Source organism: Taurulus bubalis, assembly GCF_910589615.1.
Source record: "Taurulus bubalis genome assembly, chromosome: 17".
In the NCBI taxonomy this organism is placed as follows: Eukaryota; Metazoa; Chordata; class Actinopteri; order Perciformes; family Cottidae; genus Taurulus; species Taurulus bubalis.
In genome coordinates this window covers 15092968-15163664 of record NC_136605.1, presented here as the reverse complement: position 1 = coordinate 15163664, position 70697 = coordinate 15092968, and the positions used below count along the sequence as shown (strand labels likewise).

The 70697-nt window shown below is 42.4% G+C and overlaps 7 protein-coding genes across 7 annotated transcripts; 1 reads left to right on the top strand and 6 right to left on the bottom strand.

The window, feature by feature from the left end:
• Positions 1-3733: 3733 nt before the first annotated feature.
• aimp2 (aminoacyl tRNA synthetase complex interacting multifunctional protein 2) lies at positions 3734-7406 on the bottom strand. The gene is made up of 4 exons (XM_079233855.1): positions 7167-7406; positions 5843-6061; positions 5219-5453; positions 3734-4598 (listed from the first exon to the last, which is right to left on the bottom strand). Exons 1-4 carry the CDS (start codon positions 7293-7295, stop codon positions 4210-4212), a joined length of 972 nt encoding a protein of 323 aa, XP_079089981.1. The 5' UTR covers positions 7296-7406; the 3' UTR covers positions 3734-4209.
• A 9850-nt stretch (positions 7407-17256) lies between these two features.
• pvalb8 (parvalbumin 8) lies at positions 17257-19467 on the bottom strand (the record flags this gene model as incomplete). Its single annotated transcript, XM_079232690.1, has 5 exons — positions 19415-19467; positions 18980-19047; positions 18380-18512; positions 17944-18053; positions 17257-17282 (listed from the first exon to the last, which is right to left on the bottom strand). The coding sequence occupies exons 2-5, from the start codon at positions 19038-19040 to the stop codon at positions 17257-17259; spliced, it is 330 nt and encodes a 109-aa protein (XP_079088816.1). The 5' UTR covers positions 19041-19047; positions 19415-19467.
• Positions 19468-22184: 2717 nt separating this feature from the next.
• Positions 22185-24003, bottom strand: LOC306749743 (parvalbumin beta-like). The gene is made up of 5 exons (XM_079233065.1): positions 23913-24003; positions 23267-23336; positions 23010-23142; positions 22588-22697; positions 22185-22484 (listed from the first exon to the last, which is right to left on the bottom strand). The coding sequence occupies exons 2-5, from the start codon at positions 23328-23330 to the stop codon at positions 22459-22461; spliced, it is 333 nt and encodes a 110-aa protein (XP_079089191.1). The 5' UTR covers positions 23331-23336; positions 23913-24003; the 3' UTR covers positions 22185-22458.
• A 1423-nt stretch (positions 24004-25426) lies between these two features.
• LOC306749744 (parvalbumin beta-1-like) lies at positions 25427-27637 on the bottom strand. The gene is made up of 5 exons (XM_079233066.1): positions 27556-27637; positions 26721-26791; positions 26320-26452; positions 25973-26082; positions 25427-25702 (listed from the first exon to the last, which is right to left on the bottom strand). Exons 2-5 carry the CDS (start codon positions 26779-26781, stop codon positions 25677-25679), a joined length of 330 nt encoding a protein of 109 aa, XP_079089192.1. The 5' UTR covers positions 26782-26791; positions 27556-27637; the 3' UTR covers positions 25427-25676.
• A 1787-nt stretch (positions 27638-29424) lies between these two features.
• Positions 29425-31344, bottom strand: LOC306749745 (parvalbumin beta-like; the record flags this gene model as incomplete). The annotated part of the gene is made up of 4 exons (XM_079233067.1): positions 29425-29552; positions 29787-29896; positions 30180-30312; positions 31284-31344. The coding sequence occupies 4 exons, from the start codon at positions 31342-31344 to the stop codon at positions 29530-29532; spliced, it is 327 nt and encodes a 108-aa protein (XP_079089193.1). The 3' UTR covers positions 29425-29529.
• Positions 31345-33578: 2234 nt separating this feature from the next.
• Positions 33579-55040, top strand: lmtk2 (lemur tyrosine kinase 2; the record flags this gene model as incomplete). The annotated part of the gene is made up of 14 exons (XM_079232986.1): positions 33579-33681; positions 39755-39888; positions 40099-40252; positions 40431-40507; positions 41039-41157; positions 41677-41764; positions 46169-46299; positions 48325-48409; positions 49825-49946; positions 50650-50799; positions 50941-54016; positions 54127-54259; positions 54348-54603; positions 55016-55040. 14 exons carry the CDS (start codon positions 33579-33581, stop codon positions 55038-55040), a joined length of 4653 nt encoding a protein of 1550 aa, XP_079089112.1.
• A 2829-nt stretch (positions 55041-57869) lies between these two features.
• tecpr1b (tectonin beta-propeller repeat containing 1b) lies at positions 57870-68617 on the bottom strand (the record flags this gene model as incomplete). The annotated part of the gene is made up of 24 exons (XM_079232975.1): positions 57870-58820; positions 59409-59528; positions 59622-59728; positions 59813-59905; positions 60061-60196; positions 60429-60603; positions 60697-60753; positions 60847-60926; positions 61002-61098; positions 61211-61304; positions 62493-62620; positions 62870-63027; positions 63214-63363; positions 63453-63608; positions 63718-63833; positions 64191-64780; positions 64888-65015; positions 66054-66155; positions 66241-66341; positions 66953-67127; positions 67655-67777; positions 67871-67993; positions 68140-68316; positions 68393-68617. The coding sequence occupies 24 exons, from the start codon at positions 68615-68617 to the stop codon at positions 58680-58682; spliced, it is 3552 nt and encodes a 1183-aa protein (XP_079089101.1). The 3' UTR covers positions 57870-58679.
• Positions 68618-70697: the final 2080 nt, after the last annotated feature.

Below are 70697 nucleotides of genomic sequence, written 5' to 3'. Positions count from 1 at the left end.
AAGCGGAAATCATCTCCAAGTGCATGACCCAGGCAAAGATCGAAGAGCTGATTTTCAACTTCATCGTGGAGGATTGCCAGTCGTTTTATGTGCTGGAGCAACCGGGCTTCAAGAAGCTGGTTTCCGGCTTAACTGAGGGGCTAAAGTCCATGGACAGGGTGACCTTGTTTACAAAGGTGGACCAGGGTTTCTCCAGGATGCGGGAGGATCTGATGGCGAAGCTGAGCAGCATCCAGTACGTGTGCACCACGGCTGACATCTGGACGGCCAACAGCAGGAGCTTCTTCGGGATGACCTGCCACTGGATCGACAGACGCACTCTGGAGAGGAAATCCGCCGCCCTGGGGTTTGCGCGGCTGCAGGGCCGGATCACGCATGACACCATCGCCGGCCGGATACACGACATCCACGTGGCGTACAACATCGAGAGCAAAGTTCAGACCACAGTCACGGACAACGGCAGCCCCTTCATCAGTGTGTTTAAGGAGTTCGCCACGGACAGCCCGGACAGCGACGACGACATCGGCTTCTACGAGAACGTGAGCGCCGTCCTGGAGGGCGAGCCGGAGCAGGACATGCTCCTGTTTCTGCCCACCGTGCAGCGCTGTGCGTCGCACACCCTGGAGCTGATCGTCACAGAGGATTTCTGGCAGGCGGTGTCGCAGGGGCCCATGTGCCAGCTGCATTACAGCACAATGGCCAAGGTGTACTCTCTGTGGAGCAAATGCCACCATCTCCAGGTGGGCATGGATGCAGCAGACGAGATAGGAAAGATGGCCCTGGTGGTGCCCGCTGTCATACGCTGGAACGTGGAGTACTGCGCTGTCCAGAAGATCGTCTCTCTCACGGAGCGGGAGCTGACCGAGCTGTGCGCCCGCCTGGAGGTCCCGCGCCTGCAGCCGGAGGAGATGGCCTTCCTCAAAGAGTACGTGACTGTGTTCCACCCGCTCGCTTTCGCACTCGAACTTTTCCAAGCGGAGCAGAAGTGTTACCTGGGGCTGGTCATCCCGACCGTGCTCAGTCTGAAGAACAAGTTGAACGAGCAGAAGGATTCGGCCACTTACTTCGGGGACGTCATCGCCGCCATCGTGGTGGCCATCGACGTGCGCTTCCTGGAGCTGTTCGCCAGCACGGAGGCGAAGATCGCGACGGCGACAACCCCGCAGTTTCGTTTGTGGTGGATGGCCGCCTCTGACAGGGAGGAGATGTGCACCCTGCTCGCCACGGAGGCGTCCCTGGTGGACCCCGGCAGCATCACCGAGGAAAACACCAGCCGGAATGTGTCGGCCATCGAGTCGGAAGACGACTTCTTCAGCTACGGGTCCGTGAAGCCCGCCATTCAGATCCAGCAGCGCGGGGCGATGGACGAGATCCGCAAGTACGTCGAAGGAACAGGGAAGAGCCTAGAGTGCCTTCAGGACTTCCCCAGAATGAAGCAGCTTTTCCTTAAATACAACACCACGCTGCCGTCCACGGCCCCCGTCCAGCGCCTCTTCAGTCAGAAAGGCAACCTGGTCACCTCACAGAGAAACTTCCTGACTGACGACTACTTTGAGCGCATTCAGCTTTTGAGATACAACAGTCCCGTGTGTACTTTGCTCACTGAGTGAAGCCTTTTAATTGATGCTGAATCAAACCATATTGTGCTAAAATCATGACAGAACAAAAAAAACTGAGCAATATTCTATTTCAGACAGTTTAGCCTGTATGTGTTAATATTCTTCCCTTATCTTGTTGGAAAGGCGTAGCATATATCTCTGACTCCTGAATGGCGTAATGGAAATACCTTAATTGACAATCATGGACAAGGAAATTTGAGGACTGCATATACTCACAAAAGCATCTTTCTATCTGTGCTATTGTTGTGATTTGAAGTAGCCACAGGGTTATGAAGTGATTTTTGTTTTTTACACAGGTGCGCAATGAGAATGCATCTCCTGTCTGTATGTTTTATATCATATATAAAGAGACAAGGAAAGAGCCTTGTTTTGTCTGTGTCTTGCTTCTTTTTTTTTTATACTGATTACTGTTTCAAAGAAGCCTTTGTCTGTTTGAGGAAGACGCAACGCACTCCAACGTCAAAACTTCCAGTGCTGCAGTGTCCCTAGTGTGTTCACTGCCGCACGCCCAGATGTCAGTTAAAAGCGTTGGTCTTGTCAGACAGGCGGCCTGGAGACCAACAGACTCACTCGGTCACGGCTCTGTGGGGGCCTGAGCTGTCCAAAACACGACACTTCTGAAGATGACGACCCCGAGAGAGTTTGAAACGCCATGGGATTTAGCCTTTTCTTTTCAACATCACTGCATGTATGCATCTTTATGTGTTTATAGATTCTAGTTGTGTCTTTCTTTGACTTCGCCTGCCAGAGAGATTTAGGCAGAGGGTTAAAACTCCCCTGCTGTGAAACTGCCCTCGCTGCTCCAAAGTCTCGTCTGCTTGAGAGACGGGGGACTGGGATTCGATTCAACAACCCGTCGGCTGATAAGGGAAACCGCAGCTTCAACTACTGGCTGCAGAGAAAGGACGCAGTAAGTGTGTCCAGCTGCTGCAGCAATAGTGATACAGACATCAACTATTTCACAACCAATGAAACCAATGAAAATTGCACAACGCTCAACCGGTTATGAAATAGAAAAATATAACATACTAACTTCTGGGTGAACGTTTGAGGTGAAAAGTACTTTTAGGTTGCACATGCAAACATAGTTTACAGTTGATAAAATAGTCTGGGCAATTGTGTTGGAAGATGAGAATTCTTCAATATCTTCAAGAAGCTTTAATAATTTTCCATATTACATTTAGAAAACCTTATTCATCCATTTCCATGAGCATGTAAAGAAAATGTCAAATATGCTTTTTATGATTATGATTTTTTTAACTAATTAGTGATGAAAGCGGAATATCAGTCTGTCTGCAATCCTGTTGTGTTGTTTCATGGTTATATTAATTATAGCTATACCGATATTGAAATCAGAGTTTAAATAATCCAGTAATGATTTACCGGGCGTTAATAATTTTCTTTACATAACACATAAGCAAAACAATTCTATAAAGGTTTCCTTCAGATCTTAATGTAAAAAAAGGTCTTGCACTCCATAAAGTGGTTGTAAGAGGTGCAAAATATTTTGTATAAACTCCTGAATTAAAGGATACCAAAGAATCCATTATGTAAACTCACTTTATTAACTCATCTTTATCTGTGTGGGTTCTGCTTGATGAAGGTCTAAGGCTTGGCACGCTATTAGAGTGAGTTCACAAGATGCAGGACTCTTGTTGTATTTGCATAACGGTATCCAACATTTCTTGGCTGACCCGTGTATGTCACACATGCAGATATAACGATATCTCTACACTGAGCGAATACAGTCTGACATATCCGCCAGGCACTTATATAAAAGCTTGGGTTAAAACTGAGCTTAATATTCAACATTTTCAGTCATAAATATTCAGTTGAAAGATTTAGACATCAACACATAATTCCATAGTTTAGTATTTTCTTGAGCCTCCTCCTCGCTGTGTTAATGTGTAATTTAGTCAAGCGTTTCCCTACCTTCCACTCCTTGTATGGTGGGACGAGGTACAGCTCTGACTCAGCAGGTGAATGAAGTTACTGAATGACTACATTATCTTCAAACTATATATGAAAATCCTGCCACCTGTTGGACACAGAGGTGCACTTCAGCAAACAACACTTGTAGTAATCAAACATCCAAATAAAACAAAACCCCAGGCTCCAGTTCAAAGTTTGATCCAAAGTTGAAGTTTTATTGATTGAAAATAAAACAACGGTGCAAAGTATTACCCAAGAAAACACCTAGTAATACCTGTAACCACACATGTTTAGAACAGGATCATGTTAGGCACAAAGTGGGCGGAAAGTGTACTGAGTGTTTTATTTCTGTCAGTACCTTCGATTTAATCCATCACCAAGCCCTTGTCTTTACAGTCCTCCCATGCTTCCTCCCTTAAAAAATAGCCTTAGAATCCCTTTGTTATACAAAAGCAACATGGTAGAGACAAATATATGTTACTCTGATCGTCAACCATAATGCTTCTACTGAGTCTGTCAGTTCAGTGATATATTACAGTAAGGAGGGAAGCATTAGAGGGTCTTCCAGACATGACTGGGATATTTTAATATTCTAATGCCCTTCTCTCACTTTGCTCGGGTAAGACCCCTTTCTGGTCTCTGGTCCCCCGACAGCCCGTCACTTCAGAAGTAGCTTGGCAGGGCTGAAGTGTCCCAGGTTCTCACAGGACTTGATCCAGCGCTGGACATTAGTGGGAGTAGAGGAGGCGGAGCCACTTTGCAGCACGCAGCAATAGCAGGCAATGTCGGCCAGGGAGAACTCCGGCCCGGCCAGCCAGGGGGTGCGGCCCAGAGCGGAGTTCAGGGCCCGCAGGACAGCGGCCCGCTCCTTTGCACTGCCCTCTGCCAGCTGGAAGAAAGCCATGTCCACCCAGCTGTCCACCAGTGTGGCCACAGCAGGGTCACTGGGGTAGGGAGACAGCAGTTTGAAGAGGAAGCGCGCCACGTTGGCCTCACCCTCGATGGGACACATGTTCTGGATGCTGAACTTCATCTGCAGTTTGGGGACTGTGAATTATGCAAAGGACAAACATGTTTCCTGGTAAACAAGGACTCAAGCATTTAGCCCACCCACACCATGTCAATATGCCAGATATTGGTATGTGTACATATATATATATATATATATATATATATATATATATATATTAAAACAAATAAAAATTGCACCTCTTAATAAATCACCTTACAGTAAAACAGCCGAATCTCTATTCAAAAGGCTTTATGTAGAACTGCAGTTGGTGGTAAACAGTGATTACTTCAGCAGGGTGAAAGGTATTTGTTTTATAATCCAAACACCGACACACAAAACATTTCATCTAAATTATCCACCATTGTTGTGGAGCGCCTCGCTAGTTCAATAGTTATTCCATTTAGCCGCAGCAGCCCGGGTTCGATTGTGGCTGTAGGACCTTCGCTGCATGTCATACAACTCTTTCTCCTCCTGTTTCTAGTCTGCCTCTACGCTGCCATCTGTCTAATAACAGGCGAAGAAAATAAATGTTTAAAAAAACAAAACCAGCATAGTTGTTGTTTATCAGGTCTGCGTGGCACCAGCACATAAACCTGGTTCAGGTATAGTATGGACATACTGTCTGTTTTAATTGACTACAAGATTTGTGAATTACCATCTTTCCATATGAGGGTGAAGCCCAGCTGGAACATCTGACGGGCATAGCTGTCTGCATGGCGTGGGCCGAGGCAGGACAGGAGCTGTGGCGGCACACTAGCCGCTGAGGAGTGGACGTGGACGGTGGAGAGCACTCGATAGCGCTGACACAGCACACTATGGAGCACCAGCAGGGTCAGAGGGGGCTGTGCCGGGTTGGCGTTTATGACGATGTCTCGGAGAGCACCGAGATCCTTGTGACATAAACAAGATAAATAGGTGAATCATCCGAACATGAATAAATATAGTATTACAATATGTGTCTTATCTAACTAGGATAATGCAGCATGCACAAACAGGCTGTAATCAGTCCACACTGTCACATTTGCTTCAAGACAATACAAACAGGTTGTGCAGGTTAGCATGGTAGTCTTAACCTCTAATGACGTATGATGGGTGTGATCAGGAAAACATATATAGACTGCTGCCACAGAGAAAGTCAAAGTATGTCAGTTGCAGGCAACTCTGGTTCTGTCAGTACATGTTTCATGTAGGATATCATGTTTGGTATAATAATCACTAATAAACACTGTCCAGTTTCCTGGATGCAAAGAGCTCACTAGTTTAATGCCCAGATTCCCACCTTGCCCAGAAGCATGTCCAGGTCTGTGACGCCTCTGAAGGTTGTGGAGGTGGGGCTTTGGGACGAGAGGCTGCTGCCGACTGTCAGGTCCAGATCGGCATCTGGGGTGGTCACCGTCTTGGCCAGGCCCTCCACAGCTGCTTTCAGTTCGTACAGCTTTCTCATGATCTCGTCTTGCCGGGCCTCCAGAGCTTTGACTGCAGGGTCCACTTCGCCATTCTGGGGGAGACAGAAAGAGTCACTCATTTTGGCTGAACCCGCAAACGGGAATTTGATGGTGGAAGCATTCACTGTTTTTATAATTTGAGCACAATCCTGCAGCAGTTTTACCACCTGGTTGTTAGCTAGCGTCCCAACATTCGTCTTTGCACAGATCAAAGTTGCAGTATTGAGAAGTTATTTAACAAATCCCAGGTCTGTGGTGTCAGAATTGACGCATCAGATTGGGTTATATAGGTTGACGGAAATTTGTGCCACAATGTCTACCCCAGATGAAAGTTAACACAATACACTGCAGGGTGAGAGGAAGTAGACACATACACGAGCAAAAGCATCTATATATCAGACAAAATATTACTTATCTACAAGTATCAAAAGTAAATGTACTCATGCTCTTATATTTACAGTATTAATCTTGCTGATGCCGTTAGTAGCATTTTACTGTGGCAGTTTTATACAACGTTACCATCTGTTATCTATTTGAATCTATAACAATTAATAATATTGTATGTTCATTACAATGTGTGTGTGGTAAGTAACTAGTTATAGCTGTGAGATTAATGCATATGAAAGTATAAAACATAGCTCTAGGTTAAATGTAAGTTTAGCAATAAGTAGAAAATGGCATGACATTTAAATACCCAAATAGACTAACGTTAGAAAATTGTATTTGCCGTTACAGAAAACAAAACACGTCAACAAGATGACAGAGCTCTGTATTGAACTCATCCTAAGCATTTAGCAGCAGTGGGCTTCATAACATCATGATGTGTACTCAGAAGTATTAATAACTATGATGGACTAATATACTCCAACATAATAATACATTCACATAGCTAACATATTCATCTTTAAATCTCGGAACAGTGGAGACGTCCAGTCACGTTAGTTGTTGCATCAGCCAGAACTGAGATTGCTCATTTTTCTGACTGACTAGCTAGCTTGGTTAAAGTAAGCTCTTGCTAAAGCACTGCGCCAGATGCGCATGCGTCACTGCGCGAGGAATAAAAACGAATTGCGGGCAACAACGAGAGCAGAATACAATCTAACCAGTTGAACAAAATACAAATAAACCTTGTCGAAATGAATTCAGTTTAACAGTTACCTGGAGCGCGTGCTCAGACGTGCTGCTGTCCCCTGGCTGCGCGTGGATATTTGGTAACTTGTACATGCAGGTTGGTGAATCGGTCTTTATGTGGCTCCCGCAGACGGGCTTTACCTGGTACATGGACATGGTAGAGGACAGCTAGTGCTCCGTCAGACACAAACACTTTATAACAAAAATCCTGACGCAGACGTGTCCTCGAGCTGCGGTGTTGACAGGCAGCAGCAGCAGCAGGAGCGGCGGCTACCGACGCTCGCGATCACACAGGAAGGAAGGGAGGCCGCGGTGACGTCACATCCGGTGAAAGTAAAACATGGTTGCGAGTAGTTACACGGATTCGTTTGGGATTAGACAGTGAAAGGACTTTTTTTTGTCATGCATTGCTTTAATATTCACACGTGGTGTGAAAACAATCAAAGTTACATCGCGCGCCGCCACATTTCTCGCTGCACGTGTCTTCGCACGTGCGCTAGGGGGCGCTCCAGTATAATTTCTCACATCCCGTGTTTATAGGCAAGGCAAGTTTATTTGTATAGCACATTTCAACATCAAGGCGATTCAAAGTGCTTCACATACAACCGTGAAAAGCATCAAAACATAATGCAGAAGAAAACAAGATCCAAAAACAATTAAGAACATTCATTAAAACATTAAAAACAGTCAAAAAGCAACAAATAGACTAAAAGTTGCAGTGCAGTTATGAAATGAAATGCAGTAGTGAGATGCAGAAATGTATGAATATCCTTGAATCTGATTCAATTAATGGCAACAGCAAACAGAAACGTCTTCAATATGGATTTAAACGATAAAGTAAAGTGATTGCGGGAGGTCAGCAGTCAGCAGAAGAGTTAGTCATACTTGAGTGAACCTTTTGCACTTTCCATGCCACTCACGAAGACCTTATATTAAACTACAAATAGGTCAGTCAAAAGTAAATGCATTTTTACTAATATATATTATATATAATGTGTTTTATTTTCCAATTATACCATAAATAGTGACAATCAATAAGCATAACATTTTCAAATATGTATATTTGTATGTATGTATACATGTGACTTTGCATTGTGAGCTTGCATGTGCACAACTGTATAGAAGACTATACAAGAGTTTGCAGTCAACCATCTGTAGTTACCTTTAGTACATTAGCTTTAGGGACAAATTAGGATAAATATAAGTGATTTAAGTGAGATTAAAACAAATTCAGACATACTGTACATTACTGTAGTCTACTGCAGTTAATATGCAGTAGAGTTTTTTTACGTTGTGACTCATGCAGTCTGTCTGCTTGTTGTTTTCTTCTGCCTCGCCTGACGTCAACGTCACTGTGATCTCTCGGGTTCAAGTAGATAGACAACGTTTTTTTTAGATGTGACTGCTTCGGTTCTACAGCAGTCAACCTGTAACATAGATCAAAATCAATTAGCTCGGTCTCGCCTGCGTTATTCAATCACAAGGGATTGAATCAAACCTGGCAGCTCTGCTGAGGTAATGGCCGGATCTGATGGCCAGAGTAAGACCTGGGAAAGAAACTGAGACTACGGAGGGAGCTGAAACCTGACAGTTCACAGTAGTTCTCTAAATCATGTAGGAACAAGGGACGTGGAGTCTGTCCTGTCAGTGTGTAGGTAGCATGGCTGTAGGTTGGGGAGTGACAACAGCCTTGTAGGTGCTGTCAGTTACAGTCTTACTGGGTCACTGACAGAGATAAACAGTGTGTGAACTGTTGCAATGAATACTTTACTTAAAGAGTTGCTTACAGCGCCTTCGAGGGATACAGTTCGTCATTTTGGGAAATACACGTATTTGCTTTCTGGCAGATGGTTAAATAAGATAACTAATTCCACTCTCATAGTTGTCCATTAAATATGAAATATGAAGGAACCATCATATCACACGTAGAGTATTCAGTCCATGGGTGTGCTTGGAAAAGATTATGTTGATGATCACGGCTTGTTGTTGTTCTTGTTGGTTATTTGAACCACTTTAAAGAGATTAAAAGTATGTATTAATTTGTCGTATAACTTGTAAATATATACTATTTAATGAATGCAAAAAGATATATATATATATATATATATACAAATATATATATATATATATTTTTATATATATATATATATGACATTAACAGCAGAAGGTGCTATATTAGTTGATGACTTTACACTTATCATGAACTACATTTTAAGACGCAAACGTAATGTCTGAGCTCCTGAATGCACCACGGGGGTAATGCAAGTTTATGAAGTACGTATATTTACTGACCAAACTCCACCAAGACACAAACATCCTCTCCAATCATTTGTGTCCTTTCCATTATAGTTTGTCCAGGACTCTCACCATCATATCTTATTGTGCCTTATCATTTTTGAAAAGTCAGCAAAGTACCCGTCTACCTCCCAACGACAGCCATTACTCAGTCTGAGGGTGAGTCAGCACGTGTGACAGCTGTTCAGGGGTTTAGGCAGGGTGTGGCTATTGGTTGCAAACTGAAATCTACTGAATAGATGTCTATATATATATATATACATAAATTGGCGGATATGTAAACAATACGCTTGAGGCAGGGTAGAAATCGATTTCTAGAAATCGCCTTCCACAAAGGCGCTGTGTGTATCGGGGTGGCCATTGATATGTGCCCAGCCTATCATTCATTAATGAAGAGAAGACATCATAGGTAGAGGCTTAGGACTAATGCTGTTTGGGGAACATAGGCAGTGCTGTCATCCCCTGCATTATGGATGGAGTTCCTGCACAGAGCTCACAAAGCCCATTCAGACATCCTCATGCAGCAGTTAAATCTTTCACGACGTTCCTCCCTGTTCAGACTATCAGGTAGCAACATCTCTGGTACGTCCAGGCTCCAAAAGACTGGGAGTGAGTCAAAATACGATGAGCGTTTGTCACAGCCGACGTCCACATGGTTCAACTTCCTTTTGCCACGTTTGCTTGAGCACTTCCGTTTGTTATCAGTTGAAGATGGGGTGCACATTAAAGTTTCACACAGACTTAATCAGTAAGGTGAGCCTGACACTCCTTTCTTGATATGAGTTTTTGGTGACAATGAAGCGAGGACATCAATTATTGAAGAGACAAGCAGGCAATGCCCATGTGTCCATCCTCAAGTGCCCATCCAGACCAGTTTCATGGCACAGTTTTAGCAGTCCCACAAGATGGTTCAATATAAAAGTACTTAAGTTAAAGTTAAACGAAAGTAAGTTAATAATTCAGTTAAGTTTGCTAGCTTACTTTATTTCTTCCTCATCCTTTGTTTGTTATTGCTGCATCCTAACATTTCAAGGTGACTACTACTGTTACTACTGTTAGCACTACCACTTCTACTATGACATGTACTACTGAATTCAGCCCTGTTGACATTTCCATTTTTATCATCTTAATTGTTTTAATGCAAAATAACATTCAAAATATATTATAATGGCATGGACGAGAACTTGGATTATACTGCTTGAATTTACACTTTAGGATATGATGGCTGCTAGGCTATTTTGTTCCCAACAACAGAATAAATAGTTCAAAGGAACTAAGCTTTTAACATGTCTTACATCTTAATTGTTGTTTCAGCCCAGGACAGATGATAAAGCCATTTTATTGTGAAAGAATATCAAAACCTCCTCAATGTCCAACTTGCAGTCCAATACAAGCAAAATGTTGTTTTGTCATTTTGCTCATATTGTGTCAGCCCCCCTGGACTCGTGCAAATTATCGGCCTGTCAGAGCAGCGCTGTCCTCGAGAGACACGGAGCGAACTTTCCCTCCCTCCGCCTTTGAGTCCAGGTAATCTGCTTGTCACATTATCTTGTACTGCTGTCCCTCTGCAGCACATCCAGCAGTTGTGTCGACCTGTTGGCTCACATTTCCTTCCTGTTTACCACTCGCTTCTCTTGACCCACAGGGGTCACTGCTCCATTGTGTGTCCGGTGGCTTGTGTTACCTACTGGCTTCCCCAACCTTGTCCCACTTTCAACCGTGTACCACCCCCCCAGTTCTTTCTCACTCCTCCACCCTATGTCTGCAGAGATGAGGATCAGAAATTGATAGCAGCAGATATGGATACATGGTGATGTAACTAGTGCGGCCTCTGTGAATGTCCAGTGCTTTTTGTCTTGATAGACAAAACATTTTTCACGTTGACAGCCGTGTGGAGGCTATAGATGTGCTCTGAATTTTGAATTGAACACTTTTAAGTCTCTGGTTTTAGTCACATGGCTGTACTTTGATTGCAAAATACTTAACAATTTACACAAATTACATATTTATTTTATATAATTGATTTGTTTTCTTTTATTGCGGTACAGAAAGGATATTGACTGAAATGGTAATTCATTGTTGTTAAATTGCGTATGAATCAACATGGCTTTATCACATTTATATCACTTCATAGTGTTCATAGTGACGGTGAAATGTATCACATAAGGACACACAGGCTGTATGGACCTGGCTGAATAAGGAACACTATCATTATTACAGCACACAAAGCTAATATCAGGGTAGGCCCCATAGCTCTGAGTAGCAGGTGTCTGCTGTAATAGGCAGGTTCTCCCTCTAATATACAGGTAATTGAAATGACACAAAGCTGGAACCACTGCAAGAACGTGTGGTGCTCTGTATTTTGGCGCCTAGTGGGTGTGCATATATGGAAGTAGTTGTTAATTGTAATCCTATAAATCCTGTAAATGCAGTGCATTACAAGCGGTGTGCTATTTAAAGTCTCTCGGAGAGAGGATACAGAGCTGTTCGATGGTCCGTCTTCTGTCTGAGAGTTTGTCTGAATGTAATAATTATTTTTTTATATATCCTGAGCAATCTCTCCTGAGTTATGTTAAAGGCTAACAACCATAGCTATAGCTTTCTGCAGAGTTTGCATCTTCTTCTGTGCATCACACACATTTACACCCTCACACTGGTGCATAAATTACGCTGATGTTTGTGTATGTGCACTTGGAATTATGTGTGCTTGCTTCGTCTGTGTCTGATCTTTACAAATTAATTGGGATGTGTGTGCTACACGGACAGAGGCACGCGGCAAAAGTGGCTGACTTCCAAATTGAGAATGCCGGCTGGGGGCTGCTGTAGCCCGGTGCGTGAATAGAATACCCTTAACTACTAAGGTGCCATGGTGTAATGGTTAGCACTCTGGACTCTGAATCCAGCGATCCGAGTTCAAATCTCGGTGGGACCTGTGTTGTTATTTGGATTAAGAAGTAATTCTTCACTGTTCTCATAAACCAGGATTCACAAACTCAATTTGGCTTGAAGCCACCGCTGGTATTGTTATCTCATCGGAGGGCCACACAGAAAGCGCAAATTTTTTTTTTTACATTCATAACATATTTTCGTCATAAAAAAAGGCAACTAGCAGTTTCTATACATATTTATAATAGTTTTCAACAGTGCAAATATATATTTTTTTAAATAGCGTTTTGAAACTGTACCAAACCAACAAATGCAATCCCTGAATACATTTGTACTTAATTATATTTCTTGGTTTCTATTTCAGACACCTAGCAGCGCTTTTGCTCACACAGCTGAGCCACATTGACCCTAAACCAGGTCACAGTGAAACCCTGATCCAGGTCCCAGTGAAACCCTGATCCAGGTCATAGTATAGTAACCCTGATCCAGGTCACAGTGGAAACCCTGATCCAGGTCATAGTATAGAAACCCTGATCCAGGTCACAGTAGAAACCCTGATCCAGGTCACAGTGGAAACCCTGAGTACAGCTTCACGATGGGCATCACTAAGCCTGGACCTGTACTTGCATTTATTAAAGTTCATAGTGGAGAAAGGTTTCTCACAGATATATGCTTCCAAAAAGGTACATTACCCGACTGATCATTTTTGTCTGCTCAGGGAAGGATGGAGGCATTTCTCTCAGAAATGGTCCAGTCATGTCTGGTTTTCCTTGTGCCTCTGAATTTAGCTTTTAGATCACTGTTGCAAGTCAATAAATTCCATTTGTAACATACTCGGGACTGAGAAATGACTTCATACTACAGATCAAGCTTCATGGGGTGTGTGCACATGAAATATTAATATTACAACAGTTTTCGTTTTCAAACAAAATATTTACTATATATTTGAGTCAAAATATGTTCTATAGAACTATTTACAATGTTTACACAATGTGCATGTTTCAGTTTTGTTTTTTCAAGAACAGTTTTCAGAACAAGAACAACATATGTACTCTTTATCTATGTGTGTACTATACTCTGTATGTATGCATGTGTGTACTGTGTACTCTTTACCAGCGCATGGTCGTGTGTGGAGTAGAGCAGAGTAAAACTGAACAGCTGAGTGGAGCAGAGCTGCCGTCTCTCTGTGGCCAGTGTTGATTTTTTTAGTACACTGCAAGGTTTTTTTTCTCAGGTGGTAGTGTGTTGTCTGTCTGAATAAAAACCAGTGTATCTTTGCAGCGTATGTGGGTGGGTAGGTCCTTAGGGATTTCCTGAGTGTTCATTGGGTAGTTTCACACAAAATGTAGACTGACACCTGAATCAACAAATCACGATGAAAGGTGGAGCTCGACACAGGGTACATCCCAAGTCTCTAAATTGTCGTTTCCTCGCTCCTCGATTGAACCGGAAGTGGTTCTGCGCCGCCATCTTAACGGCCGTCCCAAAGCTCTTATTCTGATCGGATCGAGGAGCGAGGAGTGAAATCGGAGGAGCCATGATCGAGGAGCCCTGAAAGCAGGCTTCCAGGAAGTGTTTTAACGCTGGACACGCCCCCTCGCTGTTCATCTGTTATGTGATTGGACGCTGCAGCTGAGCAGACTGATCGCTGGAGCTTCTTACCAGAGTGAAGACAATCACAGATTAAACTCAAGCTATATATTATATCTGTTTTCTTATTCACCATCTGGTTAAAATATGTTCATTGTAGGTCTGAATAATAAAAGGACCACAAACAACTGTCTTCAAAGATTTTAACTGTTGTTTCCCTCAATAACTTGTATTATGTATGTCATTAAAATCAGAGAGAGCTGGAAAGAGGAAGCACTTTTTACAACACGTAATGAAGAGAAAACATATTTATATTGTGGGTTATTTTATAATGATGTCACAATCAGAATTTCAAAACATACCGACGTAAATAATAAATAAATTAATAAATAAGACGCATTCCGCCCGTAGAAATCGATCCTGCGCCTATAAGCAGGACACATCACAGTATATAAATGCTTAATGCAGTTTATTAAACGGTAACAGACGACAGAGAAAACATCTCCACTCTGACACTCATGATAAATTAGTAGTTTAACACCATTAAATCAACTGAAAAAATGTTATCAATATTTTAAGTGCATTTCTATTGGAATGTTCGCTAAAAACTCTTCGGACAAAACCCCGTCAGCTGACTGACAGCTGATCAGCTGTGATCAGCTGTCAGTCGGCCGCAGTCATCATAAACCGACGTCGCTTCACGTGACGCTTCAGAGGAAAGGACGTCTCATGTCTATTAAAACATATTTCCTTGCGTCTTCTCTCCCTGCTTGGTTTCCTTGCGTCTCTCTATGCCAGTGATTGTCAACCACTGTGCCGCGGCACACCGGTGTGCCGTGACAGATCGTCAGGTGTGCCGTGAGAAAATTTCCAATTTCACTTAATTGGTCCAAAAAAATATTATTTAGCTGCCGCACATAATTTTCCATTGTTGAGCGTCTGAGCCTGCAATATAGTGGCTGGCCTAGTAGTTTCCTATAGAACAGGTCTGCACCTTGTTCTGCTATTAAACAAACTAAACGGCCGTATGTTATTGATCGTACACGACAGCTTGTAATTTCTGGGTCACGTCTACAACTCTTTCCGCCCCGATGCGATGCACACAGGAGAGCACACAGTGGACAGAGAGAGCGACGAAAAATATGTCGCGTGCTTTTCACAATAGGATTTGCTGCTTTAAGCTATCACTATTTTAAGCTATGAGCTCTCATGTTTAAAGCCCAACAGTTAAGGTATTTGTAGGTCAAGACAAACATCCAACAGCCTGGCGCTCCATCAATGACGTTTCTGACGTTTCTGAGGCTCTGGAAATATTCTTCCAAAAGCCCGAAAAACACACTTAAGTGACAAAGCCTGCTCACTTTGTGGTCATCATTAAAATAAATGAACACTATGTTTCCTTTAAGTCAGTATTTATCAAACTGGGGCGTATTACAGGTGGGGCGCAAGAGGAAATGCTGATTTTACCGTACGCCGTTAATAGGTCACATGCGCATGTACGACTCGCCGATTCTTGTCATTTCGCCAAAAGCCGATCTTTATGAGATCTCCCTCCGTGAGGTTGTCTTTTCTGCTGTTGCGTCGCTCAACATGGAGCATGAATTGAGAACGGCTGTATCAAATCTACCTCGTTTTAAAAAGAGTTGTAGAGGAAAGCAGCTCACTGCAGCCACTATTAATGATACAACGTAATGCTCACACATCTGCACTCATTCTGTTTTGCAAAAAAATAGCTTGTTGTTTTCCACAATAAGCTATTTAGTTGTAACTAAATATTAGTTATTTTTTGCATGGATATAACTTTATTTTAATTTTTCTAACAAAGTGATAGCACATTTGTTTTTGTCTGATGGAGCAATCTGGTTTAATTGAAAGTGATTTCAATGTTCTATTATTTATAAAAGCACAGATGGAGTCACTAGTACTGTGAAGTATTACTTTGTAGTACTGTGAGGTGCCACGATGTAGTATGTCCGTCAGTCGCTCCCCCCCCTAAAGCTGTATACCTAGGGGAAACACTGAATACTGTGACATTCTGTAACTTTTTGGGTTGTTGGTGTGCCGCGGGATTTTTTTATTGTAGAAAATGTGCCGTGGCTCAAAAAAGGTTGAAAAACACTGCTCTATGCATCCCTGGTGGGAGGGACTAAGACGCAAGGAAAATATGCAAGTGAGGGAAACGGGGATGCAATTTAGAGACTTGGGATGTACCCTATGAGAGGCACGTATGATCACACAGAGAAGTGAGGCGGAACCTCCAGACTTTGGCACATCTAGCAGCATGAATCTGAATCTTTTTTCTACTCCGTTTTTTCACGGAGCTATTAATAGAAACGTCCAGTAAACGTAAAAAAAAGTAGGGGGCCACAAAATATCGGCTCGCAGGCCGCGAGTTTGAGACCCCTGTCATAAACTATTCTACCTTGAATCTCTCTTTCATCATGGAAATAAATAACCCTTTCCTGTGTGTGTGTGTGTGTGTGTGTGTGTGTGTGTGTGTGTGTGTGTGTGTGTGTGTGTGTGTGTGTGTGTGTGGGTGTGTGTGTGTGTGTGTGTGTGTGTGTGTGTGTGTGTTGTTCCGAGGTTCAGATGGGTTTATTTTCATAGCTGAGGTCAGGTGTCACTCGATCCAGCCGCAGTGACACTCAGGTGGTCATCAAGGTCACCTCCTCTGCTTTCCCCCTGTGCTAGCTCTATGAATCTATACACTCACTCTCACTCTCTCTCTCTCTCTCTCTCTCTCTCTCTCTCTCTCTCTCTCTCTCACACACACACACACACACACACAGATGTGAAGATATGAGGACACCACAGAACTGTAAAGAAAATGGCGTGGCTGTGTGTTTGTTTTGTGCATGGCACATCATCTGGATCAGTATGTGGATATACGGATTCCCACTTCATAAAAGTTAATTAAACAGTCATATATGGAACAATTCAACACAGCTCCCTTGACTACCATACTGAGTATTTTTCTTGCCATGCCACCGTGTCACCTCATAACACATCGGAGTAGAAGACATACAGAAACACACAAAGATGTCATATAGAAATGATGAAAAATAGCCTCAAGATTTGGATTTTATGCTTTTATTTTCTCAGTAGTTTGGTAAATTTTACATTTATTTGGGAAATACAGCTTCATGATGTGTTTAAAACAAATGAAAAAAAACCCAACTCAAGTAATTATGTGAATGTGGATCGGAACGAGTCTTGAAAAGAGATTCAAAAGGTTTTAACTAACCAGATGGAAAATTATTGAATGAATCTAAGTGAGCCCTTGAAGCAGTGGGTATGGGGGAGTTAAAGGGGGTCAGATCGACTTGCAGCGATGGAGTCCCAATGTTTAAGACAAGACCATGGCCTGGAACTCTGTGGAGAAAAGAAACAAAACTGATTATTTAACATGTGTATTCTATGTTTAGTAATGAGACACACATATGACTCACCAGAGAACATGGTGGTGCAACATTGCAGTGTCACTGTGCTCTTAGGTTAACAGCATTTCATTAACACAATTTGTCTAACAAACTAAAATCTAAAATGACAAATGTTCAATAGAAACATTGTTAGGGTGTTTGTAGTACCCGTAGAATAGAAAAGAAGTGCGTTGGGACTTGGAGCAAATCATTATGATGGCTGCTTGTCTGATTTTAGTACTGGAATATATAACTGTCTCTCTTTTAAGCACCCTGAAAAACCAGACTTCCCTAGAAATATAACACATTTATTCAATCTGCATTTTATGGAGATACTGACACAGGCACGCGCACAAAGTGGCTGACTTCCAAATTGAGGACGCCAGCTAGGGGTGGTATGTGTTTCTTTTATAGAATGCCCCAAAGCAGTAAGATGCTATGGTGTAATGGTTAGCACTCTGGACTCTGAATCCAGCGATCCAATTTCAAATCTTGGTGGGACCTGTTTCATTATTTGATAGAAAGTGGAGAATTGTTTCCTAAGTATTTTCTAGTGACACAAAACACACACTCATGTCTTGCATAATATATCGAATAGTTGTGGATCCACTCACCATCCGCTCCAATCCGGCCATCACTATCGTCATCAGCAGCGCACAGGAACTCCTTTGTCTCCTTGTCTGTCAGAATGCGTGCCCCAGGGGAAAACCTCTGGAGGAAAAACCTGGCACACAGAGGGACACAAGTTAGAGGTAACAGCAGGATGCACAGTGACAGCCACAAGGCCAGATATGAAGAGCTAACAGTGAGACACAATATGTCCTCTGTAGTGCTGCTCAGCCAGAGAATACAATGTTTAGTCTATAAGAGACTAAACATCAGCCCTGCGAAGTTAAATAGACTAATGATGGACGGCAACACTACAACAGCATTCGTGAAAATATGATTATTTTCCATGAAGACATCTAAACTCTACTCCCGTTTTAGGATCCTCTGCATTCTGGGCACAGCATATATGACTGTAGTTTGTGAACTGGCTACTTTACTCACTTGAGCTCTTCCTCCTCAACAAAACCACTGCCATCATTGTCCAGGATCCCGAAAACCTTCTTCACATCCTGGGGGCTCTTCTTGGTGAGGCCACACAGCTCGAAAAACCTCTTGGGGCAGAAGGAGTCTGGTGCTGGCGGAGAATAGAGAAAGCTGGAATGTCAACATTTAGTGGTATACTCATCTAGAATTAAGGCAAAATCACTCCATAACATCAGCAAATCCTCAAGAAATGCCTCTCAGTTTAATTAGTGGAAACAAGAAAATGACTCACATGGTATTGTATGATGTGAGATTACATAGTATGGAGAAGATGTTGGTTGGAGAGGCACATTTTGAATAATCGTTGTCCTCCAGTGTTAATACTAACAGGGTCGTATCTAGTCTCTCTTTAGCTGGTGGCTTGTGCGTGCCCAATTGATGCTTAAGAAATCTATTCAGCTGCACCTCAGGTTATACTGTACTTCATTTTGATTGTCAACATTTTGCAGTAGATAGAGACAACCTTATTGACTGAAGAGGCTCCACTAGAAAGACTGTATAGAAGAAGAAAAAAGATCTAACGAAGAGCGCAATAATGATATTGGTGGAAGACGATACCTTGGCAGTCCTTGATAGCACTGTCGATGGCATCAGCGGAAAGGATAGATGAGAGCGACATTTTATTCCTGTAAGAGGAACAACGATGGTGAATTATTAACACATGTAGCCAGGTACAGACACAAACCCTCTAACTTGACACTGATGGAGAGTAAACTGTGTCCAGGTGTCCACACACTGCCACTTTGAAGCCATTCAAAGTCAGCATGCACATCTTCTGTCTCTGTCCAATAATGTCTCATCCAATGGATTCAAAATGATAGAAATGACTTTTATGGAAACGCAATTGTTTCCCCTGCCGTCTAACTAGCAGCCTCTAAAGAGCTCTGAATACACACGAGCCAGAAAATCCACATCGGCAAAGTCCCTGAAAGCAAATGAAAGTCAGCCACTTCCCATCAGATGCAACCTCTCTGAATCCACACAGCAACTTACCGTGTTTAGGGGGTTCTCGTCCGGTTGGTGATCCAGCAGAGAGGAAAGCTATGTGGTGACTGCTGTACGTCAAGGCGGATTTATATAGGTCTGACTGCAGTGACAAAAGGGATTGCTTGAGTTACCTGTCTATGGATCAAATTCTAACTGCCCGCCCCGATCCAATTTCCCAGCTAACTAATTAACCTTTACTATTTATAACGCCCAGGGGCAGAGAGACCGGACCGTGGGCATCTGTAGCACCCTTGGAAATAGCAAATTAAGTTAAAAAGCGTGGTCTTCCCCTCGTCCACCACTCCCTCCTCCTTTCTCTGCGCCCCTCCTCCTCTCACCTCTAGAATTATACAGTACAGTAAATGCAGGGAGGCTGTAATGTAACTGCAATCTCTCTCTCTCTCTCTTTTTCTCCCTCTCTTGCTGTTTCTGCCCTCCTCCCCCCACCCATCACCCCACCCATACCCTTTCATGCAGATATCCTTTTACAGGCAGCAGTCCCAAAACGAGCACATCTGAGCCACATCACACTATGCCCTCATTTATTACATTTGAGGTGAGTTATGGGAAATAACATGTCAGCTGACATTTTTTCATAGCAAATTTGTTTTGCGGAGCGGACGTTAATGCAGGAGCATGCAAGATTATTGAGTCACCTAAGAGGTCGGGCCATGCACAACCTCTTTGTGTCTGGTGCACAATGGCATTCTGTGCAGGGTTTCACCTGTCCAGATCTGCATGGACATAATATAAAAAAAATCACAATTAGATGGAGTTCAGATTATTTCCAATAAAAACTGAAATAACACTAAACACACATGACTGCTCATCATTGAATGTCAGGGATGCCGGTGCTTTATAACCTTCTCACCTTCTCACCTTCTCAAACTGACATGGGCACAGCCTCGCTAAATTGCTTCGTCAACTGTGCTGATTAAGGGACCCGAGGTCACCCTCTGCTGTCGGTGTCCCATCCGGCTTCAATGGTGTTGATGATGCATAATGTCCCAGGTATCCCCATGCACCATTTAAAGCAGTCAGAGGTCACTAAGGGCTGAGCACTGGCTTCATTTCTGGAGATGGAGAAACCATCCGTCCCACTTTGTTTCTCCCTTTGTCCGTCCAATTTGTCCAGTTGCAAAATGACCAGGTTGACTCGTCCGAGGGCATTCGTGGCCCCCAGCGGACAAATATAAGGGTCATTAAGCACATTCCTGGGGGGTGTTCACTGCAGCAGTGCACACACACACACACACACACACACACACACACACACACACACACACACACACACACACACACACACACACACACACAGGAAAAGGTTATTTATTTCCATGATGTAAGAGTTTGTTGTACGTGAGCAGTGTGCAGCAAGGAGAGATTCAAGGTACAATAGTTTATGAGAGAACAGTGCCAAATTACTTCATAATCCAATAATGAAACAGGTCCCACCGAGATTTGAACTCGGATCGCTGGATTCAGAGTCCAGAGTGCTAACCATTACACCATGGCACCTTACTGGAATCTTAAGTCTATTTAGCGCACCAGTATAGCAGCCCCCAACCGGCGTCCTCAATTTGGAAGTCAGCCACTTTGCGCGTGCCTGTGTCCGTGGAACACACGCGACTGTTAGCAGGTCCACTCTCATGCACGTGCCAGCGCGACAGTTAACTGCAGGTAAAGTTCGCCTGGTGTCATCATACTCTCAAACAATATATAAAGGTCTGAGGCAGAACACGAAAGAATTCGGAAATCAGTTGAAATACATTTTATTTTATTCGTGTAAAGTTGTCTTATGGGTGATAGACGATTGTGTTTCGGACATGAACTGTATACGCACACTATCTTTTTGTTTAATTAATTTGCAGCATCCTGGTGTCGTTCCAACAGTCATTGGCCGCCTTTCCTAAACCTAATCCCGGTGCCGAATTGTTAATGTGGCCCCTGAACAAGTGATGTCCGATTTCGAGGTTCTTGAATATGTGTGAAAAAGATACTGAGGACATAAGATCGAGAGTCTACTGGCCGATCGTTCATTTACATTTGCTAATGTTCTTTATGAGCATTACAGTCTCACAATCAATATTGAAATTAAGTTGTCTTAAACGTACAATGGAATCATTTTAAAAATTAGAATATACTCATTTTCATTGCAGTATTTGGACAGTATCACCCCAAATAATGAGCATTAATTAGTTAAAAAATAAATGTTAGACTGGAATTAATTAACTCAACTATACTAATAATTCCATCTATATTCGTTGTTGTTATTATGTTGTCCTATGTATGCATTGTGAGTTATAAGTGCCCTACACGCCAGGCTCTCCTTACTGGCATGTTTGAAGTGAGCTGTTGGTTTTTATTGCCAGATAATTTACAGTAACATATGTCTTGTGTCTGTATCTCCATCTAGTGCCTGCAAGATGGAGCTGCATGACTGTACACACACACACACGCACACACACACACTGTATGTGTGTGTGTGTGTGTGTGTGCGTGTGTGTGTGTGTGTGTGTGTTTATGAGAACGAGAAAGAGAGACACAGCGATAATTAAGTAATCTATTACATCACCAGTTTGTAATTTAATTCATATTGCGTTTCTTTTCCTCTCTTACTATTATTATATAAAAAAGCTAATTGAGTATTAAAGAGAGAGAGAGAGAGAGAGAGAGAGAGAGAGAGAGAGAGAGAGAGAGGCTGTGAATGAATGTGTCCTGTTGAGTTTGTATGTATTTTTTTTCTGAATTGAAAAGAAACAAATCACACCCAGAATGACCGCTGTAAAAGAATATTTATTCCTTCTTTTTTTTACCGTTTGTACCTGGAAAGTGCATCATAGATTTTACAGTATAAGCAAAATTCATATTTAAGACATGAACACAGCCGAGCGACATTCACAATCATCATGTTTGGACAATGTGTTGCATAGGAGGAAACGTCTCTTAAGCAAATGTATAAAAATTATTTATATTCAGATGAAAACGGGGGGAGGTCGACCTGGGCTTTGTTGTTCCATCAGAGCAGATGTTGTTGGTCAGATGCCACTTTACTGTTTAACCAAGGCAGCGAACTCTGTGGAGACACAAGAAAATACAGTTTGGCGTCTATTTTCTAGCACAAAAAAACAAACATCCAAAGAATGCTGCAACCACTTTGCGTGAAAAAGAGTCCGTACCATCAGCGCCAATCATGCCGTCACCGTCGGAGTCGCCGGCCTTCAGGAATGCCTTGGTCTCGGCGTCTGTCAGTGCACGTGCACCAGCCTTGAAGGTCTGCAGGAACAGCCTGCAGAAACAGTTAATGGGTAGTTCACGGACTCCAGCTCCCATTGGCTGAGACACAATTCATGTTGCATATAATTAAAAGCATTAGATATAAATAGAAAGCTTATGTAGGGCTGAAGATAGTTTGGCCCTGTGGTTTTACAATCATTCAGTGCCCATTCCTTGAAGAACAACTATAACCTCCGTCATTAACTTCATTATATGTCAATTAATGAAGTTAACCATTATGATCCATTATGATATCAGAACAGAAGATGCAAGAATGTGATTTGTGGATATGTGGGTTTGATAAAGGAAGTGGCGAGTGTCTTACTTCAGCTCTTCCTCCTCAATGAAGCCACTGTTGTCCTGGTCAACGATGCCGAAGGCCTTCTTGACCTCATCACCAGACTTTCCAGCCAGGCCGCATGCGTGGAAGAACGTCTTGTGGTTGAATGTGCCGGCGTCTGAAATGAATGCAGGTTGTTACTTAAGTACAACCACGTATGGTAGCGTGGATAAAAAGCACAGTGATGCTCCAAACAGGGAGGGCTGCGACTGGGATCTTTAAAGTGTAACTTGAAGAATCACCTTTGCACCCGTCCAGGGCTTTAGTGATGTCGGCATCCTTCAGTCCTACACTTGCGAAGGCCATTGTGATCTGCAGAAATCAGATAAAGGTGATTATTATACTTCTAAAGTAAGCACATTGTGGCTAAGTAAAAGTAGTATCACATATCGTTAACTATATGGATTATGTTTAGCTATATTCATTATTTTGTTCAGAATAAGTAATCAATCGCATTAAATGGACATCACACACACTATCATTAAAACAACAGAGCAGCAATAGTTGCACAATATTTCTGTTATTTTCTTAAGTGGAACAGAAATATATATTTAAAATGGAAATATTTCATGGCAAATTAGTCAGTCCCCTTCTTTCTGTGAGTAGTATGATGTTGCATTTCCAAATCCGGTTCCGGAGGCTGAAATTGACACGTGTGCCCTACTGCAACTCTACGGATGCTAGGAGGTTTGACCAGTAATCCATGTCTTCATGCAGCTGACGCTCCCGCAAGAAAAGCCACAAAAGAACTCCGTCTTTGGGTGCTGCATTGCAGTCCAAAGTCCACTTCAAAAAAGATTTAAATCAATGTTTTCTGAAGCTGTGCGGGATGCTGACGCTCGGTCTGCGTGGATCCAAGGTTTCTTTTCCCTTTTCATGTAAACTCACCTTTTTGGTGTCTTTGCTTTGTAGACTACAGATGAAACAGTAAGGACTTGAGTCGGCTGCAGTGATCTTCCCTGTGCTCCTGATGACCTTTTTATAGTTTCACTGCATCGAAATATGAGGCATAAGATAACTGACACCGCCGAGAAGGGGGTGGCGAGGATTTGCCTGTAGCCAGTCTATTTTAAGTTTCACAAATGAAGACGCTTAAAAGGTCCGTTTGAAGAAGTCTTTAATGTCCCCTTCAACGCTAAGAATAGGCGTGTGCTTTGCTGAGGAGGACAAATTGAAAATGCTGCTGGCAACACACAACAGTAGGCTATCCAAGAGGATAGAAGCATGCATTAAGGCTGCCACTAGGCGGTTGTTTTCCCTCTTGGTGGCTCATTGTTGATTTGGAAGGCATGGACTATTGGATTCATGACTTCAAAAGAGGAAAGAGCCTCTCTTTAGATTCATGTCTTGAAAATGTATAGTTTCTTCTCTGTTTGACATTGATATTGTCCACTTGATAGTTGCCTATTCACAGCCACAATGTGTAGTAGTATTTTCAAGTCATTTGTGTTTTGTCAGATTTATCTGATCTACTTGCAACCAAATAAAGCACATGATGGTGCATAAAGACAGTCAGCACTGTCACAATCAGTCACATTTTGGCTGTAAAGTCAACAATGCATTCATTGTTGTTCAGTTTAGTCAAGGTGGACTGAATGATTGCTTCACTGCTGTTCTTTCTAGGAGCTCAATATGCTTAAAGGCCCATGGGAATGCTAATGCAGGAGGATCTTTTGTAACATCCGAATAAAGTAATGAACAGAAGGAGAAGGATCTTCTGAATGATTCAGCTTGACATTTAAATATCTACACTTGTAATGCTGAGAATATCTTTCACCCATAGGTGGCAGCACTGCCCTTTGGGGTGAGGGTGAGCTGGCATCAGGCTACTGTTACTGTCTTTTTGTTTTGATCACTGGTTGATGGTAACAAGCTCAGGATGTCATCTGATAGAGTTGAGGGTTTACATATTGCTGGTTTACATTATCTGTAGTTCCCTGAGCACTCATAGCTTCCCCTTGAAGTGTTTTAAATCTGACCGATAACCTATTTGAATTAATTTATTTGCTAAAAGATTGATTTAGAATATGTTCCAAATTAATGTGGCACATTTGATGTGGCACAATTGAAAAGGAGCCCCTCAGTTCACTGAAGATGTGCGTCAATGCACCAGATTCAAAAGTTCCTGCTGATGTAACAGTGGCTGTTAATAGCCCTCCTGTTGCCACAGCACATCATCTAATTGTCTACGCAGCAGTGGGTGGAGAAAAAGACCTTGGAAGAGACCTCCTCATTACACTATGTGTGACAGCTCTCCATTGCAAACCTACCTAGATCCAGGAAGTATATGAGCGAAGAGGGCTATTCCCAATGTGTTTGCCAGCTTGAGCACAAGCTATCCTCCCCATCTTATGAACCAAATATCAAAACAAGTGAAAAGATGACTGACTTGAAGCAGATGACTTAGTTAGACCAACAGAGTATTTATTCCTGGTTTTTCACTCTACCTCAAAAGTGCAGATGGTGTTGTACAAGTCATGTTTCAGAACATTTGAGTAGCATTCACAGTAAAACATGTGTTCCATTTTGAGAAATAATCCGCAGGCAACTCATAAATAAGGTATAAAAAAATATTCTTTCAGCTGGTGGTGACGAAATCTTGCGAGGAGTTCGCAGTTCCATGAAAAGAAGGGGATCTTGGTAAGAGGAAACTTATGCCTTCACAAGAACGGCAAACTCTGTGAAAGTAGAATGAAACTGCCATTAGTAGTGAACAAAGTGCCATCATGCTGGTATGAGCTCGGCTAATTGGACCCAATTTCTGACCGAGACTTTGAGTCTGTGCGTGGATGTATGTGAACGGATGTTGAATATTTAACTGGAATGCAGATAAATTGAGAGTCCGTTGCCAATAAGCATCAGAATTAACATTGCATGCATTTGCTGTGTTCTGCTCCATTCAAAGATGTAGAAAGTGCACTCTGCTCAAAAACAGAAGGAAGTCTTACCATCAACTCCGATCATGCCATCACCATCACTGTCTCCAGCGGCGAGGAAAGACTTGGTCTCCTTCTCAGTGAGGGCTCTGGCGCCAGCAGAGAAGTTCTGCAGGAACAGCCTGACGGGTGGACGAAACAGGAGGCGGCAAAATGAGCATCTCAGACTATATTGATTGATTGGAAATCACTGTGCAGAATGAGTATCATTAAACGTGACATTTCTTTAGTTTTTAAAGACAAAATGTCCAAAATTTAAATAAAGAGTAAAGTTGCCTCTTGATTTAATATATAAAATACAGTACAGTATTAGATCTGGGGCATTGTTTGCTTAAGTGAGAGTTGCTTGAGTGTCTTACTTCAGCTCTTCCTCCTCAATGAAGCCACTCTTGTCCTGGTCAATGATGAAGAAAGCCTTCTTGATGTCTTCGGTGGACTTGCCGGACATGCCGCATGCCTTGAAGAACGTCTTGTGGTCGAAGGAATCAGCAGCTGGAACACATTTTAACACCACATTAGCACCATGTCAAGCAGCAGCAGAGGACTTCGGTGTTGATTTAATAGGATAACTGTGGCTGGCAGTTTAGATAACTGAGCGTACATAGCTATCAATTGATATTATTATATATATATTTTTTAAATCAACTTTGCATTTGCAGTGAGAATGCATAATGTACAAGTAGTAATAATGAGGATGAAGTGCGTGTGTTAACTGAATAATCTTCTTTGTACTAAGTTAATTAAGATCATGACATCTCACCTGTGCAGCCGGCCAGAGCGGCTTTGACATCAGCATCGGCGAGTACTCCAGCGAAGGCCATTTTGTTTATTCTGTGGGAGGAAAGAAGACTCAGAGTTAGTTATAAGCATCACAAATCCCATACAGCAGTCATGTCATATCTTTCTTTAAAGCAATAGCTACTGATATTTTGTATTTTGGTATTCAGAGTTTTAAAATCATTATAACAGAGCCTGGAATAAACTTCCAAGTATTAAACAAGGCTATTCCTCCTCTTGCTTCACAAGAGATGGGCAATTCAGTAACACTGCCTTGGAAAGAATCGAGAAAACTACAAATGTCCAAAGCCTCTTGTTTTGCTCGCTAATTAATTGCTTTAATTTGCAAAAGCTGCCCCTGAGCGTCATCGCTTTCTGCTCTCTGGCTCCGGATGTCAGCACAGGTCTGACTGTGTTTATCCCAACGCTGCTATGACACTAAATAGATGATGCTCCCGCTGAGAGGCTATATCACGGCAACCCGATTCAGCCACAAATGAGCTTTGCAGCTGGGGAGGCGCAGTGATGACAAACGCGTCGATAGCTTTCGGCGTTGTTTTTTAGTTTTCATCCGGTTAAAAGACACTCGGTGAAATAGCGCAATTATTATCCACAGACGTTGATCCGTTGAAACCAAATGGCCAAGTTGGGCCTCCTTTTTCGCATTGATTGAGTCGTCCTGTGGTCCTTGTAGGTTTTTTCTATGTTGGTTCCATTTCTCTCTAAAGTTATAGTCCAAGAGGTTCTCCTCGTCTCAATCCCTTTCCTCCCAATCTGACCGGCCAGTGTGGCCATTGCGTGGCGCACATCCCACTCACCTTTGGGCTGCGTTGGGCTGCGTTGAGGGCGAGTGAAAACCAAGGAGGACTCGAGAGTAAATGTTCTGCAGCTCGCCATCGCTCTTATATATCCCTGAGCAACACCATTTACAGAGATTTGAGTCTCCGTATCAGGTACCAAGATGCATGGGTTTCGAAAAAAATGTGTCAAGTAGTCTCGACCTATTTTTAGGTGAACAAATGAGGATGCTACCATGTGTGCTGAGGCCTATAGCTTAGACGCGTGGAAACCCGAGCAGGCCTGCTCACTGATTTTGCAGGACATGATGCCTCCATGATTTGAAGCATTCAACATGCTGAAACTGCTGCAAATTTCATCTGAGAATATCAATGTAACGAATGTGTGTGGCTATGTAGGTCAAGGGTCATGTTCCTGATAAAAACGCTTAGAGACAGATGCCCCATGAATGAGCTCCCAGGGCTGCCAATTTTAACTGCTGCTGAACAGAAGAAAAAGTATTATTGGGTATGGTTGTAAATATATGTGGAAGGACTGCTTGTACTGCTGTCAAAAGCACTGTTGGGTTTTATCTCCTCATATCTGATAATAGATGTTCTTCTGTGGTAGACTGCTTGTCAGACTTTCTGTCGTCTGTGGAATCAGTACAAATGTTGCCATATAGCCCATTCATATGCATTAGTGTCGAATATAATACCAAATTACCTATTTTATCTTTACTAGTATATTTGATACTCATGCATGTATGTGGCAGTCTGCTCAGGAAGTCATTTACATAATCACTTGTCTATTCTAGTTTGTATGAATTGTTGGAGTCAGGCTTTTCATTATTTCATCTGAAACCTCTGAGCTGGTCTCAGATGATACATACATGTACTGTCCTGTAACATTAACCAGCATCATAACTACAGGCTACTATATATTTCCATATGGTCCATCTGAACTCTGCAGTGGGTCGGGTTTCAAGCCAGTGGGCAAGCGGATCTTTGGGGCCTACGCCACTGTATCCCTGTCCTTAGTAGGCAATGCATGAGTCAATCGGACTAATATTTGTGTGCTGTGCGTTTGCGTGAGTAAACAATCAAGTTTGGAATATGTTGGCACCTCGTATAACTCTGATGCTCCGCCATAGCACAAAACTAGTAATAACTGTATTAACCCTAGAACACTAACGTCGGGTGATTTTTACCCGTGCGATTGTGGTTACGTTATTTTCATTGTTCCCATGTGTCCGAGGATTTTAAGAGGGGTCCCATCAATTGAAAATGATTTTTTTAAGTGGGTGAATTGGTGAAGTGTTCAATTCCCCCACTATCACAGGTTCTATAGGTTATATGATTATCTGCAGCAATCAGAACAGGCCATTTTTATCTGTAATAGCATGGAAAACACAGGTATATAAATAGCTGAGTCAATAAGCACTGCAAACAGTTTCCTGAATAGTTCTTGCTTGATTACTGCTCATAAACAGAATGGTAATCATTATTTAATGATGCTGTCTTTGCACAAGATAATTTGATTTATTATATAGAAAACTATTCGGTCATCACTAAACTTTCTTTTCGTCACCTTCAGTGATGCAGGGACTTCACATGAATACGTTCATTTGAACCCAAAACACCTTGGATAGCATTACAGTTGTTCAAGTGTAACTTATAAGGACTACATGAGATACGTCATGCAATATCCATATCATGCAGGTGGAAAAAAGAGCAGTACACAGTGATATCAGGTTTCAAATACATTTATTAACCCATTCCAGGTACCTGATTGATTAAACACACATACGTACACACACACTATAATATCCAGCTTTAGCCGTCTGTCCACCAAACATCTTTATTGTATCACATCAACAGGGAGAGCAGCAGGCAGGGAGAGAATATCCCAGGTTTCTGGTCTTTGCATCAATCAATCTGGAAAGTCAGGATTTCCATACGAAACACGTTAACTTAAATTAGGGAAAAACAAAACAATAAAGATGTTCATCTTCTTTATTTTAGGATATCACAGAACTCTGCAGGGGAGAAAAAATAATTCAGTCAGACATTCCTCATTGTAAAACAATATTAGGGTTAAGGATGATAGCTACACAATCAATTCATTATTTGGTGTATCATTTTATTCTGGTTTTATATATGCTTTTTTACAGAATGCAGTTTCAGCACTAAGTAGCGGACAGCTCTCCTGCATAGACGGCTCCTTTTTCTCATCTGCCGTCAGCTTTTTCAAATGTTTTACATGCACCCACCTTCCATTCCAATCTTGCCATCTCCATCCTTATCGCCTGCAGCCATCAACGCCTTGGTCTCAGCCACAGTCAGCTCTCTCGCCCCCGGAGAGAAATTCTGAAGAAACAGCCTGATGGGTGCGCAGAAAATATGAGAGAAAAGTTGAGGCTTATATCATCATTGACTGTATCTTTTCTGATGCCATTTTCTTACCCTCTAGGCGTTTCTGAGCAATCCTCCTTCCCATCACTCACTCACCAGCCCTCCCCCTCATATATTACTGAATTCATTCATACAAAGACCTCTCTCTGTCTGTGGGCCATCACAATGGCAACACATGCACAAACACACTCACACGCCCATCCGTATCCTTGCTCTAACCCGTAAACCACACAGACACATGCTATCCTTACTTGAGCTCCTCCTCCTCAATGTATCCACTCTTGTCTTGGTCCAGGACCATAAACACATTATTTCTATCTGCCTCGGAGGAGCTGGTCAGTCCCACTTGAGCAAAGAACGATTTGAAGTCGAATGTGCCTGGAGCTGCATAGGAGAGAGCCGAAGTGAGCAAAAAAGAGAGTAAGCCAGATGTGAACGTGAGAGGTCCATCTCAGAATGACAAGAAAGCAAGAATGGTGAGGAACTGAATAGAGATGTCGCATGTACTCATTCGCTCAGATGACTTTCATTCTCCCACCGATGACATTTACCAATAAACACCCTGTAGCACATCACTGTCTTATGCCATTATAGGCTATGTCATTATGCCATTGAAACACTCAAAGCACACTGAATATCGCCCATGGGCCAAATGCAAACATAAATGTTAAAAGCCCCTTTTCATCAAGCTGTTTGAAAAGAAAATTCTCTTACAGCCACAGCATGAGAGATTATAAGATTACAAAATATTAATTTTATAATAAAGGACAGGAAATAGCAAAAACAACGAAAGCATCCCAAACCAAATAAAATGTATCTGATATGCCACTTTAATAAAATATTTTCATCCTTGAAACAAATCCTAGAAATACTATCTCCTTTCAAACATTCACAAAAATTAGACAAAGCTTGCAAGTTATTTTGCCTGAATCATTGCTAACAGGGGGGTTCTCTTGAATAAAGGGCATATAAGCACTGACATTTGGTTTTCATCTGAGGGATTGTGCTGTGTCTGCGTTGTCATGCAAACATAATTGCTATAGATGAATGATTAAGTGCTTTGGGAAGTGTGGGCTGTATATTTGGTCCTCTTTGTGAATGCTCAATGTAAAAAACACTTTGGTATCTGGGTGGTGACTGCTCTCCTGCCACATGGCTGCCTGGTTACCTGCAGGCTTCCTGTCCCCACTGTGAACAACGCGTCCTGGTATCCCTAGTGGGATTGCATGGGTTTCACAAAGGCAGTCTCTCTCTCACTGCAATATGTGCGTGGATTTATATTTACTAAGTGTAAAGTATGTGTTCTTGTGTTAACGTGTGTGTCTCTCTGTGCGCGAGCGTGCCGTCTGACTCACCTTGACAAGCCTGGACCGCAGCCTTGATGTCCTCGTCGCTCAGTATCCCTGCAAATGCCATGGTGCTCTGTAGCTGCCTGAGGGGTGCTAACACACATGTATGGAGGAAGTGCAAGGTGATAGTGAATACAACTGGTGCAGGTGTTTTCTGCTGTCATACAACAGTCTCTGTCAGACACAAATGTGTGGATAGATTAAGCACAATCATTACCCTATGAGTAGTCTTGAGATACATCAGCACTGTCAAAAACTAAGTTGCTGAGTTCTACCTTTTAGCAGTAGGACTGTGCTATTTTGGCAGTAATGTACAGACAGATTACCAAAATATTTCAGTCAGAGAGAGATGATTTTTTTAATCATATTGACATGATTTAAATCATATGAGAATGACGTGATCACCCAAGCTATGTTTTGCAAAATGAAGGAGAAAGTAGTTGCAACTTGAAGGAGCAAACAAAAAGGTTTAAACTTCCTTCCCACTATTTTAAAGCAGAAGGATTAAGATGCTTCAAGGCAAAAACAATCTCACATAACTGCAAGCAATCATCACACAAAGCATTGCCGAGCACATGCATTTGCAAAAAGCTTGATACTCACCGTGCTTCGGGTGAGGTTTGCACTCTCTGAGCCTACGATGCAAAGATCTCTGCTTCTCTTTGCTTGCTTTGCAACACTCTTTTGCAGCTTCGTGATCCGGAGTGCAAGAAGCAACCTGACGTATCTGTCCTCAAACCCAGGGAGATTTCCCCCACGCCACAGAATGCCTCCTCCTCCTTCATCAGTTAATCAGAGCAGATGATTTTCTCACTCATATTGTTGTGCAAACCTGCAGGCACCAGGACATAATTATGACATTCCAATCTGATAATAATCAATCATAAATATTATTGTATTTTAACTAGTGAAACTTGTTTCATATAATATTCATCTTATAACTACTGTCTTTACTGCTATTGCTACAACTAATGATTATACTATTGTTTACATTAATATTAATAAGGACTAATTATATGAAATAAAGAAGCAAGTTTACTCAGTTAAAGCAACATCTTTCATGAAATAAATGTGATAATGATCAATCAGCTATGTGGATTTAATTTTAGTTTTAAATATGTATGGTAATATATATCTTTTTAATAAAAACACTATGTAAACATGAATATGCCGCTGTCATAAGTCTTAGCTATAAACAACACAGGGGAAATATGTGGCATTGTCTTGTTAACACACATACAGAGTATTACAATAATTACATCTGGGGGTATATTCGTTATTAAGGTTTTATCACAGCTCTTAAAAAAACAATTATCATAGGCTATGGCTTGAAAGTAATTAAAAAGAAAAAAGAAATATAGAGGAATAGTCCTTAACTGAGATAAATAACAAGTTGACTTTTCAAGAGCATCATTCTTGTAGCAATTGAAACCAAAATATAGTTTAATATTTTTGGGGGATTTGAGTATTTCATAATGCTTCCCGGTAAATCATCCGCCAGCAACATGTACATGAAAACACAATAATACAAATGAAAACCAATCCTCAAGATATAGTTCAAGGTGCGCATGGTGCATGGTCCATGCACCAGCCAAATCACCATAACCACCCATTAAACACTGCTGGGCAGTTTATGACTGGCCATAAATCCCCAAATAAACATATATTGGAGACAAATCAGTATTGCGTGCCTCACATGGTTGGCAAGTGACTGGATGTATAAAGCTCTCTTCAGCTTTGATACACAGCACTGGATTTATATGCCTGATAATAAAACTCGAAGCTGATTGGCTCCGAGTGTTTCACACGAAGGTATTCTTCGTCGTGATTGGCTTGATCGCATGTCAATCATTTGAGGTTTTACGCCTCATTTCGTGATGTGACGTTGTACAGGAACATGGCGCTTTGGTGGGTAGCTGTTTCATGACAGTCAGGCTCCTGGTTAATTCCCTTTATCTGTGTTAATTTAAATAACACGAGGCTACATACATCAGATATGACACGTTGTGAAGGCTGAGCTTCTCTCCATGGACACCGGAACACCTACGTCTCGTAGCGGTGTTTGCTGTCGTCAGCTGAAACTGTTAGCATTGATATGCTAGCTGAAGCTAGTTAGCTGGTGTGACAGTAAGTAGCTAACGTTAAACATACTATATTATAATGCTTATTTATGTAGCACACGCTGACGTTGAACTGGCTATCAATGATTAGAAAACGCGGTTTGGCATCAACACAGACATTTATTTTCTAGGACGACGATTCCAAATAGCTAACATTTGTGTTAGCTAAGCCAGGAGGAGGATGAGGAGCCGCCACGGATATGTGTTGTTGCTGGCCGGTGGGATTCTCCTGTCGGCGGTTTGGCTGTCGGAAGGTGCCCCTCTTCAATATCCCCACAAATCAGGTGAGACAGCTCACTGTAGAGCTGAGACACGGCTATTGTTTGTTTACTCACTACAACTCCTGTCTATGTAGCTGCTGAGCTAGCAAGTGTTTCTGCTAATCAGCAGCTAAAAGCTAACAACACAACAACTTGGCTGCATTTCCTGTTAAATACTTTTTCAATGCACGTACACTTGTACTGATTGCTATTGTTTATTTGATAACACGGTTAACAGGATGGCAATTGTTTCTTTCTTTATGGACTGGTGCATGTTTTAATCATGCTTATAATGTAAAAGTAACAGCATGTCATTGTCACAAACACTCAAAACACTTTACAGTTGAGCTCAAAGAGAACTCAGAAGATACTTATTAATCTCGTCTAGTTTAATTCTGACTAATGTTTAACTCAGATGAGTTTACCTTTAGGGAGCAGTAATGTGTGAGTTAATATAGTACAGCCTTTTGTAACTGCAGGGACAGACATGTTTATCTGTCAGTGGGGTTGGTCCCGTCATTGACATTTAACCAAGTTTATGGGACAATAGGCTGGATGTTGGCTTACCAGCATGGAAACACTGTTTCCTCATCACAGGTTGTGTCACGGGTGTGATCATTTTAGTATTTTTGGATGAATCAAGGTGTAGTCATGGAAGGAAACGGTGATGAAACACTTCACATGTTGATTCAGAGACTCTTGTTTAGGGCAGAATTGAACCAGGAGGAATTGAATGTATGAAGCAATTCAATCGGCTTTACTTGCGATATAAGATTACTGTTTTGTAATTGATCATTGACCAACAAATAACTAATTTGTGACAATTTTGATGTTCCTTTAGTAATTTGTCATTTATATGCAATCATTTGGTTTCACCATGTCAGATATTAATATTGATTTGGTTTCACCACATTTTAAATTGAATGTTTTTCAACATATTCACTGTTTTCCAAACAAAATTAAGAATTTTGATTCACCAATAAATGTTACAGTAAATCAACCACACAAATAATCACTTATGTTGCAGATGCCATTCATCCACTCAGAGACACAGGGATGTTTCAGCATTTCACTTTGTGTGCAGCTTTTCAAAGCAAGATGCTCAGTTGTTCAACATGCTGCAGATTAAAAATTGCAGTCTTAAATATGCTGCAGTCAGGGTTGGTAATGTGTAACCATAACACATTCCAATCTTATCAGCCACAGTCAATGATTTGCAACAGTGTTGTTTGCTAATTATACTACAGCTTGCCGGAAAGTTATGTTACAATTATTATATGAGCATGCTTTTTATGCTTTTATTACAACCTGCTCTTTGCCCCCCTTCCTCAATCTTTACTTTCCATCGTGTCCAGATGTGATACAGTTATACTTGATTGTTAACATTTTTGATTTTTATTCTGGTAACTGTAACTGGAAAGTCACGTGCGAAGCTGGTCTCCAAGTGACATGTGGTGTTTACACACATCAAACATGAGTAAAGGTAGATAGTTAAGCTTTAACGGACGTGTCAATGTTTCAACTGCAGTAACAGTCATGTGATAGTGGCCCATCCGGTCTGTTAGTCAAGGTGGACGCTTTGGCCTTAATCTTCCACTACATTGCTCAGTGATACAGTGATAACCACCACAGGATGTATGGGATGCTGCTGCTTTTACATACTGTGGATCAGTTTATGAAGTGATGTTTTTATTGTTTTGACAGTGGAGCTATTACTAATATATAATTGAAAATGACAGAACACAAGCTTATCCAATATGGATTCCTACAAGGGCAGCCGCAAGTGTTGGCTCTGCATTTGATTGATGAGGCGTAGTGCTTCTTATCATAACAGCCAGACAAATCCTAGTAAAACCCAAACATGCCAGCCAGACCATGCCATCCCTCATCCTGTACATAACTGAAAGTACAGACAGCCACTTGTGGACACTGGTGGGTGAAATTTGCAAAAATGGGTCAGCTCCTCCTCTGTGTGAATGCCTCCTGAAATATGCAGTGGATCCGAAATAAGACCTGGCAGCTCCCTGCCGTATTGGTCCCAAAAACCAGTTGAGTCATTCTGCCAACTTATAATATGAACCCATGACTCAGATAAGGCCTAACCGAGGAGAACTGATCCCATGTAGCGCTGCCGTGACCCAGCTACTGTTTTTTTCTATTTGACTGCTGCTGCAGCCTCTCTGGGCGTCCTGCACTGCCTGGAACCCTGTTGCTCGGCTGAAACAGACGGGGTTGTTTGTATCGAAAAGCTGTCTGCGATTGTAGCCAATATCATTCGCTGGATTGTTGTGAAGTTAAGCCTCATTGAAGCCAATTGGAATTCTCTCTGAACAATTGCTCCTGCCAGTGACTGATACGCACGTTGTTTGATATAATTGTGGATGGAGATAGTGTTTTGTGAAAAATAGGCATTCTGACATATTTTGGATCTGACTCAGGGATGTACATTTTCTGTTTATCATTCAGCTCTCTCTTGGATTCATTTCATAAAAGGATGGTCTGATAATAGCTTGATCTGATGGATGTGTAGTTTTGAACTTTGGGAACGAAAAGTCTTCTTCATGATATAGTAGAAGACCCCAGTCAGGGGTTCCCTCTCTCCGTATGAGGCTGTGCTGATAGCACCCTGGCTGTGGGGGTGGGGGGAGTGGGCTGTTGAGTGACACGGCACCAGTACAGTAATGCAGGCAGTATGTATCGTTTCATGTTCTAAATGTTCATGGAGATTTGATGTTTATCTAAACTGTAGAGTATGTGTGGCTCTGTAACTCACTAGTCCAACTAACAGCTGTCTAAATAGAGATCAAGACCTACATTTGATTTCTTAATGTATGCTAAGCTACGGTAAAACCCGTTACTCTCGCTGAAGGTCGTGCATTTTTACTGCTCTTACTTTATATTTAGAAGGGAAAGCAGGACCAGTGGAGTGTCTGGGACACATCATGTCTTTTGCCTTTGTTGACCTATTATGACATTGTTTCTGCCCTCCAGAGAGCGATAATTTGTCTGTATTGCTCCCTAATTATATTTTCCTCGTGTTTTCCTCGTGTTATTTTCCTTGTGTTGCGGATGTGTCAATTGTTGTAAAATGTTGTGCAGTCTGTGGTTTTGATGGATGCATGTTAAGCAGATTTCTGTTGTTTGAGCAGTGTCAGCAAGCAGTTGTCCACCTGTGCCTTCCACTTATAACTGTAGCTCAGAGGAATTAAGTATAACCTTCAGCAGCCCATATACGACTTAAGACTCACCCTCCTGATGTCGAAGATACATTGCAAGATGGGTAATGCTTTCTTTCAACAGTTATAAGTACACCTCTCCAGAGCTACATCTACGAGGCCTGTGTCCTGATGACGGATCCTTTTAATCTTTAATTCCTCTTCTCATTAATATTTCACCGTATACACTGTTTCTCTCTTACAATCTTTAGCACAGAAAAGAGAGATTTGTGGATGTAATCCTGAGGAAACCTCCAATATTTAGAAATAGGTAAAATATCAGTGTTTCGTGTATTTAAACTTTTTACAGTTGGCATCACAGGATATCTGCCTTTTACGTTTCTAAAGGCCAGGTTGCATGTGATGTCTTAGACCAAGCAAGCATGATTAATATTTGTATTATTGTGATCCAGTTTAGATCATAAGTAAAGAGACCAAGCTGAGCAATCCTTTCTATTTTTATCGGTGATAGATTGGCATAGTCTGGTAGAGATGCAATTAATCTCAATCATGGCTAACATTCTGGATCATATGTAATGCTCCCTGGGGAGATACAGTGATTGCTGCTCATCTCGTCTGCCCCCTGGATGTTCAGAGCAGACATGAGTTGTAGTAAGATCACTGCTCAGCCGGTTGTTGGACTACTTTTCAGCCTCTACAAGTTCTTACCTCTATTTAATTTCAAGGTAATTATTTATTTATGAGATGGGGAAAAGGCTGCCAGAATAATTATTTTGATCGTGCTAAAGGTTTTGTGCACAAAGGCTGGGGTTTTGCCAAAGTTACCACTATGTCACCTTTTAACAATAACATGTTCAATGGTTTAGGCCATGCATATGTGGATAAATCTAAAAGCACTGTTTATACATAAAAACAACATGCATTTTTTGGAGATTCCTGTAAACTGAAAATAATTGCAAAATCTCACTATCATTTGCCAACGGGTGTGACTGACCCATCCCAGTTTCTTTGCTCGCTTCCTACAGGCAAGGTTTCAATAAGGCAGAACACATGATTTAGATGCTCTCATTTACATTCAGTTGAATGTCTATTTATTTTTCAATCTGCATTGATGTGAAATAGATTTATCAAAAAGGTAGTTTGAGATAACAATAATTAATATGCTGCTGGCTGCACTAAGAGCATTGATTAGTTCACAATTGTATGCTTGTGAGAACAACTCCTCAAGCAACCTATATATAAATACAGATTAATTATGACACATTTACCGTGGGATAAGCTATTCAAAGAGATTTGGGGACATCAGAAAATAGGATTCTTTTTTTTTTTACAATCCAGGATCAGACTATGTCCAACCAAGCATCTGCTGTCATTTGGAGAAGATTTGCATGCCACCCACACTGCAATGAATTTTTCAGATTGATTTTATCCGTGAAAGCACAGTTTATATGTGTAAAAAAAAAAAAAAAAGAAGCAGTTTAGTGTCGACACATTGAGTCTGGTTTCTCGTTCGTTCCGAAGGGCTTACATTTTGTATTACAGTTATACTCCAAGTCTGTTGTTTCTCTCCTCCATTTGCTGATAATAAACCAACTAGAAGGTGGTTTGTAGTCTGGATGTATTCAGCACTTGCCTTCATCTGTCAGGCATTTGTAGTTCAGCAGAAGGAGACTCAGTAGGTGTTGATTTCCCCTCCAGCAGACAGGATGTACCTGACAAGCTACAACCAGTGGGAGACAGAATAAACACAGGAGGAAGAATGGGGACACAAAATCTCACTATTCTTCTAGCACGCATGCACACAATGCCAGATGATGCAGTTGGCTGAGATTATGTTACATTTATTACAATGTATATAGCAAAAAGTGAAATTACAAAATTAATAACTGGTGTATTTGCATTCAGCAAGATTTTGCAGATGACATCAACACCATTTCTGACTGATACAATGAGAACAAAAACGACATTCACAAAATCCATTAAACCATCAAGCGGGAAGCATTAACTTGAACGTCTTCTGACAGACAAAAGTGAAGGGTACTCATACCTTTCAAAGGAGCAATGACATTTGGACATGATAATCTGGTATAGGTTTGTTTTTGCTGTCCACCTGAGCCCACTATTATTTCCTGTAACAGCACATTATCTATGTTAATCACAAGAATAGATCACGGGTTAGAATAAATTGGGCCTTTTAATAGTTAATGTGCTTTACGTGTGAAGTAGTCTCCCGAACAAATATGTTGTGTTGCACTAAATTGGGAAGCCTCTGTGTTAATGTTGGTCAGCATCAGTGTAGTGTGAGAGCAGCAGCTGAGCAGCGCAGTGGGCGGGTTGCAAGGCTGCCGTCAGCCTTGACAATCGAGCTGACTGCTGGGCCAGCAGCATCTCCGCCAGCGCAGACCTAACACTTGCTGTCACCACTGCTGCACCATCAGCTGCTCATCAACCAGTGGACACCCCCACAACTGTCTCTCTGAATGGCTGATGAGGGGTAGAGGTTGGCCTGAAGAGCCACAATTGTCACGTCATGTTTGTAGAAATTGTACACCACTTTTTTATTTTTATTTATATATAAATAAAAAAAAATCACTGTTTTGACATTTTATACAATCATAAGTTATTGTTTGTCTCGCTCGGTGTTAAGTTGCAGTGGAGTTGATAGTGACATGGCGCAATACGCTATAGAAGTTTAATTTAAGAGCGCTGCAGTTTGTTTTTTGTTAAATTAACCTTTCTTGTGGGTGGATTTAGAAGACCAGTAGACTACTGGTGCGTTGGGTTACTGTCAAATAAACACACGTCTATGCTTGGTTTGCTTGGTGCCAACTTTTATCCTCTTCTTCATTCATTCTGAAATGATGCACAGCTGTGAATGTGAATAATTCAGCATAGTTTCTGTCTTGTTTTTCTCATTTCAGGTGGAAGCAAAGGGGACACACTGCCTGTTTCTGTCTACCTGTCATTGGTGGTATCGCTGACGGCGCTTTTGGCCTTGGTGGTGTTGCTAGTGAACTGTGTGACCTGCTGCAAGGAAAGGGAGATTAACTTCAAGGTGAGAGTCCTGGCAGGCTGGTAGTCAAACGGACTCAGCTCCACCTGCTCCCATGCATGCCACACCTAATGAATACATGGAGTGAGGATCGATCGTAAGGGACAGTGTCTGTGAATTTAGGCTTGTTTGTGAAATATATGCCCTGCAGTTTTGGGTTGTAGTCGAATGGCCAGCCGGTTTTTAATCCACTCTTGATGTCTATCGATGTAGGAGTTTGAGGACCACTTTGACGATGAGATTGACTTCACTCCACCGGCAGAGGACACGCCTTCTATGCAGTCCCCAGCCGAGGTGTACACCCTCGCTGTGTCCCCTGTGGCGCTGCCTGGACCCCCACACCTCCAGCCTCCTGTCTGTATCACAGGTCAGACGCATGCACACTTGCAGATTTGTAATTATTTTAATAGCTGGGTTTTTGGATGGACTTTTTTTAAATTTTTTTTTATATCACTACAGTTGAGATTAACAAATGTAACTTTTCCAAAACTCCAGATGAAACTTGTAAATTAACAATTAACATTGTTTTGTGGTCGGTTTCACAGAGGGATCCACAGGCTTCCAGGTAGCACGTCACAGTCTCAGTTATATCCAAGAGATTGGCAACGGCTGGTTTGGTCAGGTGAGATTGGTTTCATTAATGTACAAGTTTTGCATAGATAAAAAAAAAAAAAACTGAAAGTTATGGTCATGTTTTGTTTTAACATGTTTATTCGATATGACCTTAAACTAGAGGGTGTTAAAGGTGGCAGTCTGCACCATATGTGCCACAGGGTGGATTTATTCTCTAAATCTGTTGCAACTGAACGTTGCACAAATCATCTTCCCATTTTTGTGTGCAATGTTAATATTTTTTTCACATTAAAGTCACTATACATTTATTTGCAGCATATATTGGAAATTAAACTGTATACAAGCACAGAATAGCCGCCTCATTCAAATATCTTCCTGTGTTTTTATTGCTGTTTTATGTTGTATTTACACATGCTCTCCGACTAATTCTCAACATGTCCAGAGGAATACTCTGTTGCCTTTTTCAACAGTTATTGCTGCAGTTTTGCCTCTTTTTAACATGTTATCAAAGAGGAATACGTACTCTTTGTCTCTATTTTCTGTATCGTGTTTATGCTAAAGTATCGTCGTGTACCAACAGGTCCTTCTGAGTGAAGTCTACACTGATCCAGGAGGAGCCAGGGTGGTGGTGAAGGAGTTAAAAGCTAATGCAAGTGCCAAGGAGCAGAATGACTTCCTGCAGCAGGGAGATCCATACAGGTAAACAGATACACATACAGGCTATTATTTTTAATCAGGTGATCTATAATTAAGATATTTAATATGTGTAGGGCTGCAACAAACAGATACAAAATTAAGATAATTTTTTCGATTAATGGGTAAATTGTTTCGTCTGTAAATTGTCAGAAACATTCACTTTACTGTCATAGAGGGGGAACAAAATCTGAATACACATTTAGGAAACGGTAATCAGAGAATAATTTTTTTCTTAAAAAATGTCTCATAAAGATTATTAATTTATCAAATTTGTTGGTGATTAATCTAAAAGTTTCTAACTTCACTTTCATAATGCTAAAAATGTGTGGAAGGACTTGCAATACAGTAAATGTGGACACACATATCTGTATGACATCTATATAAAGTTAGCAGACCTACATATTGTATCGGACCTAATCTCCTCTCAAATCGTACAGATATTATTATAAGGTATTATTTCAAGGCTTACTCCAGTCCTCAAGCATCCGTTTCAACAGGCTTTGTGATATTTTGTCTATACAGAGTGCTGCAGCACCCAAACATCCTCCAATGCATGGGACAGTGTGTGGAGGCCATTCCCTTCTTACTTGTCTTTGAGTACTGTGAAATGGTGAGTGACCACATGCTCTTCTAAATGTTATTTAAAAGCACACAATGCTCCATTAACCCCCTTTTTTAATGTACAAAATGTTGTTGATTGTGTATGATTTCAACTCATAATACATTCATGGGAATGAAATAAATCAGCAGTGTGCAATCCTATTTTTATTTTCTGCAGGCTTTCCCCCATTTAACATACAATGTTTGTGCACTAGTGTCAAGGAATTGAGAGATTGACTGCTGCTACGCTTGGAAGGCTTCAATAATTGAGATATTTAAAAATGATCTCAGGTCAGCTTGTTAAGCTCCCAAAAATATAGGGCAAGACCTCTTTTAAATACTGTCCAGCATTCGTGCATCGCTGAGCTGCCCTGTTGACCATCTGGATTGGAATCCCGAAGCAGCCTCTCTGTTCCTCATAACATATTGAAGTAACTCAGACACGGTCATGGCAGCTGATTTATCTGCTTCTCTTTACCTTTTCTGTCCCCGACTGCCGGGAGCACTCGGCCCTCCCTCCTCCTCGGCTTCCCTACTTTTGCCGAACTTGCATAGCTAGTCTAAGCCTTGGACTTCTCACATTCCCACTTCACCCAGTAAAGGAACAGGCTCCATTTACGCTCCTCTGGTGTCAGCTCCACCAGTTGCTGTGTTTGTACATTTTTATGGATTGCACATTGTGCGTGTTAAGTGAGTCTAAAATAAACTAAACTGTTCCTCAAGAAACCTATGGGGTGCCTAGTGACGAATGCAAGGAGGCAAAAACGTCCCCTAAAGATATACACCACCTTGGTGTCTGTTTTGATTTATTAACCAGACAAACCTTTGCGATAGAAAGTACAGTAGCATTTTGCACCATGGACTTAAGTAACCAAGAAATTATAAACACGGCACATTGTAATGCAATACAACCTGTAATACAAACTAGTCTGTCAGAGAGATGTTGATTAAACATTTGAGACTGTAAAATGTGACGTAGCCTAATTGCAGCATCAAAACATACCTTAGAATGGAGACAACATTCAGTCCACTTAAATAGTCCCTGCATGTCTGTAATAATTGCTACTGGTTGACTGATTGTAAGGTGTGTGCGTGTCAGCTGTATTTATGTGGATCTGTAGTGAGGGCGTATTAAAACTCCAGAATATTCTTGCAACTAGTAATTATTTGCCTTATTCTTTTAAAGCGAGTTTCAGCAATATTGTTTCGATGTCTGGTCTGTAACTTTTAGTCTGCTCTTGCTGCTCTCATGGTGTTGTTTTTGGCTGCAGTAGGCATCTGTTTCCACCTGCTTGACTTACTGCCTGATGCCAAGATACAGACTATCCTTTATGTGGTTACCATTAATACAACATGAGTCATGAAGTTCGACTTCACAGTTGTTTACAGGGGAATATCCCATCTAGCCGGTGGATTCAAATCAGAATTTTATGTAACTTATTAGTTGCTTTTGGATGTTGAGTCACATTTTATTTGCTTGTTGGAACAAAGGAAAAGCATTTCTGCTGTTTAGGTGACAGAAATGCTCCTCCCCCCCCCCCCCCTCCTCCTTGCCTTCCCATAAGTCCGACCTGATATTGTGTCCAGCGTGGTGCAGTTGGTCTCCCCAGACATTGCATAACGTTGTTGGTCGGGTATTGTCCAGCTGCCCGGGCTGGCCCGTGTCCCAGCATTGTGGTCTTTCCCGGCCAGCTCTAGTAACGTTTCTGACAGGAGATGGAAAGGACTTATCACAGGTGTGTGCGAGTCATTTGGAAGGATTTTGTTTAAAGACCAGGTCCTGTTGGCTGAAGGTGATAATGTGTGAAGGTAGAACAACCGAGTGATGTCTATACTCGTTATCTCTAGCTGGATTAAGAGTTTTTAGGACTTCATCCAAGTGGGCTTTTGTCTGGCACAATACTTGATTCCTCTCTTTCAGTATCTACCGTTCATGTTTCATTTGCACTACTTGCATGTAACATTAGCTCCATGTCGAAAGAACAGGGTTGAAGCTGCTCTTGTGTCCTCTTACCACTTCAGGCCACGTCTATCATCCTCTAGATGCCGAAACACAAAATGAAATGTGACGGTGGACAAGATGAATCCCAAAAAGCCACTCGGCTGTGACTTTCCCTCGGTTAGCCTGGTCATTGATGGTGTTTTTCCCATCCTGTTTCGCCTATGCCGGGTAACCCTGAGTCAAAGCATTTTACACATCAAAATACATCAAGCAACTGGTGCCGGGGCCACAGAATGTCACATACCATGGAGTGAGTGACGGCTTCTAATGCATAGATCTCCTGCCTGGTGCCTGGCTAAGACATTAGGGCCGAGGCAGACCCTTCTCTGGTTCAGGGTCTCGGTCATGAGCCAGCTTGACTCCTGGCGTTCGAAAGTTGTTGATCCGCTCCCTTTATTGCAGTTGTTAAAGCAACAATCCTCACAATGTTATTGAAGGACTCTATTACTGTTTTATTAAGTTAAACATTACTGACTCACTTGGCATGTTGAGTATTATATTTCCCCTTGTGGGTAAAGTTGTCCTTTCTTGATGTTGATGTCCTTTTTGACTTCTACAGACTATTGATGAAGCTCATTCTTTAATATTAATTTAACTGTTGGTTACACTCTTTGCGGTTAGAAAAAGCCCATCTATGGTCCACTTGCTCTATTTAGCTTACATCAGTATTGGGCAATAACGCGTTTCTCAGAAACTTCATGGACTTGCGTGTGGGTCTCCATGAGCACCTTTCGAACGAAAGTAATCTAGTAATACAACGACTAATGTAACTAATTTCTTAGTTTTGACTTGGAAGGTAATATAGTAATGTAACTAATTATTTTTAATACTAGGTGTTAAGTAAAGGAGTAATACGTATAAAGTAGTTTATTGAGTGTCTTACGCAACACTGGCTAACAGTAATCAGAAAATAGCCCGCTTTTAGTATCCACTAGTAGCATAGAGGACTTAAATAACTTGATTTACTTTTTTATTTTTTTTACACAACTTGATCATGTGATAGCTGAGCCAGACACAAATCTGTTCATTCAGAACTTAGTACATTCTTGTTTATTCACGGGTCAGACACAAGGCCTAATTGTTTTAGCCTTTCACACTAAATGTTGTTTCATTAGCGGCCCTGGATCCTCCCCCTGAAACCCAGACCTCATCACCTGCCGAGAAGCCATCACAAATAAAGACGGGCACAGCGTATCACTTACCATACATTGGATATAGCTCTTCTGTGAAGACTGCTTCTCAGAGGTGTGTGTGTGTGTGTGTGTGTGTGTGTGTGTGTGTGTGTGTAGCAGGGATAAATGTGGTCAAAGCAAACCACACTGCTTACGTAAGACGACTCATCTAACTTAAGCTGCTTGTCGTGAGATAGCTCAGGGGAAAGAACACTCTTTGTAAACACTTAAACACACACTTCACCGCTCAGTAGCTGCATGTGGTTTTGATATTTTCAACAGCAGGACCCCACATATTCTGTGACTCCGGCGTGTGTACAGTATGTTCTTAGGACCGCATTCCTTAGGGGAGCTTCGGTCTGCTGGCTAATTGGGAGTCTCCTTCGCTGCAGCTCTGTGCTGAGCATGATCCCAAAAGCCCACATAACTGAAACAACTTTCACAGTTAGGTCAGAGTTAAATATACTGTTCTCTAAAATGTCCACTGTCTCAAGTTGTAGTGTGTGTCATGTGTGTGAATAACTACAGGTGTCCACCCAGGCACACAACGGACACTCTTTTTGTAATTACAATGTGCAGTCCCTCACAAAGAGCCCCGTGGGTCTGTGATCTGAACAGAGGTGAACTCCTTGTTCAAGATTCGTATATTCTCACAGCACTATGATCAGTCACACCGGTGAGCTACATTCTAACATGAGACTCAGTATCACTCTCTAAGTGTGTGTGGGGGTGTGGGTGTGTGTGGGTGTGTGTGGGTGTGTGTGTGGGTGTGTGTGTGTGTGTGTGTGTGTGTGTGTCTGTGTGTGTGTGTGTGTGTGTGTGTATTATGTGCTGCAGTCAATCATCTCAAAGAGCCATGTCCTGCTTTGCTCTCGGGACACCTCGTTGTTTGCTCTCCTCCACTCAGGGGTTCCCGGCACCCAAATGGACACAAGCACAGTTTATTTCATTGACCTGAGCTGAACTTTTTTTTATTTATAAATCTCTGTGACCCGGTATAGAGGTCCATTAAACAGTTCTACCCCTATTTGGTCCTCTCCCACATCCGCAGTGAGAAGTGCTGAGGAGACAGAAAAGGGAGAGTCTGCTGCCCCCGTGTGGCGGTCTCTGCGCATTGCATTTAACGAACATCGCTTGCCCAATTCCTTCTGTTGCTATAATACAGATAAGATTCTTCTGGATTGATTGAAGGTTTTTGTTAGATTTTGTTAAACGTGTGTGTGTGTTTGTGTTTTTGCAGGGGGATTTGCGGGGCTATCTGTCTCAGCAGGACTGGATGTTCAGAAATGCTGAGTTGCTGCAGCTGCAGAGGATGGCCTGCGAAATCGCTGCTGGTGTCACTCACCTTCACAAACACAACTTCCTGCACAGGTAGCGCATCAGAATTGCAACACCCATACAAGCTCACAGGTTTAAGAAGCACTAAGCGTATTGTGCTTTTGTTCGTCTGTCAAAGAATGCGGCTGCTGTTTATAGTGATGCTCACTCTTTCAGTGACAGACGCGTTGCAATTTCATATTTTATTTATAACCTGGTATTGTGTGCGCTTTAAAAAAAAAAAATTGACAGGGATCAGCGAACAAGTATTTTTTTTTTTTGTGCGTTCTGTTTGCAGTAGTACTGCATAAAGTATTGTGTGCTTTTCTGCCACAGTTCAATTAATTAGATTATTAGTTCTCTTAATTGAATAGTTATTACTTTATGTCGCCGTAGTTCTCTTTACACTCTTACTTGTATGTATTTTTAATAAGAAAAGATAGGTGATCATGTTTAGTATTTTCTGACCTTTTGTCTTTATCATTTGGACTGCATTAAAATGCTGAAATTTCAGCAAATGTTTGCACAAATCTAAATACTTAGAAAGCTAAATGACAAAGGTTATATCTCACTCAACAAGAGCATATTGCGTCTTGTCAACACATAATACATATGCATATGGCATAATGTTTGAATCAAGATCAACACTAATACAATGTTCATGGTATACTATAAATATATAGGAACTTTAGTGGATATTTAATGTCACTAAACACAAAAATAAGATTGTTAAGACTTGGGTCAACTGTTAGTTTTACTCTAGTGCTTACTGTCCAACCAGTGTTCTCCAAAAAAGGTGTGTACAGCGGAGAGGCTGCAGTTCATTTTCATTTTTACCCCAGAGAGTACTGGATGTCTGGCTGCTAGTATGGGGACAGAGGGTGTTCGTGTGGCTCGGGGTTACATACGATGCTCAGCTCATCAGCTCTATTTTGCATGCTCAGAATAAGCTGTGAGGGTTCCAATAACACAGATCCCATGCATAGCCACAGTGTCAGCTGTCCGCTGCCAGGGGGATATGATGATTCTGCTCTTTGCTTGTAAGAGGATAGCCTCATATTGGGCGTTGTGTTTTAATCCTTGTTACAACTCAAAGGGAGTTCGACAAGCTCCCCCCATGCATACAAATTTCATTTGCAATCGTAAAAATATTTCTGTGGCACTTAAGTTCAGATGCTACACACAAAAAAAAGGTTACACTTGCTGAATGATGAGTGCAGCCACATGCTGGTGGAACTGAATGAGAAGTGATTTATGGTGCAGCTCCACAGACACAAACCCCCCCCCAGGGCAAGTGCTGTGTGGGCGGATATCCAAAGCTGAAACCTCAGCTTTGCAATCATGCATGGTTGAGACTGGGGCTGTAAAACGTCTTGTAATATTCTCATTCAGAAATTGTGAAAAGTGGTTTTCTTTTAAGGCATGGTTTAGGGATTGCTCAACATATATTTTCAGTAGAAGTACTTGCTAGTTTGCTCCTTTCGAGATCACTGCCACGCCGCTTATCAGCCTTGTAGAGCTGAGAAGTTGGACCCATTTCCTTACTGTATGTCTGGCCCTCAGCCAACGGCAGGACAACTGGCGAGTTTAAAATATATCTCCATTCATCTTAAAGAGATTTCAGTTGGTCTGACAGTTGAAAGTGCAAATTAACTACCATAAACATGTCTGCTTAATGTGCAGAGAGAGACTCGGAGCTCTTTACGCCCTCTCCTGGCAGCGTCACAAAACGTTTTTGTGTTTCCCTCTAGAAACTGTATCTTGCTGCTGTATGCACGGGTCAGGAATAGCCCCCGTTTGAGCCTTGTTGCAAGGTGAAGAGCAGAGGCAAATGACAGTAGAAAAATGTCATATAGTTGCCAAAGTCACTTATGACCCTTGCCAGAGTCCTTTGCCCTGATTTCCTGTGAGGTAATCCTAGCCTTTTAAGGTGAAGAGAAGATGGTGGATTCCTTGTTGAAATTGATATGATCGGTTTTGGTTTTTGTCAGCTTGTAAGCTCCATAATTAATGAATATGTTTTTGTGGTTTTGTGTAAGTATCTAATCCATCCCTATGTTGTTCTCGACACCCTCATAGTGATTTGGCTCTGAGGAACTGCTACCTGACTGGAGATCTTACTGTCAAAGTGGGAGACTATGGAATTGGACCTTACAGATACAAAGTAAGCAAAAACCTAAATTTCAGATATTTTCTGCATACATTTTTGGGTAATTACTGTATGGAACTGCTAAAAACAGTCAGTTTTATTCCTAAATAGACATGATCCAATTGAGTTGGGCAATAATCTATTTTCATAAAGTCCAATGGTGGTTGCTCAAGATCTTCGACAGGCAGGGGGTGGGAGTAGTAGCAGGATGTGGGTGGAGTTTGGTTAGCACGCCAGTCCGACAGACTGTAGTAATCTAACCTTTAAAACTCAAAATGCTTGCCAAAAGCTTTTTATTTTTTTTTGGTCATTAAAACTGACTGAAAACATGTGCATTAAGAAGTAGTTTCTCAAAATCTGATTTTTTTTTAAACATATTTACACACATTGTAGGCATTCTAAATACTCTGACACATGGAAATTAATGATCCAAATGCATCTGTTAGGCCTCTTTGCTTGTAGCTTATCAACACAACCCACAGTGTCTGCCAAGCAGCACAGTGATATACAGTAGAAGCAGCCTGACTGCATCTTGAGTCCCACCATCTGGAGTCTTTGTGTAGTGAGAGAGAAACTCACACTGGCTTACAAGGATGTGTCGGGGAGACTGGGCATCCATCATGGATCCAGCAGTGAAAACTGTTTATCTTAAAACATCGGTGCTGTTGTAATAGTGAGGAAGATTAGCCAAAAAGAGATGAGGAAAATATGTATTGAAATTAGTGGTTTGCAAAAAAGGACCAAAAGTGTTTTAGAGACCGCTAGAGCAGTATTAAATTGTTTTTCTTCCATTTTCATCAAAAAATGTGGCCTGTTAAATGTCTGTAAATTCTTCCACAAGGCACATGTTAATGAGAGTTTAGTAGTTTGAAGTGTATTTTTGTCCAAAAAGAGCTGAAATTTACCAAAATTAACAACATAGTCCCTCTTACAACTGATCAGAAGTCCTTCACTGTGTGTAACTGATGAACTTATTTTGCCTATCTGAAGTCTGTTTATTTGTTATGCAGATGACCTCACAGAAAATAGTATATATTTTTTTAAGGGAGACTGTGCCGGCGTTTTTTGATCATTTGTATGTTTCACTGAAGATTAATGGTTGTCTTGTAACTGAACACGCTGTTATGTCCCAAGGCAGTTCTGTCTGCTGCATTCCTTAAATACTGCTGATCCGTCAGTTTGCCTGTCTGAATTTAATACTCGAAGATAAGGTCACCCTGTAAATCTATTTCTGTAAGAAAGGGAGAGGGAAAGGGAGAGTGCACTGCCTCGACGAGAGCGAACAAACGGTCAAATGTCTCCTGTTGCAGAGTGCTACTGAATGAGCTTTAGTGTCTGCACAATTACTTACAGTGTAATCTAGAACGTTACAGTTTGTAAAAGTAGCAAATACCGTGTGTGACTGATTTGATTTTACTATGTTACTATAGGAGGATTACATCATCACAGAAGACGATGTGTTTGCACCCCTTCGCTGGTTGGCACCTGAGCTGGTGGGCGAGCGCCATGGGGGTGTGATCACGATGGAGCAGACCAAGCCCAGCAATGTGTGGTAGGCACCAAACTGCAGCTCTTCACTGACACTTGGAGATTTTTTTAAAACCCATAGCTCATAATGACTCTGAGTTAACCTGAATTTAATCAAAATGCATTAAAATGATTTCCATTCAAGGGCCTCTGAGAGAGAATATATCTTTAAGTATACATGACATTTAGTATATTTGGAATAAGACAATAAATCTGCAGTCCACCTCTGGCTGGTTGCTGAGAAAGATGAGCCCTTCCTGCAAATACAAGGGCTTGTAACTACCAAACAATCTGGATAATTTCCAGAAGAGGTGGTGAAGACACGGACACGACACCAACTCAGCATCTCCTCACACTGCACAGTCTTTTCAGACTCCCAGACTTCACACTCATTGCCTAAATGCGTTTTGGTCCAAAAATGCAGAGCTACGTTAGGTAGTTTTAATCACAAGATCCACCCTGAATAAAAATGAATTGAGATTCAGAACTTTCCCCAAGTCACCTTTTGTTTATATTTAGCTCTTTATGTCATAGCTGCTTGTGAATAATTACATTTATTTATATTTACAGTAATGTGCTGTGAGTTAGGATGTTCATAACAGCTCCCCACATTAAGTTTTGTGCTTTAGGGTCAAGAGGTCGAGGTCTTTTGCTAAATTCAAATTGCACAAGATTACTTTTGTCCTGCAGTGAAATCCAACAGCTATTTTGTCCTCAATTGTCCTTAGGGCCTTGGGAGTCACATTGTGGGAGCTCTTTGAGAATGCTGTCCAGCCGTACCCACATCTTACTGACCGGGAGGTTCTCAATCATGTGATCAAGGATCAACAAGTCAAACTCTTTAAGTCACAGCTGGAGCTGCCTTATTCCGACAGATGGTGAGTTTTTGGAATATTGGCACAAATAAATATAATAGTAGTTTAAAATAAAACTATATGATAGTGGTTTACCTTTTTTAAAGCAGGACTCAAAGTTATTTGACCATTTTAAAAAGATGTCTGATCTCCTTGTCACTACAGGCATGAGGTCCTGCAGTTCTGCTGGCTGTCTCCAGACAAGCGGGCCACAGCAGAGGAAGTGCACCGTTTGCTTATCTACCTGCGCATGCAAGGCCAGAAGGACATAGAAGAAGACTTTGAGCAACGCTGGGATGCTCTCAAACCGAACTCTTCCACACGGCAGAATACTGTTAGCCACTCGTCGTACCCAATCTTGGAACAGTTTGCTGATGATGCCCTGCGACAAGAGATCGACGAAGTTCTTACTGTCACTGAAACAAGCAAAGGTCTCAGCTTTGAGTACGTTTGGGAGGCAGCCAAGCACGACCACTATGAGGGCAACCATGGGCGCTCGGGCATGGACACAACATTGAACTATCACAGCATGTTCTTTCCTGTTTCCAGTGAAGACATCCAGGCCCATTTCCCTGATTCTGGTGCCAGAGCAGCGGGCCCAAAAAGTGGTAACACTCCTTCAGGAATTCCTGGAATTGTACCAGTGTTTGATGCACAAAAGCCATCTAATGGAAATGAATACTACATACAACTAGAAGAACAAGGGGAGAGCACTGTTGGGGAAGATAGGAATAGAGGACAAGACATGGACTTCAGTTCAGGCCGGCAAGACTTTGTTGTTCTCCAAGATGTCCGTCTGGATGAGTCTAGTACCGATGCTGATTTTTTCCACCAAAGTATTGATTCCAAGGATTCCTATTTACCAGACAGCCATGTCTGGTCGTCTCTTGAAAATGACAGTCCATACCACACCAACATTTTCACTGACGGGGGGTCCAAACAAGAGGACTCTCCTTCCTGGAGACAGAGTTTTATGGAGCTTCCAGAGCGCAACGGGAACCCTTTTCTTGAAGGTGCTCCTTTAGAAGTCCAGGAGGTGGATATAGATAAAAGCAATGGGGATTCTTTTTTAGGGGATTGTTCAGAAGCCCCTCACCTGGCGGATTCTGTGGAAGTGGAACAGGAGAAGACAGATGAGAAGAGGCTTCTGAACTCTGAAAAACTAGCTGACAACTTTATGTTTCTCAAAGACCACAGTCTGATGAAAGACAGATCAAGTTTCTCAAGTCTACAGGAGAACTTTCTTCTCCCTGGTCGAGTCCACGAACCAGAGGAACGCTTCAGAATGAGCTCTTGGGACAACATTGAGAATTTAGGTAGCTTAATCTCAGCAGACAATTATTTAAAACCTGCAACAAGTAGCACATCCTCAAGACAGGAACTGTTAGACTCTCCAAGTATCAGCTTGGGGGAGTTTTCTCCATCTCTGGTTGAAAATAAAACACTGGTGCCTTTCATTACGGTGGTCACAGAAGATAACACAAGCAACCAGCTGCCAGTTAGAAATAGTTCTTCCACAGAAGACCTTGGTCTGTTACAATCCTCTGACAGAGGTGCAGACTCTGGTTTTGATTCTACCTCAGAGAGGTTTGGGGTTATTATCAGTCAAACTGATGGCCACACCCCTGCAATCTCTGAAAGTGCCACTACAGACTCATTGTGCACAGATGCCAAAATTCCCAGCCTTGAAGAAGACCTTAGAACCTCTCAGAATAATGTTCAGCACATAGAAAGTAAAATGCCTGAAAACCTGCAAGTCCCAGCATTGTCCTCAGACAACGGACACAGTGAAGACCTCACAAGTAATGATCTGTTGAGTGAGCTGATTGAGGATGCAGATACAGAACTGGAAAGCGCTCTATCTGACCACGAAGAATCCTTTATGGACTCTAATGGGCGTCCTATTGTCAGATCTTCTCTGTTGGTCTCCGGGCCATCTTTGGACCAGATCAGCCAGGACAGTTTACTGGAAGACAGTATGTCCACCACTCTACCAACTATAGATAATTCAGCCGAGACCCCAGACTCTTTAGACTCTCTTGACATCCACAGGCTAGGTGAACAAGGAGACGAGCTGAATGCCCAAGTAGCCCAACACAAACTTCAGCCTCCGTACAAAATATCCGACAGTGGGTATGAGACAGAGAATCTGGAGTCTCCTGAGTGGAACTCTCAGCCGAATGTTAACGACGATTCTCCTGTCAAAAACGGCTTGAGTGTTGCCGAAGAAGAAGAAGAGGCAGAGGAGGCAGAGGACCTCACGACTGCTACAAATCTGGTTACACCAGAAATCATCATCTCTGAAGTAGAGGGTGTGCTGGATACTCCCAGTGAGGATCCCAGTGAGGGCCAGCAACCAGCTCATGTAGCTCCTGCTGAGGAGCCATTCATGGGCAGCAACTACAGAGACTCTGCCTATTTCTCAGACAATGAATCAGAACCTGAGAAGAAGTCTGAAGAAATGGTTGCGGGAGGTTCTGGGGAAGTCACGTGGCTGAGAAACTCTACTGTGGTGACCAGCATGGCCGCTGCAGGTCCAGCACTGGAGGTCAACGTGGAGAGGGATGTCGATTCTCTAGTTTCACAGCACGAATCTTCTGTAGCTGCCGAGGCGCAGGCCGATGGAGAAGCGCCTCATGTGGGGCTCATATTATCTGAAGCGGATTCAGATATCGCAGGAAAATGCGAGACGGAGGCAACGGAGTCTTCCAACAGTCATGAAGATGTAAACAAACCAGAGTTTCTCAAGGATGTCACATCTCCTGATCAATTAGAAGATCTAGAAACCTCAACTCAACTCCTTCCTCAACTTCCTTTTGTTGCCCCTTCAAAGCCAGTGCCAGAGCACTCGGGTCATGCTAAACTAACCAGGACCTATGCGAGTGATGGACATAAAATAAAAGAGCCACACATGGAGGGGCATTTCCTGGGGAGGCGGGACGGACAGGAGGACGACGTAGATGCGGACGAGGAGGACGAGAACAGCGACGACTCTGACGATGACGTCCGCGGATACCAGCTACACAGCTCCAGTTCGGAAAGCGAGGATGATACCGTGCATACGGTGCCATTTATTGTCTCAGATGACAGTCGTGCAAAGAACCTGAAGAGCTTGTTGAAACGCACCACGCTAAACGTCCAGGCGTCGTCGTCTTCCCCGTTTCCTGAGAGTTCCAATTCAGATAACTCCAGACGAGCCGTGTCTTTCTTCGATGATGTCACCGTCTACCTGTTTGACCAGGTATTGTATTGTCGATGTTGTTGTTCATTGCCCAGAGGTATCATAGGTGTAACAGATGAGGCACTATTTTTGTGGCCATTCTAATTAACATCCAACTCATTCTGATGTAGGAGACCCCCACCAAGGAACTGGGTGACCACTCCTCAGGCTCACACAATCAAGCTCCAGAGTTCAGCAGCCCAGTGTCCAGTGCCAGCTACCTGAACCGGTTCACCAACTCTGAAAGCTCCACGGATGAAGAAGGTGAGGACACAAAAACTCTAAATGTGTGCAGCTCCTGCAAATTGTCTTTACCATTACATGCCCTGACTTAATCATGAAATCCCTGCAGGTGGTGGTTTTGAGTGGGATGATGATTTCTCGCCGGCGCCTGCCTTCCTGGCCAAGACGGATAAAGGCGCCGTATCAAAGACTATGTCCTCATCTGCAGCGTCTCACTTTTACTCTTCACCACCTGCAACAGGCCGCGTGCCGGAGCCCAGCTGGTCCAGCTCCTCAAACTACTCCCGTTTCTCCATCTCACCGGCCAGCATCGCCAGCTTTTCCCTGACGCATCTCACCGACTCTGACATCGAACAAGGAGGCAAGTTAAGCATGCAGTATCACCATATGGTGTTTATTAATTAACTAATAGACTAGCTGGTTGTGGATTTATTTTACTTTTGGACAAAGACAACTAGCTTGTTCCAGTCCTAAAGCAAAGCTAAAATGCAAATAAGTATATTTCCCAAAATGCTATTCCTTTAAAATTAGTTAATTTTCATTGCAGTCTTAATCTCATCATACACTTTTCATGGTGCAAATGTATTAAGATATTATTTAATTTGATTATTTTTATAAATGTATATCACTATTCTAGTTATCTTCTCTTACTACTGTTTGCAGACTTTCCATGTACCAAGCTCATTGGGCCTTTAAATTACATGAAGTAGTCATATTTATGAATCAGTTGAACTCCTGTTTAAACTCTCTTCATCCTCTTTTGTTCACCCCAGGAAGCAGTGAAGATGGAGAAAAGGACTAGTGTGATATATTATCATTACACTGTTGAAAAATGAACCTAAACTCGCACTTTTTAAGAATGGAGAACAGCTGAACAAGGACAAATGACGCGGTTTGTGGGTCAAACCGCGGATGCTTCTCTCAGGCAGATCTGCTCTTTTCCTACATAGAGATGCCCATGAGAACAACGACTTTCAGCCAATGAGACGGCCCAGCTCCCGTCTGAGCCACACCACCTCTCCAGCTACATCAGTGTGTGATTTAAATTCAGTGCAATTCCACTTGGGGAGAAAAAAAGAGTTTCTAAATGTTTGCTTTAAAGACTTTTAATGTGCATTCCAGATGTTTGGCTGCTTCTTTTTGTTGTGTGTCCAGATGCACTCATTTTCCAGGACTTTCACCAAAAAAAAGAAAGAAAAAAAAGGAGACGTTTTATGCTCTGAATTCAACACACTGGGCTGGTAAAACTTGTCACTACAGCCAAATAGGAATAAGCTCTTTGATTTCATCAGACCTAAAACTGAAGATCCAAGCTTTTTCTCTAAATTTATTAATTTTGCTCTTTCATGTTGTGCGATTATTTCAGTGGTTGCCTCTTCTGGAAGAATTAGTTTTTTCGTAACCTCATCAGGTGTTTTATGTCACAATCTCTTAATTGGAGAGATGCTATGTGTGGTATCCTTCTGTACAGCATTTGAATAACAAGGGTTTAAATGTACCTTAACTAAAAGAAAACCCCTCATCTACAGAGGTGACGCACTGAGTGTTCCTTTATTTATGTTTGAAAGGAACATTGGCAGTAAGTAGTTTCATATTGTTGAGACGGCCCAGTAAGAATGGTTGGTGGTATTGGACAAGGGTCGACATATTGATCCTTACAGAGTTGATCCAAGTGAAATACAGTTGTGGAGGAAACACTAAAGACAAGTTATTCATTTTATAATGCTTCATTTTATGCTCTGAAATGTGCCGGAAGTTGCTCGGATGGTTTTGAGTACTTGTCACTGGGTCTTTCGCGCGGTGCCTGTGATGCTGTAAAGATGGCCGCACTCCTTTTATTTACTATCACTGCAAAGTTTAAAATCACACGTTTTGTGAGATTGTGATTAAAAAAAAAAAGAAAAGTGGAAGATTTTATTTTTAAATGTCAGAATGAAGAAATGTTGAGTTGTTTGTAAACAATTGTGCAATGAATTTCGTTAATTTGAGTTCGTAGAACGACCTGGCAAACGTGGCGCCATTTCTTCAGTAAAGTGCAGGGACTTAAAGCGTCACAAAAACTCACTACTAGAACAAACAACGCTGCTGCTTGTATCAGTTTCATGGACAGTTTTCTGCCTTTTTTAATTTTATTTCTTTTACTCTGTTAAACTTAAATAACCGGTTCACATGGCATTTTCCTCATTAAGGACCACTCGTCCTGTTGCATTTTTTTGAGCATTTCGTCATGTTATCTTATCGTTTGCAGGCCATACATCGTCTCTGTGGCTGTGCAGGGTCATGTGCGCGTGTGTGCGTGTGTGCGTGTGTGTGTGTATCATGATCAGTTTCTGTATAGAAGCATAATGCAAACTGTTATGGATCAAGATATGCTTTCCCTCCAGGGTTTTTCATGTACAGCTAAAAAAAACAACTGTAAGTTATGCAGTTACTGAATGGTTTTTGTCACAGACGACCTGCTGAAACATCCCCTGTGTTAGATGATGTCCATACCCCCATACAGAAGGCACTGCATCTTAGATAATGTTAACCTCTGTTAAAACCAGCAGCCTGTGTTTCAGTTAAACTTGAACATTTATTTAAGGTAATCTTGTTTGTTTTTTGGACTACAGTATACATTTGCTTAATCTTGCACATTTGAGAAATGTAACTTAATGTTGAACTGTACCGATGTATGTAAATGTAATTTTTTTTGTCTGTAAATGGGAAATGATGTAATTTGAGTTCTAGGTATGAGTTTCATTTTGTAACTTAAAGCTGGGTTGATCGGAGGAACATATCACAGTCATCGGCTAAAAGCAGTTAAATTAAGACACACAAAAGCAGATGTGAATTCATTCTGTCCTTTAAACTTGTAGATTTAAAACAAATATTTTTACTTCATATTTATCATGCTTAGTGTAATTGAATGAAATGTTTATAATTACATTGTTTATTATGAAAATAAATTCAAATGAACTTCTAATTTGTACTTTGTTTGACATTTCTCTGTGTAGTTGCTTCACATCGTAAGTGTGTGTTGTGCGTCTGGTGTCGTCCAGCAGGAAAGGAATCACTCCTTGTTACAAACACGAGCTCGTTGGATGGAGACGGTAATCGCTGTGGTGGGAAGAAGCCAAAGCCAGTGGGGCAGCAGGTCGGCTCCAGCTGCCGGGATGGACGGAATAACAAACGTTCTTGTTTCATGCACAAACAATGCCAGAAGGTCATACAACCGTTTGACTTGCTCAACCTTAACGATAAAGCACACAAGTCAGTGCATGTCTTCAAACACTGTAAATATTGCGTTTAGTATTCCAAACACAACTTATTGGCACGAAGCTTTCTACCACAGCCGTCTTCAGAAAAAGGGGAACTTGTGTAACATGGTTGCATATTTTCCTCACGTGTCCCAGAGGTCAGTGACGGGCGGCGTTCAGTTGCCAAGCGATTAAGACCCTTAGAATATATAACTGCTACGTCCCTGGTTGAATTCTGTCTGGAGACTGTCCAAGTGAGGTGAATTACTGTCTGCTTTTCGTCCTCAAACTGCAATCAACTTGTTTTCCAAACCCACTGAAATGATGTCCGAACATGAATCAATATCTTTAGACTTTTATTTCACATAGGATGAATGTCAATGCATGGTGATATTCAGAGCTGCTGTGGAATTACAACACTCAGTTATGTAGATGGATATTGTACTGACAGGAAGAACTTTACTTATTGCAGGAGGATAGAGAGGTGTCTCTTAATGTAATGTAATGTCTTTTAATATTTTCCGTGTTACTCAGCAGTTGTTATTAAGAACGCATTGTGAAGTATGAAGGTCTTTGAAAAAGCCTTCAATATTTGGAAGGTTTGTCGTAGCAATATGGGCAAAAAAACACTCCATTGCAAACATAATAGGCCAAAACATGAGAAACAAAATTTCAACAAATGCATAATAAATAAATAATTAAAAGCACATGCAAATGTATAACAGGCAAACCCAAACAAAAACAAAACTAGATTATAGTAACAGACAATTTAGGCTACTGTGGGATTGTGTGTTTGAAGACAAGTGAGTTTCGTAACCACGGCATAGCCCTTTAGCAAAGAGTCCCACCCTCTTAGGTTTTCACAGGATATCGTATAGACGAATAAAAGCTATTGCTAGATCCCAACACACCCAATATCCAAAGCCTAGTTAGAGCAAACACATGCACTCACTTTTACATTTTTGTCGCACAACACATCAAAGGTCCATTAAATGCTCTTGTGCTCTCTTTTCCGTTGCGTCACCACTGCATACTGACACGCCTTCTGCCTGGGAAACAAGCCAGGAAGTAACATTCATCCATCGATCAGTGGTGTGATTGTGCGCTCCCTTGACACGAAGGGATAATAAGAGCCTGTGGGAATGGTCTGAGGAGACAAACGTGGATCCAGGCACAAACAGGGCGGAGGAGGCGTGATGGTGCTACACACCCACAGCGGTCCCGTTCACTTCTGCGTGGGTCTGTGGGGGCAGCGGGCTGCGCGGGGGTCCGACAGGAGGAGGAACGGGGGCGCGAGGAGCCTCTGCTGAGTTTCCCCTCACACTGATGTGCTCCCATCCTCCCTGAGGAGCCACATCACACATGGATGGAAATAAATGACTTACTTGCACAATACTTAGCTTGTGCACTAGAGGGCGCTAACAAGGCCACAACACACTGGAAACTAAACTAAATATAAAGAATGAATCAAAAATATACAAAACTAGCTGCCTGGTTTTGCTGTTTGTTGCTGCTGACACAACAGCAATGCTAAACAGAACGATTCTGTACTGCTCAACTGTGTTTCTCAGACTCAAAGCACTACAAATAAAAATAGTACAACGTGTAGCTTGGTGTTGGTAACTGAGCCTCTGCAACTTTCGGTTAACCAGAAACCTTTTATTATTTCATATCCGTATCAGACATGTAGTAGTCCTGCGCTGTCCTGTGTGATCTGTTTATAAAGTATTGAAATACATTAACATCGTTGTTTTTCACCAAAAGAAAAATATATCCTTCTTTAAAAGTATGTACGCTTTTTCAATTCCTTGAGTGCTGATAATAAAAGCTAATATTGAGGCCAAAAGTATGCGTTTGTTGTTCAACTTTTCCTTTCTTATTATTATTTAAATGTGAATTAGAGGGGGTATACTTAATGATCGTGGACTCACCCCTAGACCATAGTCCCAGGACTGGCCCTTGGGCTGCATGGGTCCCACCCCCAGCCTGTGACAGACAGCTCCAGGACTCTCGGCCGAGAAGCCTGGAACTCCCTCTGCTATGATCCAGACCTGGAGAGAACAACAGCACTGAGCCAAACACTGGCCATTTATGGTTTATCAAACAGATATAGTTTACACTATATATCCTGCCAAGTGCCTGACCTGGTCTAGCGGTCCCACAGAAACCTTGGTGACGTTGTTAGAGATGAGCTCCCAGGCTGAGCCCTGAGGGTAGCTGGGGGTGAGGCCCTGTCTGATCCACAAGTTACCTGTATGAAGATAAGAAGGGTTAACTAGATTTTCTAATGAAGTTTTAAAAAAAAATTAAAAAAAGTATGTTTACTGCCACTCACTGTTTTCATCCACAGCAAAGACAGAGGTCCTCCCAACAGACAGCTGTCTGAGAGTCTGCCTGGGGGGAGACGGGATGTGGTACCAGCATTCTCCTGTCGGGGGACGAGAGCACTGAAAAGTTTACTGCACAAACAACAATAATAATGCTGCATACAGGATAGATGGTATGTTGATGCGTTATACATTTCCATATGAGCATTTTTAGACGTTTGCCTTGCAGGTGCAATGCGTGATAACAGCTTCAGACCTGCAGGGTTTTGTGGGGAGACGGACCCTCTGTAGAACACAGCTCCGTCCTTTGCGATGGCCCACACCTGGTTTGCTCCGCCGATAGAGATGGACTTAAAGGGCTGGTCTGTGCCGACGTGCAGCCACGAGCTTCCCTGTGGGATCAGACACACTGGAGTTAGAGAGAAGACGTTTGCTGAGAACAAGACGAATACAAACACTTTGAAGGAATTACAATGACGTCATTGTTATCAGGACATAAGAATCAAAGATCGAGGAATATATTTAGTACTATCTAGAAATAGCCCCTGCACTCACTGTTAATCTCTCTTGATCTAAAAGTAACTACATTTTTAGAGTTAGAATTCGTTTTTCAGCAAATCTCACCGCAGGATTTTGGGGGCTGACACCCAGACGACACAGGACGTCTCCCTTGTCGCTGAGGGCCCAGACGGGGACCTGCTCCATGCTGCTCTGGGCCAGGCATGGCATCAGAGAGATGTCACTGAGACGGATGGGTGGGACCTGCTGCCATGGACCTCTCAATATGATCTTACACTTCCTGTACGCCGAAAATAGGATTATTGTAATACCAAAGAAACTGTGAGTTGGAAACCACAGAAATGTGAGCGAGTGTGTGTGTGTGTTTGATTACCTCGTCCATCTTCTGCGCCTGACGAAGTCTTTCATGGTTTTGTGGCCGTGAAACGTCCTGTAGGAGGAAGATCAGTCAGACAAATGGAACACCTCTCTTTCTTACAACGCAAATCTTTCGTTTCCATCCTGAGAAATAAGAATAACGTACGTTGGGAAGTCTGCCGCGTACTGCCAGCCTTCTTTGTCGGTGCCTCCGGGGACGTTGTTGTCCACAGCCCACTCTGACACCTGAAACACAAATTGGTGGCGGAGAATAAGCCGCGGATGAAACAAGAAAGCAAATGCGGTTTCAATCGCACCTACCCAGGACCACTGAGGGGAGGGCGGGTGTGTGTTTCCTTTGGTGCACTCCTTCAGTCCGCTCTCATCACTCCACATAGGGCGGTCAGTAGGAAGGCCTCTGGAGGCAAAAAAACCCCAAAGGTTTGTGTTTTCAGAGTAGTCACAGACAGTCTTGTCAACAGCTACAAAGATTAAGATAAAAACATTTGTACAAGATGAAATGTTCCTACTTGTCTGTATATCCTGTCATCGGGTTCCACCTTTGATTCTCATACACATGGACACTCCTCACATCAGTCTGCTGGTGCAGCTGAACAGCATCGCCTGCTGTAAACACAAGCATGCACAAACATGTCATGCTAGCAATGAATTAGCTACAGATGTGGAGCATACACGTCTCTACGGCTGCAACAGATGCTTAAGTATTTGCACACAAAATTACAAGCTGGAAGATTGATTATTTCTTATGTGTTAGCAAGTAGATAATTATATAAGTGACACAACATTTGATACATTTGACACAAAGAAAACAGCTCTGCAGCTGATGAATATTTTCATTAGAGCTTACCAATTATAGATTATGGAACAAGCAAATTTAAAATGACATGGCTTTCAAGATAATTTAAGCTTGAGAAGTTTTACCAGCAAATATTTTACTTGATACATATTTAGGCAGTTATTAAAAATTGATCACAGATCAATTTGACTGGGCCACTTATAAAACAAATTGAATTAAAAAAAAGGACCCATCAATGAATTCTACATACACTGAAAAGATGTAACACTATTCTTTTTGCTCCCATTTTGTCCAGAGTTGAAATGAAATAATTGTTCTATGCGCACAAAATCCTTGTTTCTCTCAAATTGTGTGAACAAATTTGGTTGAATCGGTGTTACTGAGGACGTCTCCTTTGCTGCAATAACGCGTCCACCTGACAGGTGTGGCCCATTAAGATGCTGATTACACAGCATCGTTATTACACAGGTGTGCTTCGTTCAGGCCACTCGACAACATGCACTGTCGTCACGCGACACAATGTCACAGTTTTGAGTGTGTCATTTGCATGCTGACTGCAGGAACTAAATGTTAAAGACCATGATTAAGTAAATTACACCCGTTTACCCTGCTATGAAATGTCAAAAATGACTGCTGTGAAAAAAGGTTTATTCCTTGAAGCTGAACACAAACAGCAGGGCTATTAATGTGACCAGCCCCGGGCACACCTGTGTAATAATGATACTGTCTAATCAGCATCTTTATGTGCCACACCCGTCTGGTGGATGGATCAAGTGCTCACAAACACGGATTCAAACACATTTTTACACAAACTATGAGCGCAATACGCCTTTTGTCTGCGTATAAAAAGTCTTACATCTATTATTTGCACTCATGATGAATGGTAGCAAAAAGTGTTTACGTTTTTCCTCAGTTTATGAATATCAAAGAGTCTAGGTGTGTAGAGAATAACTGAATTGTGTTTCAATTTGTGGGAAACAATTGGGTAAGTTTACCCGTGGTGGGCTGTTGCCCATAGCTCCCACTGTAGACCCAGGCGGTGCCGTCCCACCCGGTACCCCACACCAGCCCCAGACTGTTAGACTCTACACAGCGCAGGTGGCCCGGGACCTGCCGCCAGAACCTGCAGCACCGTACAGCGGAAGCACCCGGCGTTAGCCATGTTATTGTGAGCGCACAGAGACAAGGTGCAGAGTATGGAGGAGATTTCACCATGCAGAGCAGTGTGTTAGCATGTTAGTGACGTGTTAACTGACATGGAGCAGAATTAAGACAACGTAGGCACGAAAAAAAAAGCTACTGGGGAAGATCTACCGGAAAGAGAGAGAATGAAAAGAGGCAGACATAGTCTACTATTCGGTATCAGACTCACATGAGGTCGCAGGCCAGTGTGTGTGCAGAGGCTTCCAGAGAGAAGGACGGCTCGTGGACCATGATGTCTCCCTTTGAGGTCGTGGACCACAGGGCCTGCCTGGATGAGGGTCCTGTGATCCCTCGACACTCACAGCAACAGTCTGACAACAGGCACAACTAAACACACGGGACAGACCCAGAAACAACAGGGATGTGATCAGCAATGAGCTTCAGCTAGTAAGCGTAAATACCACGTAAAATAAAAGGTTAAACATTCTACTGTACAGAACATGTAAGTTGTATTTTAACTTGAAGTGTTCCTCTGTGTGCCGACGAATATGCATTTTTCTATGCAACCGTTACCCAGTCGTTCATGTCCTTTTCCGTTTGTGCTGCTAGGACCAGAGGCCACCTCTGTTTGGTCCTTTGCGTGGTGTACACAGCAAAGGCATAGTGGCAGTCCATGACCACTGGAACCAGCGCTGTCACTTCATTTATATACACATGAAGGTACTGGGGGGGGAAAAAGAGAAGGAAAATGAGGATGAAGAGAGTGAACAGCCGAGAGTAGACAGGTGAGACTTTAACTGACCGCAACCAACCTTTTTCTCATCGTACTGTGTGTAGTAGACAAAAAAAATGCTGTTCTTCCTGCCGTCAGATTCGGTGGACTGCTCAAGAGCAACGCCCACATCCACCCAGCGATGAGGCTTCCAGTCTCTCCACCAGCGCAACGCACCTTTACGCACCCACACCGACTGGCGAGGGAAACGGGAGGATGTGACCACATGGAGAGGAGATATGATCAATCCAAGACAGAACGGAGGAGTTCACGGTGAAGTGTCAAACACAAGCAGTCAGTCTTACGTGGCTTTTCTCCAGCGGTTTCTTGCTGATCTCCTCTCTGTGCTGCTGCTGCTGCTGTTGTTCGCTCCACGCTGCCGACTGCACTGGAGTCAGAGACAGGGAGCTGGTGAGAGGACCTGACAGACGAGTCAGGCGTTTAGACAGACAGACAGACAGACAACCATAGAGATGACGCGCACAGTATAACTATACATGTAAAAGCCTGAACACACAACACAGAGTACAACAGTCAAACACGGATAAACAGATATGAACTGACATTCAACTTAACGTGATCAAATGTGCGACATATATTCCCATGAGGTGTTTACATTATTTTCTGTACTCTCACTACATTGACATGTCATTTTCATAAGCCGTCATCTCACCTGCAGATTTTACTATCTCTTATATTTCTTCAACGTGTTTTTTTTGTGTGGAATTTTGTGTGGTTCATTTATTTGGCGGGAAATAATACATAAATACCCATATACCTGTGGGACTAAGCCAGCTGATCTGTGAACTCGCGTCCACATCGCAGCCTCCACCAGAGATCCAGGTCCACACCGGTGCGTCCTCTTCTCCAACGCCCTGAGAGGTCCCCAGAGGCCCCAGGGCGCCCGACGAGGGCCCTGCCGCCTGTGCACATCGAGCCGCTTCCGCTCCCTCCAAATCCACGTTTATCCAGGGGACGTCGTGTCCTACAGTCTCGGGGGTCGGGAGTATCGGAGCTGGGGACGGCTCTTTGACTTCTTCCTGCGGTACCTCTGCGACGGGGAGTTGGGGAGTGGAGGTTTTGTCCCGGTCTGACACCAGGCTGTTGATGAAGCTGTCGCTTGCAGGGATAAATGGTTTGGGGGCATCCTGTTGTAAGGCCGAGGGAGGGTCCTCTGTTTTCAGGGGAGGTGTATGTGTGTCATTTCCCCCTAAAGGGACAACAGAGGAGGCCGCTGCCTCCATGACTCGGATGTCTTCAGTGCTGTTTTGTGGATCAGTAGGACCCGACTCTGAGTCGGAGTCAGTGCAGCTCAGAAGGGAGCTTTTTGAGGCCTCAGCCAGCTGGCCACTGAACTCACACTCCTTCCTATGAAACAGCACACGCATATAGACAGAGCAGGAGAAAATAAGGGATATAATCAGATTAATTACAAGATTCAAGGAGATTAAACTTCATCATTTATTCATACAGACCTGCGGCGGATAACCTCTTTGCTATTCCCCCATTGGGCAGAAACAGGAATCCAGCCGTTCCCACTTGGTTCAGACAGCGTCACACCCATTCTGAAATACAGGCCTCGGTCCTCACCGACCGCCCACACCTGACAGAAGAAAGAGAGAAGAAAACAATGTAGAACAACAATGGGGAAACGCAACAATCACAGGCGCGCACACACACACACACACACACACACACACCTGTTTTACTGAATCATTCATTAAATTCCCAAGAAGGAAATTCATTAACAGCAACAAAAAACTAAAAGGATATAAATGGCAGAATCTTGTCCAATAAAATAGAATAACACTTGTCTTCACTCTTCAAAAGGTGTATCAGTGGCACTAGTAGGTCACAGGCAACTGTTACTTTATAAGGCCATATACTGTAACACTGGCACCTGCCACAAGCTATATCCATAATTATCCATATCCAACCCTGAAATATGAAATATGGGACATGATGACGACGGCCTGGCCAGCTTCTAATTAGGGAGTCTCCCGTATGTCAAGCCAGTAGGAATATAGTCTGGGGGATATATAAGGCTGGGCCTGAGGTGCTACTGCCAGGACATTGGCTGGACTCATGTTACAGGGCGACCGCGGGGCAAGACTCGACACCAGAGGTAGAAAGGGGAGGGTGAGAGACGGAAGGGGAGGAGGTGTGAGGTGTTGGTTTGCAGTGCTAGCAAAGTCCTCAGCAGTGAGATACAGAGAAGAAAGCCCCTCTGCCCCTGACCCCAACCCTGATCTGGCTCGTCCTGAAACTAGATCCAAAAGCTGAGGGTAAAGTGAATCGGTCATAGGGGAAGCAGCTAGAGTGCTGCTGTAAGGTAAAAAAAAAGGCCGTAATTATAAGCTTAAACAAAATTATTGATAATAAAATGTAATTGACCAAAACAATTCCAGTAGGCCTGTGTTGTTTTGGGTGTCTAATACATTTCAATGTTATGGTTTCAAAAGTGATTTCTTCCTCAAAAAACATCCGACATTGTAATATATTTGTTATATAAATACAATTACATCGAGTTGATTTTGTCTTTTTGATTATACCTTAAAGGGGAAACTCAATACATTGTGATACGGTTGAGGCTCTCATCCAAAAGATGTGACGGTGAAATTATCAAGAGAAATCTTTTCACCTGCTCATTGAGTCCTACATCCACCACCATCATCTCCCCTCCGATGCTGATCCAGCCAGAGCCACAGGGGTTGTGGGAGTTCACTCCACGCCTGAACCACACCTGGAGACACATGCATACACACATACAGATGTGTTACCATCACAATGAACAACAGCTTGTCGGAGTGTGAGGAGTATTGATTCACCTTGTAGTCCTTAGTGACCACCCAGACCACACTAACTCCAACAGCCACATGGAGCGCTTCAACCTCCTTTCCTGGTGATTCCACCTCCACCCACGATGTGCCTGATGGAAGAAAATGCTGCATGTTTACCGACACATGAAGGCAAGATCGTATTTTAGCAAGCCGCCACCTTTACTGTGGTAGTTTTAGTTATGCTGTGTAAAAGATGTTGCTCTACAAAGCCAAACCTGGCATCTTTTGTTCAAGTGACTTTTAAGCTTAAACCATCATATATGACTTATTTGAGAAATGTAAAGATGTATTGGTGCTGATAATCTTTGCAGGGCTGTTTATATCTGGCTTATTTTCTTTGATCCCACATATTTGGTGAGACTTGCACCTTGGATTACAGTCAATTTCCACCTTTTCTGAAACGTTTTGAGTCCATTTTCATACTTTTTTTTTTTGGTACAGTATATATTAAAAAGGTACCTCATATTCTATGATTCTTTTTTTTCTGTAACAAAGACAACTCATATCCGCAGAAATTGTCTCATCAGGTCACAAAAATCACAAGCAATCTAGATGAAGAGACACAAAGGTCATACATATCCTGACACAGTTCCCACAATTACAAAATCATCGCACCAGAAGGATTGTTAAAGAAAAAAAAAAAGATTAGACTGAGTGGAAAATCATTTTGGTATAAATGTGCATTACAGTGAATACTGACCAGTCGGGCTGTCCAGGCTGAGGCCAGTACGGACCAGCAGGTTCCCATCCCACAGTAAGGCCCACAGGAGGTCTCCGGGGCCAGCCGATAACTGAGCAACCTCCTTGGGCACTTCTACCTCCTCCCATCCGGAGCCCTCTGGGACCCGAGGGTGGATGCCCTCCCTGAACCACACCTGCAGGGTAAAGATAGTCTTAAGATGGTACTGGGAGGGGCATGGCATAGCATGATCCATAAGGATGCATCCATATAGATCATGAATAGAGCATCAAACTGATGCATACTTTTGTACTATACGTATACAGGATTCATTTGTCTCCAGAGCACCTTTAAGACAATGTTTGATAATTGTAAGGAGTCATACTGCCCTCTTGTGGCCAGAAATTAAAAGTGAACTGCACCAAAAAGCAGCATGTTGCTAGAATATCTGATTACATTTTATCTCATGCTAGCCTGTATGAATAGAGTGTTCAACTGCAGTGAAGGGGTTTCCTAGAGGGGAATACACACTACTGTGAGCAGTAGGTCATATTCGGTGCTGCATCCACTTTTACAACCATAACATAAGTGTTTTCTAATAAACCCCAGGGTTGCAAATTCTCAAAATCACAGCGAGGGGACCATGTAACCCTTCACTTTAGCTAAATGTACTTCACGTGCACGAAAACATTCATCACTAGACTGTTGGTCCAGCAGACTGACCTCTCCTTGTTGGGACACGCCCCAGAGGTAGGGATACCTCCCGGACTGGTCACTCATCTCCCAACCACCACAGCTTATGTCACAGAGCGGCAGCGGCGGCTTCCTGGGAGAGTCCAGGGGGATCTGCAGAAAGACAGTGGCTTTGCTTAAATCTTTAGTCGGACCTGTGCTCAACTTTTCTACACTGATATTTCTAGAACCAGAGAGTGTCCACACTTTTGCCCAGCTGCCTTGTGCTGTGTATCTTCTGTAGCGGATCCACCGCCTGCGACGAACACAAGAGTTCCACTTCTTGTCCGGGGAAAAGTTGGCGGGGAAGTCAACTGCATACTCCCAGCCCTGAAGGGACACACAGACAGAGCCTCACTGGAGTATTGTGTCAAGTGTGGTGACACAATTTATATCACGTGCATCAAAATGAGAAAGACAGAAAGCAAGACAGATGCATAGACATACATTAAAAAGGACTGCGTGCTGTTTCTTACCCCAGTCTGGTTGGGTTCACAGCTCTGATCCACATACCAGTCTCCCTCCCACTCCCAGCTGCGGGAGGGCAGCTCAAAGCTGTGGAGCGGTTGAGGATTCATCCCGGTCACGTCGCTCCACGGCCAGCGGTCGGTGGGCAGCAGTGTGTCGGTGAAGCTGTCCACCGGGTTCCACCTCTGGAAACACACACAGAGCAACAGCCCTTGAGCCTTCATGACATATAGCGTCTACTTTGCAAGTGTCTCGACATACCTGGTTTTCATAAGTCTCCTCTCGGTAGCGGATGGAGGTCTCACAGGGCATGATGTTGAGGTAAACATGGTGGTCGCAGCCGATGCCCCAGCAGCGACCCTTCCCCGCAGTCACACGCTTCAGCTCCAGCAGCAGGTCATCTGCACGCTCCCAGCGCTGGCCAGCTGTAGAGAGGCTGTACACCCTGCCATACACATCCACGGCCCACAGCAGCGTGATGGGCATGGTGGCTCCTGAATGGAGACAGCAAGACAGCATTTTATGACTGTGCACTTCAGTGTCATTGATATCCTGAAGAGATACCTAAAGGCTACATTTACCAATGTAAATGTGGTCTCGAATATGAATAAGAAAGATAATTAGAGACATAAAAGAAATGTAAATGTAATGAGATTTGTCATATCGTCAGAATTGTGTAGTTATTTTCTATTATTACATTCCAACTTTACTCTCAAAGTTTGGACTTCAGTCTTGAATTTAGTCTCATATTTTAACTTTAATCATAAAGAAATCCCAATCTTTTTTTTTTCTTACTTTTTCTCAAAATTATGAAATTCATAATGGATCTTTTTTTACTACTAAAACGTGACAATGGGCTTTTAATTTGAAAATGCTGACCGGAAGTCAGTTTATTCTGCCTGACACTCGACTGATACTAATCCGCTACAATATTGACAGTCACTGTGCCTCGACCGCCAATCAAACAGGCCTGTGTGCGGTTTATTGACATTTTGTAATATTATGTAATATTAATTATCGTGATCTCAACCAGCCGCGTGAACTTAATTCTCTCATTCAAAAAGACGAAACTAGTGGCTGTAAGAAGAGCAAACGTAACCATCATATTAGACTGCAATTTCCTATAATTAACTTAACCTTTGCGTCTGCTGTGTATCTTTACACACACGTACACTCACACAGCAGCCAAACGTCACCTGAATATAGGTGTCCGATCCGCGGTTGTCAAGGGAATATCAACACACGCGACGTGACATCAGGTGCAGCAGCCGACACCTGCCATCTCCGAGGCGCGCACGTTCAGAAACCCCAAGTTAGTGAACAGCAGGAGGAAGTTAAAACGTGCAAAGCAGCGGCCGAAAACACAGATATGGAGTCGAATGCCGCAAAGTCGACTATAAGCTGTTTACATCTCCAAAAGGGTTCAGGCATCGATCCGCCGACCCCCGGAACCTTTCACCCACACCGCCATCACTTACAGACGAGGCTCTGTCACGAGCAACCCCTTTGGAGACGAAAAGTAAAGTCATTCATGCATATTCCGGCTTTGGTGTTTAATTCACGTTCCGGACCGGAGGAATGCTCCGTCTCTAACTCCCGAGACCACAACAGGAAATGGAGGAAGCGTCGCTCTGATAGGTTGACGCTCTGCAGGGAGCGCGGGATCTCGTCCTTCTATTGGTGGAGCCAGATGAGCTCCTGGCACTCCGCTGATTGACTCGCATATTTTAATAATTTATTCAGCGCCAGTTGAATTATTGAAGCACGAGGTTGGTTTTACATGTTTGGCTACAGGTCGGAATATTTCATCGCCAACCAACAGCTCGACCAAGACAACTTTCCTAATAAACCCTGACGTTTGGCATTAGTGGAATGTAACTAAGTACATTTACTCAAGTACTTTAGGCCCACTTAAGTAGGCGTGTAGGTACTTTTGATTTACTTGAGTATATGCAACCTTATACTTTTACTCCACTATACCTCAGAGGCTTTTCACTTCATTACACTTATAGCATCTAATAGCATAGTTACTTTTCAGATCACAATTTTTCATACTATTCCTGTGCAGTTAAGTAATTAAGTATATCTAAATTTAGTGATATTTAATGAGAATGTTTTTTATAAACTGAAGGATAACGTGCTCCTTTGTGTGTTGAGGACGTACTTCTTAAGAAAATAGAGTATAAAAAACCCTCTTCAATCAGCTGGAAAATGCATCATCACAAAGCTGAAAACAGAGCTTTTTTCTTCATCCCTAAATTTACTTTTTTAGAGAGGAGTGGTTCTCACAGGTGGTGATCTTATAGAACATGATGCATTGCTAATCAACAGTATATAAAATAGCTCAATTTAGCACAGCAACAGCCATGCAATGCAGTTCACATAATAATCCAAAAACATAATATTTAGGGGTGAACAACAGCTCCCTCGTCCTTGGGGGTCCCGGCTCAGCACCTTGGAGAGAGGCATCAACACAGTCATCTTATATATATATATATATATATATATATATATATATATATATATATATATATATATATATTATTATTATATATTATATATTTAT

Bases quoted from the DNA above. Each gene is read 5' to 3' on its own strand.
- aimp2 (XM_079233855.1), bottom strand. From the start codon at position 7,295: ATGTCCATGTACCAGGTAAAGCCCGTCTGCGGGAGCCACATAAAGACC. The intron at 5,454-5,842 runs GTGGGAATCTGG...TTATGTCACAAG, and splicing joins TGGACATGCTTCTGGGCAAG to GATCTCGGTGCTCTCCGAGA. The intron at 4,599-5,218 runs GTAATTCACAAA...CATAATTCACAG, and splicing joins CACCCTCATATGGAAAGATG to TCCCCAAACTGCAGATGAAG.
- LOC306749743 (XM_079233065.1), bottom strand. From the start codon at position 23,330: ATGGCCTTCGCAAGTGTAGGACTGAAGGATGCCGACATCACTAAAGCC. The intron at 23,143-23,266 runs GTGATTCTTCAA...CATTCATTTCAG, and splicing joins AGCCCTGGACGGGTGCAAAG to ACGCCGGCACATTCAACCAC. The intron at 22,485-22,587 runs GTACGGACTCTT...GTGTCTCCACAG, and splicing joins CGGCATGATTGGCGCTGATG to AGTTCGCTGCCTTGGTTAAA.
- LOC306749744 (XM_079233066.1), bottom strand. From the start codon at position 26,781: ATGGCCTTCGCTGGAGTACTCGCCGATGCTGATGTCAAAGCCGCTCTG. The intron at 26,083-26,319 runs GTAAGACACTCA...TCCACCCGTCAG, and splicing joins ATTGAGGAGGAAGAGCTGAA to GCTGTTCCTGCAGAACTTCT. The intron at 25,703-25,972 runs GTAAGACTTCCT...CTACTTTCACAG, and splicing joins TGGCATGATCGGAGTTGATG to AGTTTGCCGTTCTTGTGAAG.